This window comes from Coregonus clupeaformis, chromosome 29, assembly GCF_020615455.1.
Source record: "Coregonus clupeaformis isolate EN_2021a chromosome 29, ASM2061545v1, whole genome shotgun sequence".
Taxonomy (NCBI): Eukaryota; Metazoa; Chordata; class Actinopteri; order Salmoniformes; family Salmonidae; genus Coregonus; species Coregonus clupeaformis.
The window spans coordinates 28914601-28983946 of record NC_059220.1 but is presented as its reverse complement, the minus strand read 5'-3'; the positions used below and the strand labels follow the sequence as shown (position 1 = coordinate 28983946).

Sequence of the window (69346 nt, the reverse complement as noted above, 5' to 3'; positions counted from 1 at the left end):
TTCAAATCATGGCGATTTTTGGGTAAGTCTGGCTTTGATGGAACAACAGCCATGGGTTAAGCCTCCGACACACAGACTTACAGAGAAACACACATTCGACACATGCATGCATGGCCCCTCACACACACACACACACACACACACACCAGTACACCTGTATTTCACGATACTTCCTTGATGTAGTGCCTAGAAACTGAACTGAAAGACAGCCTCAGAAAATGACTGTATTGGTTTGATCTTCTCACACCAGCCCAGTAAATCCTCTATAGAGAGTTCAGAACTGGGATGGGATATCCTGCCCCAGCTTGCCCCTATAAGTTCTGTCCCTGGTGGGTGTGTTGCCTTCTCCCCAGGCCTGTCCCTAAGAGAGCCACCGTGTCCCTGCTCCTTCTCTTGCTCTGTCCTGCTCTCCCTCAGGCTCCTGGTCCTTCGCTTTGTGACCACATTTTTCCCCAGAGATGTCTGCCGGGAAAGAAACGTTTGTGTGTGTGTTTGTGTCTGTGCCATTTTTGGAAGAGTCCCTGTTTTCTCTCTGCCCCAATGCTCAGGAGACTCATTGAGCTACGGAAGCCCAGCGGGTCCATTTCTCCTGTGGCTCAACCGCATACCCTGGGACGGAGCATCGGTTGGAAATGTGTCTTTTTTTCCACAGATCATAAAACTGAGAGCCTCCCCCGTTCTCTCCAGCCCATATTAAACAGCTCCATTGGCCTGGTTGCCGCTAGTTACAGTAAAAATCAACACCTCGTCTGCCCCAGACAGAGACATTTCAGTGTGTGTATCCATTTTCCCCACGCGCTGTGTCTGCTCAGTCATCAGCAGGTCTATGTGTGTATGTGTGTGTGCCACTCCAGTGCCTTGGCCCGAACTCTCCTCTACCTCTGAAGCTCTGTAACTGCAGCCTCTGAGATTGGGGGCTGTAGTTTTCCCTGTAAACGTGCCAATGAGCATGTCTTTAACTTGGAACCATCTCATCTGTAGTAGACCACAGTGTCAGCCATTGCATCATACTCATTTACAATTATCTGCATTTGATGGATGATGACCCAATGAAAGTCACTGTCTGCTGTCAAATCAAATTAAATGTTATACATCACATGCTTCGTAAAGAACAGGGATGTACTCCCGGTTCAGTCGTGGCTGCGGGAGTACAGGAGAAGACTAAGCATGCACCCCTGATGCGCCACCGTGTTGAGGGTTAGCGTGGCGGATGTGTTGTTGCCTACCCTCACCACCTGGGGGCGTCCCGTCTGGAAGTCCAGGATCCAGTTGCAGAGGGATATGTTCAGTCCCAGGGTCCTTAGCTTAGTAATGAGCTTGTAGGGCACTATGGTGTTGAAAGCTGAGCTGTAGTCAATGAACAGCATTCTCACGTAGGTGTTCCTTTTGTCCAAGTGGGAAAGGGCAGTGTGGAGTGCAATAGAGATTGCGTCATCTGTGGATCTGTTGGGGTGGTATGTGAATTGGAGTGGGTCCAGGGTGTCTGGGATGATGGTGTTGATGTGAGCCATGACCAGCCTTTCAAAGCATTTCATGGCTACAGATGTGAATGCTACGGGCGATAGTCATTTAGACAGGTTACCTTGGCGTTCTTGGGCACAAGGACTATGGTGGTCTGAATGAAACCTGTAGGTATTACAGACTGTGCTGTGCATCCCTCATAAAGTGGCATTCATGATATACTGTAATAATGTGTTGTTTAATGTTGAATTGCCTTTTTATAGTATTTCTTGTCTATCATTTTGATGTGACAGCACCCTCCCTCTTCTCCCCGCTACTCTACCTGTGACACACCTGACGTGACATAACGTCCTCCTCTCCCCCCTGTCACTCACCCAGCAAGGTAGTGTCTGCCCACTCTAGCCTGTCTGAGTCTGAGCCCTGTACTGTACAGTATTGTATAATGTTTGGTGGGCAGTGGGCTGGTATCCAGTCTGAAGGCAGTGGAGGAAACAATAGCAGGCCAGAACAATGGGCTGGCCCCAGATCTGTAGAGCTGTGCTTGTCCTTGCCCAGATGCTACGTCTTATTTCCTCTTTGATTACTCATGCCTGCCTCATGAGTGGTAGGCACACTCATAGGCTTGTCTGTCTGTCTGTGAGAGCAATTACAAAGAAAAGGCTTTTTGTCTGTGACTGGTTTAGATTTTTGAGGCTGGAATACTTTTGTGATAATGTTGCATACCCCTTGACTTATTCCACATTTTGTTGTGTTACAGCCTGATTTCAAAATTGATTAAATTGATACTTTTTCTCACCCATCTACACACAATACCCAATAATGACAAAGTGAAAACATGTTTTAGAATTGTTTTCAAATTTATTGAAAATGAAATACAGAAATATCTCATTTACAAAAGAATACACATCCCTGAGGTAATGTTAGAATCACCTTTGTCAGCGATTACAGCTGTAAGTCTTTCTGTGTAAGTCTCTAAGAGCTTTGCACACCTGGATTGTACAGTATTTACACATTCTTTAAAAAGGGCTTTAGGAGGGAACTGAAAGATAGTGATGGACTCCGAGTCACAGATGGCTGAAGGGAGGGAGTTCCAGAGCCTAGGAGCAACCCTGGAGAAGGCCGAAGCGCTGGAGCTACGGCCTGGGGATGACAAGGTGGCCTGCTGTGGTGGAACGGAGTGCGCGTGTGGGTTGATGGGGGAGAAGAAAGTCTGAGAGGTAAGGAGAGGTAAGGAGGGGCAAGGTGGTGAAGGGCTTTGTAGGTCAGAAGGAGGATCTTGTAATCAATGCGTTGGGAGATAGGGAGCCAGTTGAGTTCACGGAGGACAGGGGTGATGTGCTGCCAGGACTTAGTGTGGGGGAGGAGTCGGCTTGCAGAGTTTTTAACCATTTGGAGTTAATGGTGGGAGCTTGAGTTGATGCCGGAGAGTAGTGAGTTGCAGTAGTCAAGATGGGAGGAGGTGAATGCATGTTTGAGGGTTTCAGTGTCAGGACGGGAGAAGGAGGACCTGACTTTGGCAATGTTGCAGAGGTGGAAGAATGAGGATTTGGCAGTCTGTCTTATGTGGTGGTCAAATGAGGGGGTGGAGTCCAGGATGACGCCAAGGTTGCGTGCATGGAGGGAGGGAGAGACAGATGTGTCGTCAATGGTGAGGTTGCCAGCTTTGGTGAGGGTGGATTTGCTGCCTATGAGGAGGAGTTCCGTTTGTCACTGTTGAGCTTAAGGAAGTTTTGTTGCATCCATGTTTTTATTGCAGAGAGGCAGGATTCAATGTGGGTCAGAGTTGGGTTGAGGAGGGATTTGGTGCTGAGGTAGATCTGGGTGTCATCGGTATAGCAGTGGAAGTCAAAGTTGAAGTGACGGAGGATCTGACCAAGAGGGAGGATGTAGATAATGAGGAGTAAGAGACCTAGCACAGAGCCCTGGGGGACACCCTGTATAACTGCAGTTGAGTCTGAGGTGTTGCCATTGAGGGAGATGTAGTGGGTCCGGTTTGTGAGGAATGATTGTAGCAGGAGAGTGCAGTTCCCTCAACACCCAAGCCCTCCAGCCTGGTGAGGAGGATCTGATGTCTCACTGTGTCAAAAGCGGCACTCAGGTCCAGGAGATTCAGGATGTTGAGGGCACCAGCATCAGCAGAGGTGAGGAGGTCATTTACAAGTTTGAGGTGTGCAGTTTCAGTACTGTGGATGGGGCAGAAACCAGACTGGAGGGGCTCGAACAGGTTGTTGATTAGCAGGTGGGTTTGTAATTGGGAGGAAACAGTACATTCCAGAGTCTTAGCAAGGAAGGGGAGGTTGGAAATGGGCCGGAAGTTATTGAGGGGACAGTTCCGTGGGAGAGGGAGACGATGTGTGTGATATTTAGACAGGGAGCAGGCAGGCTTTGATGAGAACAGTGGGGAGAGGGTCCAGGAAGCAACTTGTAGTCTTGGATGACATGATGAGTTTTGAGATATAGGGAGAGTCAATGGGGGCAAATTGGGACAGCCGAGTTTCAGGTGTGACGACTGGGAGGCTGACAGGGGGAGGGGCAGCTGAGGGAGATTGATCAGTCAGTGATGAGTTTATTTTGTTGATCTTGGAGGGAGTAGAGAAGGTGTCGTCACAGGGCTGAAGTAGTTTTCTGACAGTGGAGAACAGAGTCTGGGAGTTCTTATTGGAGCTGTTGATGATGTTGGAGAAGTAGGTGGACGTTGCAGCACTGAGGGCATCTCTGTAGGTGGAGAGGGGGAGTTTGTAGGCCTCAGTGTGGACGTTGTGAGCCCAGACTTCCTGCTAAGGCGCTCCAGGCGACGGCTAGCTTGCTTCAGGGCGTGGAGTTCAGGGGGAGGAGGATGAGAAGGAGACCGATTTAGTTTGGAGGGGGGCCAGAGAGTTGAGGGAGACACATAGAGCAGTACTGAATTGGGCAGCTCATCAGATGAGTTGGGGTTGTGGTCAAGGGGCAGGGCAGAGCAGATGGCATCAGAGAGTTGGATGTTGCGGAAGGAGATGAGGCGTTTGTCAGTGTTGTGGGGTGAGTATGAGGTAAGAGAGAAATTAAGTGAGAACAGGGAGGGGGAAATATGAGTTAGGTTGAGGCCAACAGAGCAGACAAGGTCAAGTATGTGTCCCTTGATGTGAGTGGGAAAACTGACATGTTGGATAATATTGAAACAGTCCAGAACAGAAATGAAGTTTTGAGTTTGATGAGTCCACGTGAATATTCATATCTCCAAGCAACAGTAAGCGGGGGGAGAGTGGGACAGCATTGGTGAGTAGTTCAGATAGTTCAGACAGGAATGATTCATTAGATTTAGGAGGACGGTACACACAGATAGTGGTCATGGAGCAAGATGATTTGTAAGCAATGTATTCAAATGAGGAGACAGTAGGGAGAGACAGTTCAGTTATTTAGATTTTGGAGTTGTACAGCGAGGCTGCCACCGCGGCCGGTGGAGCGGGGGTAACACAGGTAGCCATAACCAGCGGGAGGGAGTAACTTGGTTAAGAGATCAGAAATTACCAGGTTGTTGCCAAGTTTCAGTTAGGAGAAGGAAGTCTAGCTTGTCAAATATTAGTTCATGGAGCAAGGGGGCTTTGTTGTTCATTGATAGAGTGGTGAGTTTATGGATAGTGGTAGGCTGAAGGGGGCATAGGCAGTCATTGATTACAGTACGAGATGATGGATTGGGAGCAGGGCGCGAGTGAAACCAGAGAGTGTTAATGTTGCTACCAGTAGTATAGTTGACAGACCAGTTGCGACGTGAGCCACAATGCAGGTAGCGGCGTCTACATACAGTGGCTTGTGGCATTTTTCCTATTTTGTTGCCTTACAACCTGGAATTAAAATGGATTTTTTGGGGGTTTGTATCATTAGATTTACACAACATGCCTACCACTTTGAAGATGCAAAATATTTTTTATTGTGAAACAAAGAAGAAATAAGACAAAAAACAGAAAACTATTCACCCCCCCAAAGTCAATACTTTGTACAGCCACCTTTTGCAGCAATTACCACTGCAAGTCTCTTGGGGTATGTCTTTATAAGCTTGGCACATCTAGCCACTGGGATGTTTGCCCATTCTTCAAGGTAAAACTGCTCCAGCTCCTTCAAGTTGGATGGGTTCCGCTGGTGTACAGCAATCTTTAAGTCATACCACAGATTCTCAATTGGATTGAGGTCTGGGCTTTGACTAGGCCATTCCAAGACATGTAAATGTTTCCCCTTAAACCACTCAAGTGTTGCTTTAGCAGTATGCTTAGGGTCATTGTCCTGCTGGAAGGTGAACCTCCGTCCCAGTCTCAAATCTCTGGAAGACTGATGCAGGTTTCCCTCAAGAATTTCCCTGTATTTAGCACCATCCATCATTCCTTCAATTCTGACCAGTTTCCTAGTCATTGTCGATGGAAAAACATCCCCACAGCATGATTCTGCCACCACCATGGTGTTCTCGGGGTGATGAGAGGTGTTGGGTTTGCGCCAGACATAGCGTTTTCCTTGATGGCCAAAAAGCTCAATTTTTGTCTCATCTGACCAGAGTACCTTCTTCCATATGTTTGGGGAGTCTCCCACATGCCTTTTGGTGAACACCAAACGTGTTGCTTATTTTTTTCTTTAAGCAATGGCTTTTTTCTGGCCACTCTTCCATAAAGCCCAGCTCTATGGAGTGTACGGCTTAAAGTGGTCCTATGGACAGATACTCCAATCTCCGCTGTGGAGCTTTGCTGCTCTTTCAGGGTTATCTTTGGTCTCTTTGTTGCCTCTGATAAATGCCCTCCTTTCCTGGTCTGTGAGTTTTGGTGGGTGGCCCTCTCTTGGCAGGTTTGTTGTGGTGCCATATTCTTTCCATTTTTTAATAATGGATTTAATGGTGCTCCGTGGGATGTTCAAAGTTTCGGATATTGTTTTTATAACCAACCCTGATCTGTACTTCTCCACAACTTTGTCCCTGACCTGTTTGGAGAGCTCCTTGGTCTTCATGGTGCCGCTTGCTTGGTGGTGCCGCTTGCTTAGTGGTGTTGCAGACTCTGGGGCCTTTCAGAACAGGTGTATATATACTCAGATCATGTGACACTTAGATTGCACACAGGTGGACTTTATTTAACTAATTATGTGACTTCTGAATGTAATTGGTTGCACCAGATCTTATTTAGGGGCTTCATAGCAAAGGGGGTGAATACATATGCACGCACCCTTTTTCTGTTATTTATTTTCTAGAATTTTTTTAAACAAGTAATTTTTTTCATTTCACTTCACCAATTTTGACTATTTTGTGTATGCCCATTACATGAAATCCAAATAAAAATCCATTTAAATTACAGGTTGTAATGCAACAAAATAGGAAAAGGGGGATGAATACTTTTGCAAGGCACTGTAGGATGCATGATGAGCGGGCAGGCTTAAGTACATCAGAGAAGAGCCGATAGTTATTATTCAGGCGGCGAAGATCAAGGGGGGAATAATATTTGGTCTGGAAAAAACAGGGAGTGGGAAACCATAATAATCCAGGGCAGAGCACAAACAGGAGGAACAGAGAGGAGCTAGTGGGCAGGTGCATGACAGTGATTTAGATCCAATAAAATGTCTGATAAATCCACACAGAAACCACCACGGTCGGCAAAGCAGCAAGCCAGAGCCCAACTAACCTACTTTTAACCAGCTAGCACTAGAACCCACAGTCAAAACACATCTGAAACAAAGCCTTCGCCAGCAGAGCAAAAGCAAAGAGAGAGTGGAAATTTACTCAATGAGATTGACGGCTGGGGCCCACGCGATGGCAAAGTGGTGGCTGGGTTACCAGAGCGTGAGCAAGGGAGAGAAGAGTTTCAGGGGTGAGGCCATAGAGCTAGCCGGCGAATAAGCAGGGGGGAGGCGGGAGCTACACCGAGCCGTGGGAGAGTCAAAGAGGGTAATCCAATAGGTATTCCAGAGGGAGGTATATGGCGAGGGAAATCCAAAATAGATACATTCCCAAGGCAATAATCCATAGGTGGGTCAGGGAACCAGGAGGCCAGCGATCAGAGGAAGAATCCAGGCAGGTGGAGGTGATCACAGCAGCGCAGTCCAGACTCAGAGCTAGGCTAACAGCCAACTAGCAAGCTAGCTAGCACTAATATCCAAGATTGTAAGAGTCACAAAACTCCAGTAGGCCTAAAAGTGGACAAAAACAACAGGCCGAAAAGTAGACAAAACCAACACTTAACGAAAAACAGACGAGTAAACACTGTTACTAAACAGGTACCAGGGAGAAGCGGCAGTCAAGCAAGACACCAGCAGATACTCTTGCCCGGAAATGACATCACAGTGACTCACTGCTAATGTTTTGCCAATGTAATTGAGGCTGCAGTGCATGCGCTTTCTCATCCTACAGTTACAAATAACAACAACTCCATTCAGAATATTAAGTAGCAGCCCTGTTGGCTCTTGGTCGGTATAGCCTATCCTTCTCCTTTAACTTTTAATTCTGTCATTTTAATTCCATCTTCCATTGATTAGATATCTCCTAACTTTTGCCCCACATGGAGGCTGTATGATTGTAGCCTATTGCTGCTTTGATTACTTATGATTGGCCAACAACAAGCTACACGCGCCACGCTCCACTCTTGTGAAAAGCAAGAACAGCAGCATAAATTATAAAATGTCTCTCTCTCTCTCGACTGCAGCTGTCGTGTTCGGATCTGTATGGGCCCTTCCGGACAAGTCGGTTAAAATGACACATACCTTTGACAATCATATCATATCAGACCCAGACCCGTGACATTATTTAAAATTCGGGTCTCGGGTTTTCGGGTGCAGGTGGATCCGTGAAGACCTCTAGTTCCAAGGTCTGCCCAAAACAGCCTTTAAACACAGGACTGGTAGCGCTGCCATGGAGGTCCAGACTTCAAAGCCTGCCGTGGGCTGGGTCTCCTTCACCAGCTACCTCCACCTCCACCCCTGGGGTGGCAAATTGTGGCAAATTTGAGTTTAAACATAACCCACTAATCATGTGAATCTGGTCTTGTCAATGGTGTTTCTTATTCGAACAGGCTCAGTGAGAGATGGATGTTCAATGATGACTCTGACCAGGATGCATGGCTGCTTTTTCTCTCAGGTTGTCCATGCCTGCTGTGAGATTTGGCCCAGTGTAGAGTAGAGACAGAAAGCAACACTTCATAATGTGTGTATGGAGCCTAGCCAGGACACTCCAGGGGCCAAATCCACTCTGGCTCTTCTGTCTAAGCCCCTGGTTGGAAGAGAGGGGCCTCTGTGAAAGCACAGACCCCCCTGGGGCTGAACAGTGAGGAGGAGTGTGGAGTGTGTCTATGGAGTCTGATAGTGGTGCCTGATCCAGCGGGCTGTCAGTATGTGTGTGTGTGAAGGAGTGTGTAATATGTGTGAGTTGATCTGAGGGGGATCTTTACAGCCAGAAAGCTTGTCTGGGATCATCAGTAATTGCCCACCTTGGTCGGGACATTAGCACATTTCTAGCGCTCTCTCGCTCTGATCTTCCTCCTCACTGTCATCTCTCAGGAAAATCCCCTCATACTGAGCCCAGAGTGTAAATGCACAATCTCTCCCCCACAAGCAGGCTTTGTTGCCTCTCCCATTTTGCTTTTTTATCTCAGCACTTAAAAGCAATTATACCCTAAATATGAATACTTTCGAACAGACGCCGCCATTCAAAAGTCTTTTTTTCTCCCTTCAAAATCAAAGGGAGGAAAGTCAAGGTGTCTGGTGTCTGAAGATCTCCCTCCTCGGCTGCAAAAAGAGAGTTGTTGAAATGTGATCTCACATTAAGGATGAGATCAAAACATTGAGGATGCACCTCGTCACTACAGAGGAACCATGGGAACTGCTTCTGAGTCCAGCGACTGCCAGACGAGGGGGAGTGGAACACAGTCGCACGCCGGCCACATGATGAGATAGGACTCTATAATGCAGAAACACTGCTGTGGATAGGAGGGCCACACAGCAGTGTCTGATATTCACACCTGCAGATGCAGGCTTAAAGTTACCAGTCTTGTCTGGATGTTTGTGTGATGCTGCTGCTCATGATGATAATGGATGAAGACGATGATGTTAGTTGTGCTGGTGCTAATGAAGATGATGATGACAGTGGTGACGATGAAGAGGAGAGTGAAGAAGAGCAGAGTGATGTTGATCAGGGGTGTTTGTGATTGTTGTACTGTAGTTGTAGGGTCATTGTAGTTGGACAGTGGTCTGTTTTATCAGAGGCTGTGGATTGGCTTGGAATGATTCTGATCTGCAGACCACCCATGAGTGGCATCTAGCTACATCTACAAAGGTGCAGATAAGGTCACACTTTATTTGTATAGTCCATATAGTAGATATGTAGATGCTCTACAGATACTATCAACAAACTATCTGTTGATAAGCAACTGCTTGCTAAGGTTACGGTTAGGGTTGGGTTTAGAATAAGGTAAGGGTTAGGATTAGCGTTAGTAGATAGTTAGTTGAAATGTTACTGATAGTCTGTAGAGCATCTACAGATGGACTATCCAAATAAAGTGTTACCGCAGATGGTCTACTGAAAAAAAAACATGAGGTTACGCACACTAAACATGAGTACAGTATGATTACAGTATGATATTTAATATTGAAAACGGCACTGTCGTTATTGCCTCTCCATAGCAGCTTCCACTGGGAAGCATAAAGTGAAAGGAGGACACATATATCCAGTTTTAACAAGCCTTTGTTTTCCCATGTGACTCAAAACAGACTAAAACAATCATCATAATTTTACTCACTGCCTGTGCACACAGATGTAAAACGAGATAGAGAGAGATTGTGTATGTGAACTAGTGAGCATGTTCACTTCTCATGCAAGAAGTGAACAGAGACCTGGTCCACAGGGATCCCCGTTTCCCCTTTTCGCCTCGCTTCCCCCCACTCAACTCTAGATTCCATGGTAATGGAGGGAGTGAGGCCCGAGAAGAGCCTGGCAAAGGCTAGAAGTGTGTGTGTTGGTGTGTGTGTGTAATTTCTTGTAGTATGAAGGAAGCGCTAGCTCTTCACATGGACATGCGATTGTTATTCAGAGTTTACTTTGTGAGAAAGAGGACAATGTGTATTGATTATCAGGGAATTGTATGGGAAACAGTTCCACTGTGTGGATATTGTTTTCAATACATTTATGGGAAACTTTTTTATTTTTGTATTATTAGTTGTCCAGGGTCATTGATGATGCACAAATATATAAAGTTAAATCCAAATACATAAAGAATCCAAAATAAGGAATCTAACTCATGCAATAACCTAATACAGTGCATCAGAGTTGTTCTGAAATGGTCTGTAAGAGATTTGCTTTGCACTCTGTTTCAAATGTTCTATTTTCTTTCTTTTTTTCTCAATGAAAGTGGCCTAATCAAATTAAGGGTAATTTGGTACGAAAATATGAAGCTATGTGGACATTATGTAATGAAGGAATCCACAAAGAACAACTCAAACCCATTAAATGGTCATAATTAAGAATTGAGATGTTGTGGTCTTGGTCAGTAAACCCCATGACCACCCACTGGACACAGACGTCAATTCAACATCTATTCCATGTTGGTTCAACGTAATTTCATTGAAATTATGTGGAAACAACGTTGATTCAACCAATGTGTGCCTAGTTGGCATGGTCTTAGTTATGGAACTTGTGGTCTGATTGACTGTCCTACTGTAGTGGTCTTGCTGGAGAGTAAGGGAGAAACTATTTTTGTTATTATAAATACATTCTTGGTTTCCTCAGTTTGGCAAGAAAATATATAAATTCTCCTCAACTCAAATTCATGTAGGCTTATGTTATCCTGACTCAGTTGTGCAGTTGATGACGTATGTAGTGTGAACTACATTACTTTAATATAGAAGTAGAAAATTGAGACGTGCATGCAATTGTAAAACATAATTATTCACCAGCACTTCGCCTGCACAATATACCACGAGAACTGTGTTGTCTGTTCAAAGATGAGAGCAGGTTTTGTAAGCTTTTCCAAGCATTTTGTTTCAAACTAAGCACTGATACTGTGTCTCCGCACACGGCATTACGTTTATCTAGATCTGAAAGTGTGTGTGTCTGATTATTTTTTGAGTCGGTCCTTCGTCACTGATCCTCATGGGTCTCCGCGGTAACAGAGGTTTGGCTCCATGGAGAGTTCCTCCGCTGTGGGAACTGGATGGTGTTTGGAGAAACAGAGAACAGTCTCTGTAGAGTTACATTGTATGAGAAACTACTTTAACTGGGAGACTCTCACCCACTCTTCTTCTGCCTCTCTATCCTTTCTTTCCCTTCACTGTCTCTCTCTCTCTCTCTCTCTTCCATATCCTTATCTCTCTCTCCCCCTCTCCCATATCTCTCGCTCTGTCCCTCTCTCTGTCATTGAGTTAATCATGGTCCTCAGTGTGAGAAGGGTTGTATCACTACTCTAATAGACCAAGAGCCCTTGGCTCTTCCCATTCTCGGTCAATCTGTGGGAACCGTGATTTTGGACGGCAGCCGCTTTTCCCACCACCAGTCCAGTTAGAAAATAGACCCGGTCGTACCCCAATCAAACCGGTTCTAGCCCGCTTGCCTCTTCTCACGAGTTCTGGGAGGAGAGGTCAGCAGCTCCAGAATAAGCTCTAATGGGTTTCGTATGCAGGTACCGCTGGGCCGCTGCGACACGGGATATTGTGTTCATGAGAAATGAGGGCTTTACGATCATGCACTCTTACCAAAAAAACACATTTTTTTCTCCTAACTTCTTCCCAGTTTGTATTTATAAATAGCGTTTCTCATCTTTTCTTCTTCTCTAACTGAAAAACAGTCTTGTTCTCTTTCAGTCGACTCGGTTCGACATCTCACTATGGGATACACCCTCTTTTGCGGGTCATTGGTTGAAGTCTTATTCAATCACGCCTAACAGGCCAATCAGAGCTTTGTGGGTGTACGCCCCACGTGTCTATATAACACCCTGCACTACTAATTTTTGGCCTCTTCACGAGTCTATTTGGTTACTTTACCGAGTGAAGTTACCTCAGTTAGCTTGCTAGCAGCACCTTTTGTCGTCGGCTAGCTACAGTTCACCTGTTGCCTGACCTACACACATATGGCGTTGTTAGCTAGCTAGCTCCACTGCTTTAGCATCCTGCTAATAGCAGGTTCCCACACATTTTAGCTACTTCTACCCGGGGTCTCTAGCTCTCCATCGGTTCCACCGTTTGGAGTTAGCTAGCTGAACTTTTGAGTGTCTTGGCTAGTTAATGGGCGAACGGCACCACTGGTATTTTAGCTAGCAACCTTTGGGCTAAACCCCCATTCGGTTTGTTTGGCTAGCACGAGCGGTGCTGCTTCTTCAGTGTGTTACCACACCATTGAAGCACAATCTCTTTTACATTCCCCTGTGAAAGATAACCCAGCCGTTCGTTCTACCTCGAGATACTTGGTCTACACACCAAGTCGGCACTTGGTATCTCACGTGGCGGCTCGGCTAGCTGGCTATCATCACTCAGGTGAAGATAGCCAGCTAATTAGCTAGCGTCGCTGTTGGCTCTACTTTCACTACACTGAAAGTATAAATATGGCATTTATTTCCCACCATCCTGTTAAATAAAGCTTTCTGTTTCTACTTACCTGGCACAAGTTCACGTTACCCTGTGTCTCTCCCGACTTCGTGTTGTAGTAGCAGCGCATGGAGTGGCTAGCTAGCCCCCCGGTAACTCCATTTGCTTTCGTCCATTCGGTCAAAACGAGATGTCGACAGGCTTACCAGCCAAGTTGTCAGAAAAGGGGGAGAAAAAGCAGCGCAAGCCTAGCAGAGCTTGCCCTGGCAATTGTGGGCATTACATGTCCTGGACGGATTCCCATTCGCTCTGTACTACTTGCCTCTGTGTTGAACACGCTATGGAGGCTCTCGTCGACCCCGCTAGTTGTGTGCATTGTGCTCAGCTGGGCTCCGGTGTCCTTAGACGTAGATTGAAGTACACGGAATGTATTGCCCAGGCCTTGTCCTTGCTCGAGGACGACTCTGTCGACAACGAAGTCCCAGAGGAGGGAGAAGCTACTCAGGCATCCCCTCTGTCTGTGCTTCAGGCTGATTCGGAAAACCCCCACCTTTCCCAGAGGGCGGACCTTAATTCCGACGAATCCGGAAGTGAGGACGACGGCATGTCTCTTGCCACATCAGACAGCGCCCTCTCTGACCAGGAGATGGCGTATGCCCCTGAATAATTTATCCTCTCTGCTCAGTTTGTGCTACCCAGCCAGACTGAAGAGGTAGGGCAGGAGTCAATAACTGACCTCCCCTTCTTCGAGGCAATCAGACACGCTGCCACCAAACTTGATGTGGAGTATCCCACGCCTCCCCCACCTTCTAAGAAGACTAGGATGGATACAATCTCTTCTCAGAGTAATTCTACATCCGTCCGACAGCGTGTACCAGCCTTCCCAGACTGTCTGGCATTGTTGGAGTCTTCCTGGGCGGAGCCACTCAAGTCACCTTCTCCTGTGACTGGCTACCCCCACTTAGATATGCATGGCATGGAGTCGTCTGGATGGCTCAGCCAGCCTCCCATGGAGCCTTACCTGGCTGAGCACCTCGACCCGAAGGCTTTGAGCTCTACTTCCTCTGCCCCCAAGCTCACTCATCCCAATGACTGCTTCACCGCGTCCATGTGTGAGAGGATCTACCGATCTGCAGCTCAGGCGGGGCACTCCGTGAACGCAGCTGCCCTCCTGTCTGTCTACATGGCGTTGCAGGCTAAGGAGCTGTGCAACTCCCTGGCGAATGGTCGCACCATCGACCGGGAGAAGCTAATGGAGCTAAGTCACCTTGACGACCATACCCGCAAGTGTACTGCTGAGGCTTCTGGGAGGGTAATGGCGCACGCGACCGATGGCCAGAGAGCCCTCTGGCTGAACAACGCAAGGGTGTCTGAGAGGGAGAAGGGAAAGATCCTGAATAGACAGATTGATCCCACCAGGTTCGAGTCTAAGAAAAAAGAGACTGAGGCGCTGGGCTTCCTGTTACCACGGAAACAAGCCCCAAAGCCCCAAAAGCCCACTATCGCCCAGGTCGCCCGAGTGGCGCAGTGGTCTAAGGCACTGCATCACAGTGCTAGCTGTGCCACTAGAGATCCTGGTTCGAATCCAGGCTCTGTCGTAGCCGGCCGTGACCGGGAGACCCATGGGGCGGCGCACAATTGGCCCAGCGTCGTCCAGGGTAGGGGAGGGAATGGCCGGCAGGGATGTAGCTCAGTTGGTAGAGCATGGCGTTTGCAACGCCAGGGTTGTGGGTTCGATTCCCACGGGGGGCCAGTATAATTATTATTATTTTTTTAAATAATGTATACACTCACTAACTGTAAGTCGCTCTGGATAAGAGCGTCTGCTAAATGACTAAAATGTAAATGTAAAATGTATGTCGTCACCATGAGGCCTCCCTCCCAAAACTGGAGGATCCCTAAGAAGCCTTCTCTGCCTCAGGGCACAGGCGTCACTCCAAGCAACGAGCAGTGGAGACCCGCTCAGCTTCATCCAGAGGGACGGGGAAGAAGCGGCACACCTAGCACAAGGCAAGGGGGCTCAAGGAGCCGGCAGAGCTCCTCCAACCTCGACGACTGAGTCTCCTCGGGAGTCCTGCGTCAGGTCACACAAACTTGTTTACACACGGCAGAGGTGTAGCACAGGAGCCCCCCACCTCAAGACCCATAAGCCCTCGTTGGGGTGTGTCAACACCACTGTTCCCCAACTTCAGTTCTCAAATAAAGAATTCCCATCACATCCAGGCCCAAGGGCCGAGGGTGATGGTTCAGAATGTTCCCATGCAAAACAATCATGGATTTACGGCACCTCGTCAAGGATCTGAGACTCTACAGATTTCAAATGCTAACGCATCGCATGCTGTTAGATTCGATTTGGCCGAACGAGTGGTTCACCACAGTAGACCTCAAGGATGCTTATTTCCACATCAGAGTTTATCCTGCACACAGGAGATATCTAAGGTTTGCCTTCAAGGGCATAGCCTAGGAATATCTCAACTTACCATTCGGTCTGTCCCTTGCCCCACAGACATTCACGAAGTCTGCCGAAGCTGCCCTAGCCCTCCTACAGGAGAGAGACTGGTTGATCTGCGTGGACACTTAGGCTCAGGCAGTGGAGCACACAGCCCAGCTGTTGTTGCACCTGCTCGCTCTAGGCTTCAGGATAAATCGTGCCAAAAGCTCACTGTTACCGACCCAGCAGAAAATCTTTTTGGTATTGTCTCTGGAATCTGTAGCCTGTCGAGCAGCCCTCGCCATGGCGAGAGCGACGGCTTTTCGTCACTGCCTCTGAGTTTTGCCCGGCAACATCAGTCATGTACTGGATGTGTCTGAGGCTTCTTGGGCTCATGGCCTCCGTGATTGTGGTAGTTCTGCATGGTCTCCTCCTCATGATGAGCATTGGGTGACCTCACTCCGCTTGGACCTGTCTCTCCACCGGCACAGGCGCGTGCTTCTTTCTGCAAAGTGTCTATCGGCACGTCAATGCTGGAGAGACCCATTCCTCTTGACGCGGGTCTGCCCTACTGGGAGAGTCTTCATGCGCAAAGTAGTGACAATGTATGCATCACTACATAAAACATCAAACCAGGGGACGTGCCCCAATCGTCGTCTCACCTAGTCCTAGATGGCAGGCTGAGATCGCCGCCAAGTAGACATTAACGGTGGAAAAGGCCTTGCCCTTGTCGAGCAATTCCTGTAGGAAGCAGAGAACGGCAGGGATGGAACACTGAAAGGAGCGCACTGTCTCTGTCCTGCTCCAAGCCACTTGCCCCATCACGGGACTTGGCACTTGTTCTGGATGCACTTACAGGCGATCACTTTGGACCCCTGGAGACAGTGGATCTCAAGACTGTCTTATAAGACGGCCCTGTTGCTCGCCTTGGCTACGGCCAAGCGCGTTAGCGACCTTCATGCGCTCTCAGTTCATCCTTCATGCACTCAGTTTGCCCCCAACTACTCCAAGGTTATGATACGTCCTAACGCCGCGTTCATTCCTAAGGTCATTCCCATGACTTATAGTAGTCAAGCACCAACCTCTTTCTCTTCCTCCCTCCGCCGTTCTCTTCTCCAGAGCAGTGGCGCCTTAACACGTAGATGTGCAGTGCGTGCACCGGATACAACATGGACAGGACTAGGCCATTCTGCAGTTGTGACCAACTGTTTGTTTGTTTGCAACAATGCCTCTCCCATTGGGTAGTGGAGGCTATCGCCAAGGCGTATAGTTATCGGGGATTGCAGTCTCCCCTGGGTGTCCGGGCACATTCCACTAGAGGAATTGCCACGTCATGGGCACTGCTCAGAGGCATCTCCATCTTGGAGATACGTGCGGCGGCTAGTTGAAAGAGAACTTTGGGTTACGGTATGTAACCCCGGTTCTCTGAAGGAGATGAGGGAGACATCTCACAAGATTGCCCCTCTTGCACAACTCGTGTAAGAGGTCGTTCTTAGAATGAGGAAACCAGAGCAGTGCAGGGTGTTATATAGACATGTGGGGTGTACACCCACAAAGCTCTGATTGGCCTGTTAGGCGTGATTGAATAAGGCTTCAAACAAAAGAGGGCATGTCCCATGGTGAGATGTCTCCCTCATCTCCTTCAGAGAACCGGGGTTACATACCGTAATCCAAAGTTTTATGTTTATGATCTAGCTGATGAGTTGTGTGTTTGCTCACATACATTTTGGTGTTTGTGTACCGGTATGTTTGATTGCCATGCGTCTGTGGGATTGCTTATTGAAGAATAAATCTCCCGATCTCCTCATACTGTAAGACCATTCATCAACCCATCTGACTTCTATCACATCCATTAAACTTTGAGTGTGTTTCCCGTCTTCACAGAGAGCTACAGTTTTAGGAAGAGGGCAACAACGAGGGAACAGAGGGAACATTAAAAAACGCTGAACTCTTCTCGTATGTCTATGACAAAGCCAAAGCCAGATGGGAGTTCCTCTGGCCCTCACATGTGAAGCACAGAGTCAATCTCACAGTGTGTGTGAAAACAGCTGTAAAATTCCCCAGAGCTCTAGCTAATTGAAAGCTTACCGTCTTCTCTTTGTATTTCCTGAGCCGTGGGGGAGTGGCGTGGATGGACACTGGCTCTGTGATGAGACTAAAGGAAATGGATGGGAGTGTTTAAAACAGCACATATCTGTCATACACTGTGAAGTGGAGTGCCACTCTCTCTGTGTGAGAATCTAACCGGTGTGAGATCTGTCAGCAGGGATTCTCTCTCTCTCTCTCTGTGTGTGTGTACAAATGTTCTGAGTTAATTGAATGCAGTGTGTCTGGAGCCTGTGTGTGTGCGTCCTGAGGCTTTGTTGTCTTGCCAAGACTGAAGCTGAGACTCACGGAGCTAAACCCATACAGATGGAGGATCTTAATTTGAGTCAGTTTGCTACAGCAGGAAAATGATCCTGCAGCAACAGGAAATATGAATTATTATGTGGATTAAGTAATGGATATTTTTGTAGGGGTTGATCATTTTTATGTAAGTTAAAATCAAGTCTGAAATTTGAAATGGGAAATTACAAACTTCAGAAGCCTTTTTAAACTCAAATACACTACAGGTTTTTAATTTCCCGCATTGCATGAAAGTTATCCTGCAACATGGTGCTCAAATTAAGATCCTACATCTGTACGGTGAAAAGAAAGGAGAGAATAAAAGAGAAGGAGATGAGAGAAAAGAGAAGCTTTGGAGGAGAGGAAAGAGTTTAGAGGTAAAAAGGAATAGAGAGACATAAGCATACGAGGGAGGGAGAAAGAAACAAGGGAGTGAAGGAAGCAGCGGACCTTTTCATGGCATCTCAAAAGGTAGAACTAGTTTAAGAGTTAGGGATTGTGGGTATTGTATTTCAGGTTAACCGCAGAACTCATCTGATATCAGACCACCCTATGAGAGAGTGTGTTTAATCCTGTGAGCAGACTTCAAATGGGCCAAATAGATGCCATCAGCACTGCATAAATTAACACCCAACCTTACAGTGGAAAAGAACGCTGACATTCCTAACTTTTGCTCTTTTGTTTTGTAACAAGTGACAACTTGCCAAGGTGCACTGTGCTGAGGTTGCCAGGGCGGTGTCGGATTCCTGGGACGTGCTTTATTTACGCCCTGGGTACCGCCGTGTTGACAGCTGTGGCGTTTGTGAGGCACTGAGGAGTGTGGGTAATTTGCCAGTGAGAGGCGTACTGATGGTAGACTGGGGGATAATTAAGAGGGAAGGCTTGGGTAATGCGCCGCCATTTAGATGATGAGATGACAACACAGAGCGAGAGAGGGGTTTTGAGGGACATGGTATCAATTGTATTTCTGGGTCTAAGCCTAAGAGGGCATTGGATGAGAACATAATTTGCCAGAAAGGAATGAATTAGAATGCATTGAGTTTGATTAAACTTTGAGATGTTTTCCTGCTTTGTTCCCATATACCTTACCTATTAGTCTGCTGAGGCGATCCTGTTTGTATTTCTAGGGGTTGAATTATAACCTTTGCCTACATGTTACCGTGTTCACTTTCAACACCTTCACTTTGCTAATCATGGAGGTATTTACAATCCAGACTTTTCAATATTGAATGTCAGAATTGAAGAAGTATTATCTAGTGGAATGTCTTTGCAGTGAAGCTAATCATGTTGAAGAATTTGGTCGTAAATATCTTTGAGACACCTCCAGTGTTACTCAATGGTTCTATTGTGCTATAGTGTTATAACTTGTGTTGACATAGCTTTTCTCCTCATTAGGGGTAACTGAAATACATGTATCATTTTGTCATATTATAATTAGAATAAAAACAACGATCATGAGAAAAATATGAAATTGATGTTTTTTTAATGAAAATGGTTAAAAACTACATTATCCGCACACTTTACAAGCACTTAATACGAGTTTTTAAGGATATTACATGGATGAAAATTAAATTAACATATCAGCTTCAGACATACATGCTTTGAGCATTAAGAAAAAGGAACGAGAGCAAAATGAATTAACATTATGGTATAACAAAATGAATTAACATTATGGTATAACAAAATGAAGAGGAGCTTCTTTAAAATATACATCAAAAGATCCAACAGAAAATATAATACAATTAAATTGTATAATTTGGCCTCCCTGTTTTGCAAATGTCATATGATATACACACAACCTCTTTCATAAGAGTTGTGGACATTTTGTCTACAGATCTTGGAAACCAACCAAGGCTTTACAAAATTTACCACAAATAATTTGTGTAAAATAACAAATCCAAACTTGTAATGGAACAATTTTACAGGCATTTCTTTGGTTTTGATATAACCACATGATATCAGGTACATCTTTGGTTTCTCATAGCTGCATGAATGTTGCCCAATCTAAATGTAGGCCTTCAAACCCGAAGGGATGAGTAGGAACACAGTCTAGGACATGCAATTATTTCCCTCCACTCACCAGGAGATAGAAATTAATCTTTATATTATTGATGGTCTTGAACACAATTAAGGCATAGGGAAGTAGATACTGTATGTCAATAGAACCATCCCTAATTGGTATAACATCGTCTCCTAAGAAGCCACAACAAGTCTCCTCCTCCTCTTTTTCACCAAAAAACCTCCACCAGTTTGTAACATGGGACACCTGACACCATGACTTAATTAAGTGGCTTAGCACAGCTCATACGAAGATGCTCTGTCCTGACATCTTAATCCTGGGCAGAGCCCTGAGCTGCTGGCACTAATGATCAGTAAATTACAATAGAAAGGAGATAAATCACATTCATAAAGGCTTCAAAGGACTCATCTCATGCAGAACAAAGGGACTTGTGCACAACAAGGGCTTGTTTTTTGTTAGGATTGCCCATGTTGTTGGTAAGAGGATCACACTTTGACCTCCCTCCCCTCTCCTATTTTCATCCCTACACTCTGTGTCCCCCTGGGGTACAGGGATCATGGCTGTGACAGCATGGGAAAGGCCCTTGGGACTGTGAGTGTGCAGACCTGTACCTTTACCTCTGTCACTGCTCAATCTACTGTGGTTCCAGTAAGGATATCAGAGGCTTGTTCTCATATGAGCGGCGTGTGTTTGAAAATGAGCTCACTTCGTCTCCAATGTTTTGTTAGTCAGTCTATTCAGACATGCCAATATGGTTTGAGATTAGGCCAATTAAAGTCTGAGGTTTCAGTCGTTCTTCGTACAGGTTAGTATCTTTGTTTGATAAACAAAGAAACAAGATCTGCATAGCCACATAACGTGGGTTGGATTGACAACTGTGTGCCTTAGGTATTTAACAATTTTTCTCTCTCTCTGAAAGGGAAATCTGTGTACATAAATGTCTATTATGATAATTTATTGTTTAAAACAGTGCAAAGAAAAATTAGAACAATGACTTTGGTGCCTCAAGGAGGCTGGGGGGGATCTTTATAATTAATGTGATTGGTGAAATTAATGTTGGGATCTGTGGTTCTAATGGTGGAATATCATGAAAGTTTTTAGTGCATCGAAGCTACATTGGAATACAAAATAATAACATTAAAAGTTTAGTTTTTTCATAATTTAGAAGCAATATATTACACAGATTCTAATTTTTATATTAAACAACAAATGAACAAAATAGTTAGATAAAAAAGAAAAGTTAGAGAGAAATGATAAATGATTTTGGGCATAAATGAACATTTCCTCAAATTTGGCTCAAATAAATATAAAAAAGTAAACTGTGTTATCCAGTTCAAACATACTATACTAAAACAGTTTGCGTACAGAATGAAAAAAATACGCTGAGTGTACAAAACATTAACAACACCCTCCTAATATTGAGTTGCACCCCCTTTTGCCCTCAGAACAGCCTCAATTCGTCGGGGCATGGGCACCTTGACTACAAGGTGTCAAAGCGTTCCACAGGGATGCTGGCCCATGTTGATTCCAATGCTTCCCACAGTTTTGTGAAGTTGGCTGGATGTCCTTTGGGTGGTGGGCCATTCTTGACACACACGGGAAACTGTTGAGCGTGAAAAACCCAGCAGTGTTGCAGTTGTTGACACAAACTGATGAGCCTGGCACCTACTACTATACCCTGTTCAAAGGCTCTTAAATCTTTCGTCTTTCCCAATCATCCTCTGAATGGCACACATACACAATCCATGTCTCAATTGTCTGAAGGTTTAAAAATATTTACTTGACCTGTTTCCTCCTCTTCATCTACACTGATTGAAGTGACACCAATAAGGGATCGTAGCTTTCACATGGATTCACCTGGTCAGTCTGTCATGGAAAGAGCAGGTGTTCCTAATGTTTTGTACACCCAGTGTATATATTATAAGTAAAAATAAAGAAAACAGTCCAAGAAACTAAAACAACAGGAATCCATAAAATTCCTGCTTAAAAAAAAAAAAAACTATTCTCTGCTAATGTCCTGGACAGTCCTCAAAATATCAGCTATTGTTTTACTGCATAGATTATCAATACATTAACGACTTTACAGGGGAGTTTCACTCAAAGACATCATGTTGTTCATTAGGAATAAGCATTGCTTACTGTACCACCAAGGACTGATCCATCCTAGTTCAGATAATACATTAAATTGTTTTTAATGATGTTTCATGGACTGAAGGGTGAATCTCCAAACCTCACACCAAATAAAAGCTTCAGAATCAATTGTCATGTATACATTAGCAATACAGCCACAAGTCATCTAGGACAGGTTCTGAGTCATTTGTGAAGCAAACATCCTATTTGACCTCTGTTATCACTTGACAGTCAAAGGCCGTTGAGGCAGTACAGTCACTGGTCTGGACGCTTAGCTCGTAATGCCAAGAAAGGTACTGTCATCTGAGGGATAAGGATCATTTTGGTCTTGTTGGCAAGTTAGCCACAATAGCACTAGCATTTTTTCAGCTGCATAGAGTGAATGGCTGTGAAGGTTTCGCCATTCATAGTCTTTGGTATGCATGTTGTACCGGTTTCAAAAGATCCTGATATATTACTATGGCTTTTTTTGTTGTAACACCATAACATCTATTTACAGTGATTTTGCATTTCTTACTCATCAATTGAAAAGCATGAGATTTGTATGGCTTTCAGAGCCTCAGAGAGTAGTCCCTGTCACAGTGCAGGGTATACTCATGGCTTGCATAAAGGCCATTTCTGGCCATGGCATTCTGACAGACAGTGAATGTCTTTGGTCAACTAGGAAAAGGGTATGAAGCGAGTGCTGGAGAAATAAAAGACAAACATGCAGCATTTCTTTTTGGGGGGAGGATTCATCTTTTTTTGTTCATTCATCTTCTTTACTTTTTCTCTTTCTTTCTTATCTCTCCTGCGTTTCCTCTAGCTGTCTGACAGTCAGTAAGGCCTCCAGACAGACTCGTCCATGCGTCCAGACCCGCTCATAGCCGTAGGGGAGTTGCTGTGGCTGCCGTCTGCCTCCACCCCCTCGCTCTGGTTGCTCAGGCCCTGGTTCATCAGGCTGTTGCCCCCTCCAGAGGCTGAGACTCCAGAGCAAGGCAGCAGGCGGGTGGGGGAACGCTCACCCCCGGTCCCGGTCGGGCCCACCATGGAGAACTGGTAGGAGCCGGACCCGGTGCCGTAGTACAGGTGGTAGGGGGAGGTGTTGGACTGGAAGTGGCTGCCCTGGTTCTGGTTTCCCGGGTAGGGCGGGGGCAGGTAGGTGTGGTAGCGGGAGGAGGCAGACATGCCCGTCACACTGAGGCCTCCAATGCCTGTGCTGGAGGGGTTGGTTGAGTAGGTGAAGGCCCCTGGGTAGTGCATGCGTGGGTCCGAGAAACGGGGGTCGGTCAGCGGGGACAGAGAAGGGAAGGAGGTCCTCTGGGGGAAGAGGTCAGCGGTGGGACCTGAGAGAGAAACAACATATTTGGTTTAGAGACTCCTGGCGCACATAGACCCACTCATGGAAATGTTTGAGTCAAAGTGAGAAAGGGAGAGTCAGAGTTCCTTCCTTTGACAGGAAGCTGTAGTAAAGTACCACATCCCCAACTGACAGTGTGGGCCTCCAGTCTACAACCCTGCAAACACTAGCTAGCTAGAAGTAATAAACTGAGACATCAAGCTGTGACAGCACATCACCACACAGCTCTGTTCACCAGATGAAATTATGAGTGTCCTCCCTCTCAGCCTTAGCATAGCCCTCCTACAGAACCCTACCAGCTGAACCAGAGTAATGTACAGTAACAGTGTTATCTGTTATTTGGAGGAATGAAAAGAGGCATTGTCAGAGCAGAGTGGTGCTTTGAGTCAACACTGACAGCTTGTTGTGCAGCGTGTGCTGTTGTGTAACTCTACATATTGTACTTTACACTGAAGAGTGGGAACAGGAAACTAAAGAGCTAACCATCACATTCAGACAGAGGGAAGGAGGTAGGGAAAGGGGGAGAGGGAGAGGGAGATTTCTACGTATTTGTGTATTTTGTAAAAGTAATGCAAGCCGTATCAATGTCACATTCTTGTCAGTGCTAAACTATCCTGAAGTGTAGTCGCATAGGTAACACAGCACACAAAAGCCAGCTGTTTTGACTTAAATTTCACAGCCAAACATTCCCTAATTTATTCAACTGACAGAGGAAATTCAGATCTTGCTCAACGGTTTGACTCTGCAGTTTTCCTTGCTGGGATTTGGGGCAACTCCTGTCACCAGCATATTTCCTTAAGCACAACACCATACTCCCCCACAAAAACCCATGCATGACTGTAGGGTTAGGCTGATCTGGCAGTTCTTTCCAAATGTGTGTGTTTCAAGTTCCAAGTTTTAGTGTGTGAAATGTGAAATGCCTTTCTTGCAAGCTCTAAACCCAGCAATGCAGTAATCAATAACAATGCAATACTAAAAATAACACAAGGTAGAACAAAAACACACGATAAATAAAAATAAGAAATAAGAACATGAGAAAGTAAAAAGTTATATACAGGGTCAGCCAGTTCCTGTGTGTGTGTTTGTCCCTTAGGCTTCTCATTCATCTGGTAGCTGGCTGTTCTGGCTACTGTATGCTGCCACCTACTATACTGTAGTAATTGGGTTTGATAGGTGCATACAGGGACAGATGCACACACCATGCATTTAATGTATGCACCTAGGCCTTCAGCTAGTCTACCTGTGGGATCAGTCACGTAGGGAACCCATAAAGGCTCCACTTACAATTACCAATATTGACAATAGTTATTTTTTCTTCATTCCGTGTGATGTAGGCTTCTGAAAACCAATAAACTGACGTTTAATATCTCTGTTAAACGGACTACCTTTGTATTTATTTTTGCACTGTCTCTATGCACACTCACAGGACTCTACACACTCACACACGCTGACACAGACACTTCAACACACACATAACATGCACACACATTTATACTGACTCTATACACACATACAGTCACATACAACCTTCATTTACGCTGCTGCTAATCTGTTTATCCTGTATATAGCTTCTTACTTTCCCCTGTTCTTCTTTCTTTTTTATTTCTTGTCTGTTTTGTTCTACCTTATGTTATTTTTAGTACTATATTGAGTTTGCAAGAAAGGCATTTCACTGTACTTGTGCACGTGACATTAAAACTTGAAACTCTCTACTCGATCAGTTTAATTTCTTTTTGGCAGGCAGTCAAGAATGAAGGTTTGCTCAGGGTGCGGCAGTCAATCACCAATGAGAAAGTAGGCCAACGGGAGCTATAGAACACCTGACAACTGTCACTCATCTCTGAATCATGTCTGACGGTTTTCTTGTTACTGTAGCCATGGTTTTGGAATAAGAAATATATGTTTTATAATATTAAATATGTAACGTAGGCCTATATCTGACTGAGACTTTTATTATGGCATCGTCATTTAGACTTTATGTTATGGATTTTTGTTCTGACAATACCCTTCACCTGTGTCATCATTGGTAAATCTCCCCATCTTGCTATCCTACTGCAATGGAAGGCTTTCGACACCTTGTAGAGTCCATGCCCCGACGAATTGAGGCTGTTCTGAGGGCAAAAGGTGTTCCTAATGTTTTGTACTCTCAGTGTATGTTTTAATCTAGATGTACATAGGGTAATGGGCTGAATGTTGGTCTTGTCAGCAGAACTGTTTGTTGCCTGTAGCGTGGGCGATTTTCTAGGACATAGGAAAGAATGGCATATGTGTACTGATGAATAGTTAGTTATTGAGTAAGGTGGGCATGCAGGTATGCATGTACGCTCTGGAATTTGATTGACTGACTTGTCCTGTGCTGTGGCTTGGGGGAGCTCAACCTACATTGTGAATGCCAACAGGTGTGACGTGGTTCCTTGCACCTGCCACGCACGTGCACACACACACACACACACACACACACACACTCACACACACCCCTGTCTGAACCTACTCATTTGTTTGTCTGATTCTACTGGATTTGGTTTTGATGGGCTCAGTGTTCCCACATGACTCTAGTATAAAATGTGGATTTGGATGACAGAGAAAAGACAGACTGTATTTGTGAAACAGCAAGCGCTTGCACGCCACAGCCCCGAGGGGGGAAGATGCTGAACTTGCGTGCCACAGTCTTGTTGAAATGTCTTTCCCCTACGTCTGGAGAACTGGGTCCATTTTCAGCAACAAAAAAATCTGTTCCTTTGCAATTTCCACGGCTCCTGCTTTCTTTTCTCAAGAACACATTTATTTTCTACAGTTGAAATTCTCTTCCTTTTCGGATGAAGTGGGGTTAGTGAGGAGGGTTGGGGGGGGACAGTTTCTTTTTCCAGAGTCTACCAGGCACCAGAGTCGGGCCCCGTATCTGATTTCACGCAAAGAAAATCCAAACCTTCAGCTGCTGTTGATTCAGTATAAGTGGAGTCGGCCCACTAATTCCTACCGGACTCCCAAAAAGCTCTCTCTCTCTCTCTCTCTCTCTCTCTCTCTCTCTCTCTCTCTCTCTGCTCTCTCTCTGTCTCTCTGTCTCTCCCTGATAAATATAGGCTTCAGGGTGGAGCCTGTATCTGTGGCACGGGGACTTGATGGCTCTGGCGGCTTTGGCCCACCCCACACATGATCTCTATTTAATTGTCGCCAGTGGAAACGTGTTGACTAAATTGCGGCGGGGAGAGGCTCCTGTATTTCGTCAGGGGAAACTCAACTGGACACTTATCACAACACCTTAATGGGGTTGTGTCCTGTCACAACCTTGGCGGTCGGCCAGCCAGAGAGCACCCACCACCACTTTTCACCTCTCAGCAGCTCAGCTGCTCCCTCTAGAGGAGAGGGGTAGATCAACAACTCTCTAATCACACACAGAACCACAGTTTTGCAATCTTCTGTTAGCTACCCTGATCCACACACAGCCCCCTCCTCGTCTCTCTGCCAGCTAATTATAGGCTGAGGCTCTGCGGCTCCGTGGCTCCGTGGCTCCCGGGCTCTGGGGCTGTGGTAACAGCCGGGCTGTGGGTACAGGGGAGGAGGAGTGGTGGCTCTTTGGTCCTGACGCGGCCTAGTTGGTAGCAGCGGCCCACCCCACACATGATCTCCATTAGGCTCAGCTGAAACGTGTTGACTAAATTGCAGGGACAGGAGAGGGGATGGACCCCAGAGGGCTAGTTGGTGCGGCCCGGCGTCTGTGATGTTCCCACTCTAAAAGGGGTGGCGGCTGGGAATTAAGTTTTTTTTATAGAGAACACAGTGTTCTAGCGCGCTCCTTCCTTTCCTTCACTCTCCTCTCTTTCCCTTGCTCCCTTGCTTGTGTGCGCGCTCCCATATTGAGTTCTGGACCGGGGGAAATCTCTCTATGTCTCTCTCTCACTCTCTGAGGTCCACTAGTCCACAGTCAAGCGTGTAACCCAGATATGGAGGGAGGTTTGCCTCATTTGCTTACGGGAGAAACTGATTTTGGTTGTTAACATAAGGGCGAGCTGAGGTCGCCAGCGAGGTGTGTGTGTGTGGAGGGGTTGGGGATGCAAATCCAGGCGCTCACCTGTGAAATGTTTACTTAGGCTGAATGCAAACTGTGACGAGCAGCGCCCAGGGAATGGTGTCTCAGGCAAATAAGTGGAGGGGTGGGAAAGAGGGAGAAAACCTCAGACCAGGCTGGCCCAGAGAGAGATAGATGGAGAGAGAGAAATCTCTTCTCCTTTCATCTCCTTCTCTCAGACCGCAGCCAGAGAGGAGTGACTGTCCCATGCTTCCCAGACCATCACTGATTTGAGAGTAGATTTGATTTTTTTGTGATGAGTGGTGAGAATGAAAAGTTATGTTACGAATGCTGAGTGAGATCTTGACCAAACGCCACAAGAATAGTCAAAGTTTGGCCAAGAAATACAATGCCAGGGAAATAATGTTGGTCCACAAGCCAAAGAATAGGAGACACAAATAATCCGTAGATGTTTGTTTAAGCGCTTAGGCCTTGGGGTCGGAGCTTCGCATCTGATGCAAATAGCCTTCACCTCTTACCGTGGCTCTTCTGAACTAGAACAACACGGTCAACAACCCCAAAGCCCTCTCCATGGCAGCCACTGTAGCATGTGAGCCCAGCAGGTTTTGCATGGCCCTACCTATCACTAGCAACACGATTGAGGCATTAGGGAGTTTGTGATGATAAAACACCAAGATTTTCCTAATGCATCAACGAACCAGATGTGATTTATGAGTTTGGATTTGTTAACTAAATGGACTATGTTGTTTCCTTGTATGACTTATTGGTAAAGAGTTAATGAGTTCTGGCCAGGTGGCATGTGCACTCCTAGATATTATTATTGATCGTAATACTTTAATAATCTCTGTCTCTCTGGAATTGGATATGAATTTCATAATTAGACATTAGGACTTCTCCCCACTACCTTTAGTCCCCATCAAACGTCAATTCCACTTTTCACACCCTAGTGAGTATCTTGTTCTGAAGTGAATATCTGGCAAGTGAATGTCTCGCTCGCATAGTGTCAAAAGTAAATATGTAAATCTATGCATTCCATCGCCATGTACATTCCATCTTCTAGTCATTGAAAAATGATGAAACTGCTGCGTTTTGTTTGGAAATCATTGACAGTCACATCTAAAGTCTGTTTTACAACAGGGGCTTTCCCTTATCAAACCTATTGAAAACAGTGAATTTCCTGCAAGCCTAACTGATGAGTCATACAGATAGGGCTGAGTATGAGGATCATCGAGGAGTAACATTGAAGGGTGTGTGAGCAGATGACTCAGCAGGTCTGGTGCAGTGTGCTTTGGTGGTTTCTGGGAAGAGAATGGGTGGGTGGCTGAGTGGCTGTGGGGCAGGAGAAGAAAAGTGCCAAAACACCAGGGAGGGAGGGAGGGGGTGTTCAGGAATGTTCTGGGATCCAGAGCTCTGAAGGCAAACCAAAACGCATTCCCCAAAATGTCACAACGAGTGGAACGCCCTTTGCATACCCTTGGTTACAGCTCTTCCACTATCTCCATACTAATTCCACCTTGTCAAAGAGATGATTGATTGACTATTGATATGAAGCAGAGTGTTTCAATTGTTGTTCTCAGCTACTCTTGAAGATGTTGGATAGTGTGAATTGGCTAGGGTGATGATGTGTATGTAGTCCAAGCCCTCTCAATCATCCCCTCTCTGTATTTTTCCTGCCTGTTTTCTCAGACTAGTAATTATGGCCATCTCTTATTGCTCACCACGCCTCTCGTACTGCGCAGTGATTGGGCCTTGCATGTTATGATTAAGCCTCAGAAACCAACAAACAACACTTGCAAACATATTTCCCATATAGGCCTGCGCACACATACACACACACAGATATGACTCACGCTGAAATGCACATAAAACTGGGGTCATCTAAGGAGAGCGGGATGCTTGTTTACTTCCTACTGCTGTGGTAGGGTGTGTGAATGAGAGAGGCCGAAAGAAAGACATAGAAAACCCGAGCGAGAACATGGGAAAATAATATAGAGAAAGCACAAGTGAGAAGTAAGGCGACGTAGAGTAGTTTGGGATAGGGGCCCCAGGTTGAGTAGATATAATATCTCTCTTACTTGACCATCTGAGGTCGTCCTCCACCTTGCATGTCTTCAGAGTTGGTGGGTCAATCTGGTCAGACCACAGGGCTGCAATGGATATAGATAGTATGTGTTAATTAAGGAGAATTTAGACATGACACTAGCCTGACACTACTGTAGTCTGGGCAGGTATGATAACAACCTCAAAACATGAGTGTTTCTAATTCTGATGCACAGTAGAAGTGCAAGAGGATTAGAGAGAATAGTTTCTGGTTATGATTCTGTAGTTCTGTGCGCATACTGTGTTCGAGTGAGGGGAGTGCAGATCTCTTCAATGCCCTAAAAAAAGCCAGCAACATGTCAAAGTCATCTGAGTATGGTGGTTTGGCTGTCTACCTGTGACAGGCCTGCCTGTGCTGACTGAGCAGAGAGGAGGGTAGAAGGGGAACTCTCACTGGAGTGAGACTGGAGAGAGGGCTTGGGAAAACAGGGCTGAGGGGCTGATGGAGCTAACAGAGATATTTTGGTCTCTCAGGGGGCTGGGGAGTGGAGGAGGTGTGAGGCCTTTGTTGGCCTGTCCAGTCAGCCTGTCAGGGAGAGAATAATCCCTACTGGCGCAGCGCGTGAGACCCTCGTTCACACTCAACGGCCACACCGCAGGAGGCTGATTTTGACATACTTTTTGTGCGTATGGAACATTTCTGCAATCTTTTATTTCAGCTGAATACACTGTATACAGTATACACTGAACAAAAATATAAATGCAGCATGTAAAGTGTTGGTCCCATGTTCCCTGAGCTGAAATAAAAGATAGCAGAAATGTTCCATATGCACAAAAAACTAATTTCGCTCCAATTTTGTGCACAAATTTGTTTACATCCCTGTTAGTGAGCATTTCTCCTTTGCCAAGATAATCCAGCCACCTGACAGGTGTGGCATATCAAGAAGCTGATTAAACAGCATGATCATTACGCAGGTGCACCTTGTACTGGGGACAATAAAAGGCCACTCTAAAACACAATTCCATAGAAGGCTCAAGTTTTGAGGAGAGTGCAATTGGCATGCTGACTGCAGGAATGTCCACCAGAGCTGTTGCCAAATAATTGAATGTTAATTTCTCTACCATAAGCTGCCTCCAATATTGTTTTAGAGAATTTGGCAGTACGTCCAACCAGACCACGTGTATGGTGTCGTGTGGGCGACCGGTTTGCTGATGTCAACGTTGTGAACAGAGTGCCCAAAGGTGGTAGTGGGGTTATAGTATGGGCAGGCATAAGCTATGGACAACGAACACAATTGCATTTAATTGATGGCAATTTGAATGCACAGAGATACCGTGACAAGATCCTGAGGCCCATTGTCATGCCATTCATCCGCCGCCATCACTTCATGTTTCAGCATGATAATGCACGGCCTTATGTCGTAAGGATATTTACACAATTCCTGGGAGCTGAAAATGTCCCAGCTCTTCCATGGCCTGCTTACTCATCAGACATTTCACCCATTGAGCATGTTTGGGATGCTCTGGATCGACTTGTACAACAGCATGTTCCAGTTCCCACAAATATCCAGCAACTTTGCACTGCCATTGAAGAGGAGTGGGACAACATTCCACAGGCCACAATCAACAGCCTGATCAAATATATGAGAAGGAGATGTGTCACGCTGCATGAGGAAAATGATGGTCACACCAGATACTTACTGGTTTTCTGATCCACGCCCATATCTTTTTTTAAGGTACTGTATCTGTGACCAACAGATGCATATCTGTATTCCCAGTCATGTGAAATCCATAGATTTCGGCCAAATGATTTTATTTCAATTGACTGATTTCCTTATATGAACTGTAACTCAGTAAAATCTTTGAAATTGTTGCATGTTGCGTTTATATTTTTGTTCAGTATATTTGTATTGCAGTTTTGACATGAACATACAGTAACTAAGGCCTGGAGAGTTCCTGGTTATGTCCCTGGTTCTAGTCCTGCTACAGTAACACTACACTATAGTATGAGCTGAGGAACAACATCCTAACCGCTATATTAGCAGTTGTGATCCTGACCTTGAGAGGGGCCAGGAACAGGGGGAGGAGGTGGAGGGGAGGGGGGGGGTGTTCACCTATGCCCACACTGGGCCTAGGCTGGCTGGGGCTGGGGTGTGTAAAAGCTCTCTCACCCCCAGAGCTACTCGACTTCCTCTCCAAAGGCCCGGATCAGCACTTAGCCTCTGAGAGGTCCCGCGCTTTGCCCCACAATGGGAAATTCTTACACATAAATGGGGTTATTCAGAAAGGCTTCGAAGCAGCTGGTGCGATCCGCTCAAGAAAATAAACATTTCCTTCAAATATTTTGATTGGCCGGTGGACAACGTCAATACCAGCGGCACAGATTACCCCTGTTAATATGAGGCTCAGCCTCCTGGGCGGGGCCAGAGATTGGGGGGAAGGGGGTAGGTGCATTAGGGGTAGAAGACGACGGCTGCGTCACAAATATGAACGTTTTTGGGGTGGCGTCACTGATGGCTGGGAGGACACAAATAAACATATGCTCTGCTTTTGAAGTGCAGTTAGAGATGAAAGGACGTCTGCTGAGACGTTTCGAGCCAAGATGGTGTCTGTCCTCGTGACTCCGGATCCGTCAGCGCCTCAGAGACATGTAATGCGCCTGTCGTAATGAAGCGTGTCATTGAGACACAGTGAATGCCGGGCCTTGTGCTGGCTTCCTGTTTCGCTTAGACCCTAGGCGTCGCCATGGAGAGAGAGAATGTGAGCGCGAGCAAGAGAGACAGAGTGAGAGGGGGAGAGAGAGAGAAAGACGCCAGCGAGGAAGGGAGAGAGAGAGAGAGCGAGTTAGAGGGGAGGAACATGGCCTTGGCTTAGCTATGTGGGACACTTGATATGTCTTTTGAGCCCTCACTTAAACATGAGTAAAAACAAACACATCGACTGAAAAATCCTATGTTCTATTTGAGAGCCCCCCACCCTCCCTTCCCCCTCTCCCTCTCCTCAGACTCAATAGAGACTGTTCAATGCGCACATGTAGTTTCTGTAATTGCTGAAATGTAAAGCTCGACCAGCTCTGATGTAAAATTATAACTAACACAAACAGTTGAGTCTGGTAAAAAAAAGCTATATTTTCTATTTTTCCTGCTTAATGTGGAGAGATGGCTTCAAAAGATAATATTTTTTTTAGTGGAGAACAAAAACATTTTCAGTTTGAATAATTCAGGTCTAACTAAGGTCACAAAAAGAGAGTAACCACAAGTGTAGCTCTTAGGCACCATAACAAATAAACCCCATGGCTACCATTGATATATTATGTAAATACAGTGCTGGAGAAGTAAAACAGAATCCCTCGTCGCTGGTCTGGATTCCCGCTAGTTTTGGTTGTGTTTGGCCTGAGAGCTCCTTTCCTGTAGGGGTTTGGCACGGACCAGCATGCATTGCTGCCCAAATGGAGCTTGGAGCCAACAGCATCTCTACCAGGCTCACAGCATGGCCACCTCTCTCTGGTCTTGTCCTGACAGATAGTCAACGACCCACAGACCAACACAATGACCTAGTAAGCACATCTGGTACTAAACAGAGACATTGGAGCACGATGCTTTGGCCTTTTCCTTTATAAGCATGTGCTTTGTGCCTGGCTGCCTGCTCCAGGGACTGGCATACTTGTTGTGTCTTACAGTGACTCTTTGTTGGTTCTAATTGGTTGATCATGTCCTGCTGGGTGTTAGAGTGGGTTTGAGGTTTGAGGTAGACAAAGATCCAGGATCAGATTACCCAACTCCACATCCTAACATTTACCATTAGGAGAATTAAATAATATCTGACCCTAGACTAGCGGTTAGGGGCTCTGGGTCTGATCAGGGCTGTTTGTGGTAGACTAGAGACTGGAGCAGGCATTCGCTTGGGGGGCCAGCCGGCTTGTTTATGTGGAGTAAACAGTGTGGTCACTGTGGACAGGAGAGGAGGGGTAGGACCTCCCTCTAGCTAGCAGGACTTTCACAACCAGAGAGAATCCGGGATAGATTCACCTGTTTGACATTTCATCACAGCAGAACTGCTGCAGATATATGCCATTGGCACAGTTTTGGTTTATTGGTGGAGTATCTACTGTAACCACCAGTAAATTGTTTTATTTTGACCCCTGCTATTTGGGACCTATTCCATACAGGTGCCATGGCTTAGCATGCCACCTTGTGAACAGTATTTTATAGAGCCATTATTGCATGGAACTCCGTTCCATCTCATATTGCTCAAATGAACAGCAAACCTGTTTAAAAAAAAAAAAAAAAAACTATAAAGCAACACCTCATAGCACAACACCTCTCCCCTATTTGACTTAGATAGTTTGTGTGTATGTATTGATATGTAGGCTACGTATGCCTTAATAGGTCTATTAATATTCTGTATTATGTCATGTTTTGTGTGGACCCAGGAAGAGTAACTGCTGCTTTTGCAACAGCTAATGGGGATCCTAATAAAATAAAATAAAAACCATTATTAACATACAGTACATTCTCTGAAGCATTACAAGGAGCATCCTGTATTATCATAGCCATCATAAAGGCCTAGATTTAATGTGAGGTTACCATAACCCCAGAACTGCAGTCTCCTGGCATGCTGCCTTGCCAGTCTTTAGTGGGGGTCTTAACCGGGTGCTGAGATGTGGTTCTCCTGGGCACCATGGAGGTGGTCCTTTGTTTCCTGCTCTGCTAGAATCATTAAGAATATATTCCTCATCGGGATAGGGGAATTAATACAACTAGAGTGTGTTTTATCACTCACAGCCAACACACACACACACTTTCCTCCACACCACAGGTTTATTGGGTCCTCATCAAAGCAGTGAGCACTTGACTAGATGACTGAAAGTTATGCTAGTATCTGATATTCATCTCCAGTCAGAAAAACACAGGTGTTGGAACAAATAGCATGTTAAATGATACCACCTCAAAAGGCAAAATACTTTATTTTGGATGATTTAAATTGCTGCTGTCTTTTTTTCTTAACGCATTTAAGTTAAAAGAGCAGCTTTGTTCTGGCGAGCTTGTTAAAGCCCCTTGTTTAGTTTACTCTCCTTTTGAAAAGGGAAAGAGGAAAACTGGAATCGCCAGGATTATGTCTAGCGTCTCGTTGAAATCTAATACTTTGTCTGGCTGGTAAGACTGGTATGAACTGTAGACTTTATACCCAGGATGCTTTAAGGAGATGGACAGCATTCTCTGAATATCATTAAAACACACATACACATCACCTGACATTTAGAAAACCAGAATAACAATTTTGGACCTGATTGTCTGAGTGTGGGATTTGCTTGACTGCCCTGGCAGAGCCACACACACAGCTCCCCACACGCCCTCCCGTAGGATCATTCCTCACAGCAGGCTCACCTGTGGTCACGGCTGAACAAAAACAAGCGGCTAGCCGAGCAAGCGTAGTGTCTGCCAGGGATTGAATCCTGTCACTGCATGCGCTGTAATGAGCTCTTAATTATCCTGTCTGTCTAGAGCGCTAGCAGAGCTTGCAACATTGGCACGTAACTGTGTGTGTGTGTGTGAGTTTAGCAGACGTCTCAAAAGCGTTGTGTTAACAAAACTCAGTCTCTATTTCATGGCTCAGACAACAATATGAAGCGAAGGGCTTTAGTAGGAGATGATATTGTATTTTCTCATGTTGTTGTCGGCTGGAAAGTCAAGGTTTATGTGTGGATAATGAAAAACATATTTTGCAAGATGGGAATCAATTTAATTATAAAGTGTTGATGGCTCATCTATTAACCTGTGATCCTCTGCAAAATTCAACTGCCTGCGACGGCTGCCAAAAGCAGAGTGTGTCTTGTTTATATGTAAATACATCCCTGTTTCTAAATGTATTTATTTCAAAGGGTACTATTTTAGTTTGAGCTGTGTTTGTAGTTGCGTGTTGTCTAAGATGCTATATATGCATGGAGATGCCCAGTGATCTATGTCATAGCGTACATATAAAGCCTGTGTAGACAGTAGGTAGCTGAGAGGAGGGAAAATGTATCTTCACTGTTATTGAATTATTTTAGCACTAGTGCTGAGCTACAAAGTCTTGATGGTAATATCAGAGATTAAGGTGTGTGGTTTTACAGTCCTCCTCACACACACACACACACACACACACACACACACACACACACACACACACACACTCTTCCGAGAGGGCCCCTAGCACCTGGCGGGTGTTGTGTGGAATCAGTTTGGAGCTCTATGCCTCTCATCCCTGACGGCTCTGAGCCACATTAATGTGTTGTGTCTATGCTGGAGGTGTGTGTGCGTGTGCATGTGTGTTTGTGTGTGGGGGTTGTGCATGCATGCGCCCCACATGTGTTTGTGAGCGCGCCCAGTGTGTGTGTGTGTTCTACTGGTGTGGGTCTTTGAGATCTGACAGGCCTATAAAGAGGTAATTCCTGCCCTAATCCTCCTGCAGCTAGGCAAACGTGTGCAGAGCACAGCGCTTTTCTTCACATGCCATCCCAGCATTGTCTGTACACCTCTCCTGCTAGACGGGAGGAATTTGGAGATATTAAGCAAGCCCTTATGGATAAGTCCCTCTGGATAAGCTTACCTGCCATGGCCCTTCCATTGGCAGACAACATGCATTAAAGAAATGTATTGTATCTGTCTAGATTCCAACTACTCCTGGTCCTACTGGTCCACAGCACTGGTAGATGATGTTCCTTGGCCATGTTCAGTACATTACATGGCACTTATGGGGGAACAACAACATCAGTCAAACTAAATCAAAGCTGGTGCTGATAACCACAGTTGTGTAAGCTCAGCTGTAAGATAGGTAGGTCCACCGTGGTGAGTCAGGAGCACAAGGTTAAACCCCATGAGAGATACACTTCCACCCACAGAGAGCAAAACACTCCTAAACACACTGATAGCAACTCATTAACTGGGAAGGAGCCTTACTCTGTCTGTCAGCCCTAACCCCCTGCATGAGAACTAGGGAGTGGGTGGGAGAGGACAGTGTGTGTGTGTGCCTTGTGTGTGTTTGTGTCTGTGTGTGTTCGTGTTTTGTCTGCACACATCCAGACATGCCATCACATTAAGAAGCTCTGACATATGTCTGAGAGCGAACCTCCACCCACGTACCCCCTCTCCCCTTAGACACACACACCTCCTCCCCCCTGTCTCCACTGCAGATCTGCCCTGTTGTGCCAGTCAGTCTGAGACTGACGTGATTGCGGAGGTAGCAGGCGGCTGTGAGATTCCTGAGGCTGTAGAGTGGTGTGGTGAACCAGCCCCAGTGCCCTCGCCAGGCTGTTTGGCAGTAATCAGGGTGCCACCTGGCCCCAGACTGGATCCTGTGACCGACGCAGGGCATCCGGGGACAGAGCTGGCGTGAGTGAGCGGCCCCTGCCAGTAAATGTACTGGACCCTCCCCCAGGTCTGGGCTCTCATATCAGCAGGGAGGGTTGTACTCAACCTGGGGCCTCAGCCTGCCACATACAGGCTAATTCAGCCCATAGAGATAAAGTTAGAACAACACCGTCAGTTCATTATATGTCACAGTCAGATCATACAGGCTAACTCCGCTCATAACACCACAGCCACGAGCTGTTCACTCCCTTTCCGTCGGGCAGACGATATCGGAGCATGAGTTCTGATACCAACGGGCTCAGAGACAGTTTCTATCTACAAGCCATCAGACTGCTGAACACTTGAACTGGACTGAACACCTGCTCTGACTCTCCGCACCTTAGCATGCACGCACACACATACTGTATACACCCCTGTATTATATTTATGCTAAAAATTTTATTCTATTCTACTGAGCCATTTACTTTATGTTCGTATTCTTATATTTTCTTATTTCTTATTGTTGTTTCATTGTCGAGAAGGAACCTGCAAATAAGCATTTTGTTGGACGGTGTATACCATGTGTATCCTGTACATATGACTAATAACACTTGAAACTAATGGCAAAGTCAGCTCTCACTGTAGGCAGGGAGAGGCATTTGTAGCGCTAACCCCTATATACAGTGCTGTAGCAGAACGTGGAGTGTTTTGTGATGAGTGAGCAACACTGATTTGGGACAGACAGTGTGAGTGAGTCAGTGTGATAGTTATTCCTGTGTGGTTAGCGGTCCTACCTTGTATCTGGGACTGGGTGGAGGGCCCGAGGTGGCTCTGGTGCATGGGCCGGGGCTGGGGGTTACCAGGCACCATCCTCAGGCTGGCCCGCTGGTAGCGCTCAATCTCTGTCAGCCTATCAGAGAACTGCATCTTCTGGGGGTCCTCCAGCTTCACCCTGTGTCCTGAAAGAGAGAGAGAGGGAAAGAGAGGAGAGCCAAGTTACCACCTACACAGCCGGGAAATCATGGCTCTTTATTATTTTTCCCTGGCGGTACCAAATGGTCAAAAATAGTAAAAGCAATAACACATCCAAATGCTAGGTCTGCTGTAATATTTGAGTTTTCTTTCCTCAGGTCTCTCCATTGGCACCAACAGTTTACAGCTTATTAGGTTTTGTGAGTGTTTGTTTAGAACTGGGATGGTTATATTGGCAATGGCATCCCCATTCTATTCTAAGACATAATTAGTGTGAAAACAAATAGTACAGTGACCAAATGATATCAATATGAATAAAGGCCACTGTTCGCCACCAACTAATCTGATTATTAATAGAATGTTGACAGGCACTGGACTTGTGGTTCAGCTAAACTTGCACCTGCCTTTGCGTTATAATCAGATAAATGGCTACATGCTCCTAATAGCACATTCATATAGGACTAATTTAATAGCACTAATACTCCAATGTATAACAATAGTACTAGCACAATAATATAATGATATTTTGAAATAGTTTAACTTCACAGCATCAGCAGATTCTTCCAATCTATCCTCTTGTCCTCTACCTGTCCACTCAGCAGTACTACCCCAGTACAACCCCAGACTGGGTCTACTTATCGAAATAGTGACTATACTTCCTACAGCGACTCAGGTCTGACCAAGCAGTTACTCAGTGAGGGAAACACCCAGGAATTGCTCCTAGACTATAGTACTCATCAGACTGGAACACACTGTGTGGACGGGTTGCGCATATGTGCGTGTGTTTGTGTGACGAGAGAGGTGGGAATGTATGAGAAAAAGCATATTTGGCACCTCGAATACACCTGATCTGAACAAGACTTGGAAAGACAAAACACTACACTCAAACCTGAATCACTTTGATATCTCTTCCTCAGAATAGTTTTCCTTAAAAGTTATACTTGAAAGGCTAATTCAATGCAATCTCTCTCCATCTTATTTAACATGTGGTGTCACACACACACACACACCACACACACACACACACCTAAATGCCATACGTGAGTCCGGATGAGGGACGCCTCTAATGGAGGAAGGGATTTAAATGTTACTATCAATGCAACAAACACGTCTGAAAGAACATGTAAACATTCTGTGGTTTTCTCCCTGGATCTCTAATGCGAAGTAATGGCTAGATTTGAATATTTTATCACTATATAAAGGGGGCCAGCAGACGGACTGATATGGATTTTGCCCATCCTCTCTCCAGACTGACCAATGGGCAATATATCTTCCCTCCCTGCGACTTGACCCATGGGTAATGTATCCTCCCGTTTACCGCTCTAGAGATCACTCCCTCTTCTCTTTACAATATAGAATTCCCTATCTCGCACCCCCCCACTACCCCCCTGCCCCCTTCACACATACACAGACGTACACACATCAATGATGTGGACTGAGCTTGACTCCCAAGTAGACTAGAATAGTCTACAATGCTTCCAATGATGCAGACACATTCAAATTAACACTCTCACATGCATGCACATAACAAAACATAGTGTGGGTGATGGGTATTTATCTATCGCACAATCACCTCCCCCTTACACACACCAACACATTTCCACTTGCAGGAAACAAAAAAACACCCACACATGTATACTCACACTGGGATCAACACCCTCCCCTGTGTGTGTGTGTGTGTGTGTGTGTGTGTGTGTGTGTGTGTGTGTAATCCCTTACATGTAAAGGATTACAAAAAACTAACTGTAATCCGTTCCGTTACCAGCAAAAATATTGTAATCCGATTACAGATACTTTTGAAAAACTAGATGATTACTTCTAGGATTACTTTTAAATTCAGAAAGGATGTTTATTTGACACCTTTCTGTTTTCTCAATGACATTCAAATGAGCATTGAAAAAAGACGCAAGTTTGTTTCCGCCTGAGTGAGTCTGACCACAAGTCAGAGACCACTATGATGGCACACCAAATGCGTTTGATGGATCACTGGAAAATAGCAGTATTAGGCTTTAGTAGGCTACAGTCCAAGCTATGTCTTCCAATGGTGCGACCAAAGATTTTCCAACTTGAATAAACGTGGTGTAGCCTACAGGCGATACGGATATCACTTATTATTGATGTGAATCACACTGCTGCTCTCTCCTTTAGCTATTTGCGTCTTACGGATTGTGGTTGTTGTGGATGGCTGTTCACAAATGTGTATGTGTATTTTAACCCAATAATGGTTGAATTTATTAAGTTTAAACTGCCTATCAATCATTGTTTTTGCGACCAGTGCGGATCCAAGCCTAAGCAATAAAAGTTTGAAGGAGTTACTCCTTTAAAGTCCTCCGAGGTATTGTGCTCAATACTGTCAACAACTAGTTTCATTTAAGAAGACTAGTGGGGCTTTTATTGTTCAATCTAATGCGTGCTGATAAAACAAAATCCATAGGCCTAACGGACAAATGCTCAAACTTGCACACTTTTGATAGACTTAAACATCTGCATATATTATCAAGATATCAAAGTGTCACCAACAAAAATGTAAACAATAGGTCTATAGCAGATGCAGTATACGGCATTAATCTTTCACATTCAAATAGCACTTTTCGGTAGTGCTCAAAGCATGCCATTCCATGAGAGCAGCATTTCTTTTTCAACTCGAAGCAATGAATCCAATCAGTCCTCCATGACAACTAAATCATAAACAACAGAGTATGCTAATAAGTCCTTTAGTTTTGGGGTTATGCTCAGGTAAAACAATTTGGCTAATCTATATTTCTATATTTCCAAGTCCTATTCTTGAAGATCAAGGGGTATTAAATTAATTGGAATGACTGGACATCTGACAGACTTTGGATTTTAATGTAAATATACAATTGTATTATTATTATTATTATTTATTATTATTATTATTATTATATGTCGTAGAAAGCAATGGGTTAGAAGAAGCCTGCATAACCAACCCACAAAGTAAAATGCAACATCCATTTATGGCCAGCTATGTAAACTCTAACATTGATTTATCCTGCAATAGATGTCTTTCAATTGGTAATATAAATGTTTGTCTTATAATGCCTCTTTAAGTGAAAGTAATCTAAAAGTAACGGAAAGTAATTACATTACTGAGTTTGGGTAATCCAAAAGTTATGTTACTGATTACAATTTTGGAGAGGTAAGTAGTAACTGTAACAGATTACATTTAAAAACTAACCTACCTGTGTGTGTGTGTGTGTGTGTGTGTGTGTGTGTGTGTGTGTGTGTGTGTGAGTAATGTGTCTGAATCCGGAGACCAGGGCTGTCGGACATCTCCAGCTGTTTGTGTTCCCTGTGTTGGAAGTCAGACATGAAAAAAGTAGTAGGATGCAGTAAAAGTGAGTGACCCCACCTATACACCCACCATCTCACTATGACACAGGGACACAGTCTACTCCAGACACACCCGCTTAAACACACGTATACTCACACACTTTTACAACTAGTATCTTGTTATTCACACTCTTCTGAACCCAGTCCCCCTCCCAGTCCCCACACCATCGAGAGGGAAAGTGGGACCCACACAGGCAGGCACAGAGCCTAGCTGGCTCCATCTCCCACACAGACACTGTAGCTACTGTCTGCTCCACCCCAGAGCAGGGGAGGCCAGGAGAAACGGCCCTCCAAATATAGACCCATATACGTGTCCTAGTGCAGTTATTAAGAGATTTACACCACCTCAAACGGCTGAGGTCAGGGAAATGATACATCCAGCTCTGTGGAAGAAGAAAAAAACAACCAGGGGAAAAAATGTAGAATTGGTCACTTTTTCTGTGGCCTGTGGTGGTCTGGGATGAATTGGTTGGCGCTTTGGGGATGAAAGTGATTGTACCGCATGATCACAGACACACACACAGCAGTGGCAGGGAGTGTGTGGCGACACACTGTACTCTACTTCCAGTAGAGGGTTTGGCCAGCCATGAGAGAGAACCATAGGAGCAGAGCTGAGGCTTCATTAGGACCATGCCTGGTGCTCATTACCCCAAACCCCACAGTTACTGTTAACACCACCAATCAACTCACATGGTGGACTCTAGCTCTCCTCTCTTCCCCCTCTTCATTCCCCTCTTTCTCCTCTTCTCTCTCTCACCCTCCCTCCCTCTCATTGACTTTTTTTATATAAGAGAAAACTTCATCAGTTTCCCATCTGGGAGCTAACACATTTTATACAGCAACCTTCCTCCTCTTTTCTTCTCTTAGATATCATCACCACTTTAAGCCTCATAGAGAGGAAATGGATTGGTGCGATGGAGGGAGAATGGATGATTTGCTTTTCTAGTCCCTGTCTTGGCCTTGGTTTAGAGACAGACAGTGCCCTTGGCCTGATGCTGTTCAACACAGTGTTTAAACATATTTTCAGGTCTGACCCCAGCTTTTCCATGAGTGTGTCTGGTAGACCGACAGAGGTTGACTCCCACTTTACAGGGTCTTGACCATGGGTTTCTGTGTACTAAGGACCCATTTCGGAGGGGAGTCTGTGGTGGGATGAATATTTTATGTGTCAGGGTGCACTTAGGAGAGAATGCACCGTTTTTTCTCTATGATATCATAACCACAAGATAGAGCTGGGAGATGGAGGCCAACGGGGAGGCAGAGATGATGTGGTTCAAACACCAGCGCTCAATACATGGAAGAGGTAAAATGGTTGCCAGAAGCTGTAGATTTACTAGCTTCCTCTCTAGATGGCTGTTGCATCATCTTAGAGCATTATGAGGACTGTGAGGAACAAATAAAAAGGTTGATATAAAATGTCTGGTATTAACGATGTATTGAAAATCCATTTAACTGAAAATCTCTTTAGAAATAATGTCTGTGCCCTTACCACCCAGCGTTTTTTTTTTTTTTGCCCAATACAATACAATTTTATCAGCAGATTAACTAAAGACATAGGGCCTTGATTTCCCCAATGTTTTTAGTGTTCTTCAGAACATGTAGATAGGTTCAAGTATAACAGATAAGATACATCAGTGTGGGAAACTGTCCCTGTGACTGGTCCCTTTGAATTTAAACACTGAAGAGCAAAATGATCAACCTTGATCGCCTACACATTGCATTGAGCCACAAGGAGCAGGATGATTAAGGTTAGTATTTGGGAATTCTAGACCTGTGGGCAACTCTTACTCAGAGCTCACAACCCCTTCAGACCAGACGAGCCGATCTCAGCAAGTCCCGCCCTAACCCTCTAAAGACCATATCAGTGGAACACAGAGACAGTGTTTGCTCAGAGAGTGCTAATGACAGCTCATAAACACTGACGGGTCCAGCTGAATGATCACCCGATACGGCCCCTTTCCTCCCTCACCCCTGTGCTGCTGCTTTTTTTCTAACATTGAAAGAAAGAAACATATGTTCCCTTCCAAAGAGAGACACATTAAACACAAGCTTTTTTTAGTAAAGGGCTAGGCGAGTTTTCAGGGGCAAAGTGAAACTCTATCTGGACTGCAAAGGGCAATACGTGCCTTGGCCCAGACCCAGGTCTGTGCTGAATATATTTGAAGTGTAAATATTTGTATTCGTCGTATACATGGACTTGAAAGGCACTTGATAACCGACTATTGGTTGAGTGCCTATATAAGACTGAAAACGTCTACAGCACCTCTATAAGGACTATGGGAATTTCCATGTAAATGGACCCATGAGCATCAACGTGTGAAGTTCATAGGACCATATCAAATTGGGTGTCAAATGAAAGCTAAGAGTCTTTATTTTTGGGAAATGAAGGTATAGTTACATTTAGAAAAAACATTTTCCATCTTAAAAATGATGCATAAGTAAAGGCTTTGATTTCTGGATAAACAGATGGAAAAGGGTTCTTAGAAAACATCCGTTAGCAAAAACCCACATATCTTTAAGATATTTTCTAATTTCTCTCTCTCATGAGGAGGGAGGATAATAAAAGTTAACAGAAGTAACAAGTAAAGGTAGGCCTATCAATTAGTTATAGTGTTTTTACTGATATACATTTTGTTTATGAATTATAAAGTGATTAAAACTCGTAATTCCGTTACCAAATTGGTAACGGAATTACCAAAAAATCTGTAATGGAATTACTGCAACTGAATTGGCTACAATGGGAAATCATGATAGTCACAAACCACAGTTTGGTCACCTGCTACTGTCCTCCCTTCCACTGACATACTGTTATGTTCAGCTGATAACCGTTTTCTTTCTCTTTCTGTCAAACCACGAATGTTAAAAGTCTGAGTCTGGACAACCCCTCCCTCGCTCTCCCCTTCTCTCTCTCTCTCTCTCTCTCTCTCTCTCTCTCTCTCTCTCTCTCTCACTCTCTCTCACTCTGTTACCTCTCCCAGCTCTTACTGACACCTACCCATGAGCCCACTCTCTTTCCATTTACTATAAACAGCATCCTCATCCACTGGGCACCGACTGACACTGGGCGTCCATGGACGTTGAAAAGTAGTTGAAATTTGGTCAGTCCACCCTAGCCTTGATGTTAACGTCCACAGATGGACCAGAGCTCTGCCTTTATACAGTATATGTGTACATAGTAAGTTAGGTACATTATATGTTAGCACTGTACCAATAGCTATAGAGAGCAGCGTTCTCTATTGTTATGACATGTTGATGTCCCTGTCTGTAGTGTGTGGATACAGCTGCTGAGATGATTCATAGTGTCACAAAAACAACACATACAACTAACATGCTGCTGTTGAGTGTGTTCAGTGACTTGTGTGTGAATATGCGTGTATTAGGGAGGAACCTTTAAAGTCAATAGGCCCTATACTTTCTATCCTGAACTATAAACTCTCTCTTACTGTTTCTTTGTCAGTCAGAAATGTCAACCTGCCTCAGAATGACGGTTGAGAGCGTGTTGGAGTGGCGTCGGTCGGGTTGCTAGCAAACTTCCGCTTTGTGTTGGAGCTCGAAGACGTTTCAACATCTGTTGAGCGAAGCGTTGCGCACCTGTTTTCCTCTTCCTCCTCTCTTGACTATTTTGCCTCCCGCCTTTTCCCTACCCCCTCTGACTTCCCCTTTCACTCTATTACTGGTGCCATCAAGAAGCCTGAGGCTTTAGCTATCACACTGTCACAACAACTCAACCAATGACAGAGTTGGGTTTTAGAGGCTGTCCAATCATAGATCAGTTTGAGCCTAACCCAGAAGGATGTGGGGGTTCTTTTTGAGTAGTGTTTGTGGCTGTCTAGTCTGGCTAAATGAGTTTTACAGACACACACAGAGACACGTAAACACACACACAATTAACTATTTTAATGTCTCTTGTTATATATATTGACGTCCGGTGTCCACGTCATGAACTGAATGGATGCATTATTTCAGACTGTAAACTATCACCATGAGACGGAGGGCCTTTAGCAAGTAGTAAATTCCACCATGGGATTCCATAATACTTACGTGGCTGTGACTAGTAGACTGTCACTCTGCCCATGTTGCACACAGGTCTGTGTACTGGTGGGATTTCCACAGCCTACCCCAATCTATCAGGGGAAGCTTAGCTAAGCCTGGCTCTCTTCCCAGCCTGTTACTGCTGTCTGTCTGTCTCAGAGCAGATGCTAGCTATGCTCCCCCTAGGGACCATACTCAGCCTGAAATCCCCCTGTCTACAGCAGGGCTGAAAACACACTCACAGCATAAGAGAGAATGTGAGACTGTGTGTGTGAGCACAGATCCAGTCTTCCCGTCTTGATGAAGGGATAAGGCTGTGTGTGTTGGTAGTGTAGTTAGAAGTTTGTGTGTGTGTGATTAGTGAGGAATAGGGGCTATGCCACACAGGGACAGCCCTACAGTGGCGCAGGTCAGGGCAGGCAGAATGAGTGGAGGGGTGCAGGCTAGGCCCAATACATCCGGATCCACTAACAATAAAGAGAGGCCCATAGCACTGAGCAATCAGCCCTCTTTTGTCCCACTACACTACTGTACGTGTGTGTGTCTCCTCTGGGGAGGGGTGATGTGTGTTAGTAGGGCGGAGGCAGTAAAGGTGGGTGAGGAGGAGGTGAGGGAGGTTGTTGTTTTTCAGCACTTCTGCTGCAGACTCAGCCTGCTGAACAGAGAGGGCCCTTTTTCGCCCCGGTGACAGATCATATTAAAGATATAAGCTGCACTGAGAGTGTTGTTTTAGCTCTGGAGGTGCGAGGACGTAGGGGTTGCAGGGCTGTGTGTACAGGGGTAGCCAAGGCGTGCTAAGCAGTGAGGTGTTGGTAGGAGGGAGGGGAGGTGTCCTCGCAGATCTGTGAGAAAGGAAAGCAGCCATCGTTGTCACATGCGTCAACGCAATGTTAGCAGATTTGTGAAACGGTTTCTTATTCACACCTCGGTGCGCATGAACTTAGTTACAAGCACATACAAGTGCAAGGGTCGCACACACACTGCTCAGAGTGACAAATGACAGGAAGGTAGACTCCAGATATGTCAAATCGGAGGTGTGAATTTTCTTGTGTATTTGCGTGTGTGTAAGTGCATATGAATGTGTACAAGCACAAATTTGTTTTATTGTTGCAATATCATGTTGTTCTACAGTCGTGGTCAAATGTTTTGAGAATGACACAAGTATTGGTCTTCACAAAGTTCGCTGCTTCAGTGTTATGAGATATTTTTGTCAGATGTTACTATGGTATACTGAAGTATAATTACAAGCATTCCATAAGTGTCAAAGGTTTTTATTGACAATTACATTAGGTTTATGTTGACCCTTCTTTTTCAAGAATTCTGCAATCCGCCCTGGAATGCTGTCAATTAACTTCTGGGCCACATCCTGACTGATGGCAGCCCATTCTTGCATAATCAATGCTTGGAGTTTGTCCGAATTTGTGTGTTTTATTGTCCACCCGCCTCTTGAGGATCGACCACAAATTCTCAATGGGATTAAGGTCTGGGGAGTTTCCTGGCCATGGACCCAAAATGTCGATGTTTTGTTCCCCGAGCCACTTAGTTATCACTTTTGCCTTATGGCAAGGTGCTCCATCATGCTGGAAAAGGCATTGGTCGTCACCAAACTGTTCTTGGGTGGTTGGAAGAAGTTGCTCTCGGAGGATGTGTTGGTACCATTCTTTATTCATGGCTGTGTTCTTAGGCAAAAATGTGAGTGAGCCCACTCCCTTGGCTGAGAAGCAACCACACACATGAATGGTCTCAGGATGCTTTACTGTTGGCATGACACAGGACTGATGGTAGCGCTCAACTTGTCTTCTCCGGACAAGGTGTTTTCTGGATGCCCCAAACAATCGGAAAGGGGATACATCCGAGAAAATGACTTTACCCCAGTCTTCAGCAGTCCAATCCCTGTACCTTTTGCAGAATATCAGTCTGTCCCTGATGTTTTTCCTGGAGAGAAGTGGCTTCTTTGTTGCCCTTCTTGACACCAGGCCATCCTCCAAAAGTCTTCGCCTCACTGTGCGTGCAGATGCACTCACACCTGCCTGCTGCCATTCCTGAGCAAGCTCTGCACTGGTGGTTCCCCGATCCCGCAGCTGAATCAACTTTAGGAGACGGTCCTGGTGCTTGCTGGACTTTCTTGGGCGCCTTGATGCCTTCTTCACAACAATTGAACCTCTCTCCTTTAAGTTCTTGATGATCCGATAAATGGTTGATTTAGGTGCAATCTTACTAGCAGCAATATCCTTGCCTGTGAAGCCCTTTTTGTGCAAAGCAATGATGACGGCACATGTTTCCTTGCAGGTAACCATGGTTAACAGAGGAAGAACAATGATTTCAAGCACCACCCTCCTTTTAAAGCTTCCAGTCTGTTATTCTAACTCAATCAGCATGACAGAGTGATCTCCAGCCTTGTCCTCGTCAACACTCTCACCTGTGTTAACGAGAGAATCACTGACATGATGGCAGCTGGTCCTTTTGTGGCAGGGCTGAAATGCAGTGGAAATGTTTTTTTGGGATTAAGTTCATTTTCATGGCAGAGGGACTTTGCAATTAATTGCAATTCATCTGATCACTCTTCATGACATTCTGGAGTATATGCAAATTGCCATAATCAAAACTGAGGCAGCAGACTTTGTGAAAATTAATATTTGTGTCATTCTCAAAACTTTAATCTTGACTACGATCAAGGTCAGCAGAGTGCCACAGGAAAAAGCCCTGTCCACATTCTCATAGGGGGAAATTCCAACCCAAGTTAAGCGCGCGTAAATGGAACATATTTCCCTTTTTATCCACTTTTCTCTCTATGCGTATTCTGACCTTGAACTTAAGCATGAGAATAGCATGCTATTCAACCACTATTCGGTTGGGGGTGGAGATCTAAGAAATTAAGGTGTGGCAGAGGTGTGTATTCTGACATTGACTTAATGCCCTCATAATTCCACCACCTTTACGCGTGAGGAAACCATGAATAAGGTTGAGCAACCTGTCGATTCCAAGTGGAAAAACGTTGACTTTTTTTTACGATAGAAATAACACCAATCTCCATGCACTGTAATTCATAAATTGATAAGAACTACTGTATTGATAAGACCTAGGTAAATGAGTAATCTGTTTGGATAAGGGGATTGTAAATATAAATGACAATTGTTTTAGGTCTATTTTACCTTATGATCACTAGAGACAAAATGTGAAACCAGTCATATTTCAGCAAACTGAAAAGCATGTCAACATGACAGGTATTTCGGCCTCTTTTCCACAGTAAAGTATAAATAGCTGTATTTATTCTGAATTTGAATTGTAGGCCTATAGCTTCATAATTTGCGGGGATGAAATTTGGAGACCCAAGCCCAGGCTGTAGCCTATGGAAACCCGTGCGCACTGACATTAGCGTTGAACCTACAGAGTTGATTTATGCACTGTAGAATGTTTTCATTATATGCCCAGACTTTTCCGTTTTTAATTTTTATTACCATTTCTATCATATTAAATATTAGCCACTATCGGTATCCACCGTCAGTAATACCCGCATACATAATAACTGTCACCTCAGTGCAGTGACTGTTAGTTTTCTTCAATTTGCAGCCTACATTTTGTATCATTTCATTACATTCTGTTTACCTTTCTTTCCTCCGTCACATCCGTGTGGTTGTTCCTGATGGTCGCTAGCAATAGTGGATCATATTAGGCTAACGTATTACAAGATCTGCAATAATTTGGGATATGTAGCCTATTTGAATAATTATAGAACGCAGACTATACATAGCAGTTTGAACCTGGAGTCTCACAGTTCTGTGATTAATGAGGATTAGGGTAGACTATTGTTCAACCCCTATTGTACACTTTTCTATTCTTCCAATATTTCATGGATTGAAGAATTAAATGGCAACTTTCAGGATGAATCAAACCCCTGTATTTTTTATTGAACAATGTATTTTGTTCATAAAGGCTCTCCAACCCTGTTTATGTATGATTAATAAATACTTTGCTAACCCTAAATAATGTATAAGATCAGAGTATTTTTTTAATCTACCGATTGGTACCGAAAAGGAGACGAATATGCCTGTATTTAGATGGCTTTCTTTCATTGATCCCTATTCTGAACCTGTCTCTCGATATATATTCTCGTGAGTCTGTCGAGAAAATTATATTTAAAGGTACACTGTATTTAAAGGTGATGGCTTTAGATAAATGTACTTACTGAAAACCCTATTGAATGAAAACGCCACAAGAAAATGTTTTGGCCAGCAAGTGGGAGGGTTTTTAGCGGTTGAATTAAATTTTTTCAGTGCGTGTAAGGGAGCCACGCCTACAAAGCCCATTGCGCACCTGCATATGTTAAGTCTGAATACCAACTACTGAGAAGTGCTTAAATCAAAACGTGTAAAAAAGGAATAGATTTCCTAAGTCTGAATTGGGCCCATAGTGCAGACCAGACATTAAAATGCTGTAACAGGCTGGCCAGTGGTTAGTATTTGCTGCCTTTGTTAAAGTGATGTTTGAACCACAGGCTGAAGAGCCAAGTCTTCTCTCCCCCATGTTTACCCAAGGGATTACTGACTCCTCCAGCTCTGGAACCAACATTACATCTCCAAACACCTATTATTTGCTGACTGTTCCTTACCATTAAGTCCCAGAAAAATAAATATGTCAACCACAGAGTCATCCACAGCGTTTTCCAGTAAGCCACAGGTACTCCTTCACACTATTCACCCCCTCCCCTCTCCATAGAAAAACTGTTTGTCATAATGCAGTAAGGGAGAAAACATTCCAAATCATGGGCTATTTATTTGTCTAAATCGAGATCTGAACTTTTATTAAATTAGGTCTAAAAGGTTGTAATAACTCCCTCCTGTATGGGTGAGTGAAAATAAGGAAGAAGCAGTTAACAGAGTGGGCTTATACTTCCCTCCATTGGTAGGTAAACAGGAAAGACGTTTGGGGAGGAAAGGGGGCTGAGTTTGGGTATGCAATTGGCCGTGCTTCTCTGTGTTTCTGAGAAAAAGCCCCTAGGCTGCCTCACTTGCACCATCAGGCAGAATTAAAAGTACTGGCTGAGGCCTCTGTAAATAATTCTGTAATTCTTTGCGTGTCCACTTGCTGCGTATGACGTCAGCGAATACAAAGTGAAAATGTTGTTGGATGAAACCCCCCCCCCCCGGGGCATATGTGTGCACATAAAGAGGGGTGTGTGTGTCCACCCAGACAGGAGCAGACTTATATAACTAGCCTGAGAAGTAGAAAAGGGGCATAACAAAGCAGTAGACAATGCTATGCTCCTCTTTATTTCCTCCTTAATAGAAACTTCTGCATTCATGTCACAACGACTTTCAGAAAAGCAAACAGAGAGACACAGATGGGGAGAAGAGAGGAAAAAGAGCCTGTGATGAGCTAATGGTTTAGCTCTTTCTCGTTCTGTCTGTCCCTGGCTGAGATATTTAGGCTCATTTGCGGTGCTTTCACAGCGGGGCTTTAGTGGGATTATCTACAGTAGTGTGTGTGTGTCTATTTCTGTCTGCCTGTTTTTCTCTCTTGGTGTGTGTTTGTGTGTATGGAGGGTTTGGGGGTAGCTGAGAGGTTTGGGGGTAGTTGAGGCCTAGTGTTTCCCTTTAGGGGGTTGTACACGATGCTGATGGGTGTATGGGTCACATCAGCCAGGGTCAAAGAAGCATCACCTCTGACCTCTCAGCCCTACCTCGCCACTAATGAAGAAACCTAATCATGCCATGGCTCTACAGGCCTCACCTCAGGCTGGATGGCTGAGGACACTAACAGACGGAAGTATTATAGCAGAGTCACTGTATACATGGCATCTGCCAGCTCCCTCTTGCCCCACTCCTGTACCTAGTCAGAGTGAATGATGTGAATGTTTGTCCCAGGACATAAGTTTCCTCTGAAATCAATCGAACATATTCATTTACAGACAGCATTCCAGCGGATTTATCAGTCAGTCAGCCAATATTTGCTCAGTTTTTAATCGCAGAAATCAAGTGTGATGGAGAGGCTGAGCGTAGAGAGAGCGCTCGCCATCGCCTCAGGTCATTCCAAACAACAGACTCTCTCCATACCTCTCAGGTCATTCCAAACAACAGACTCTCTCCATACCTCTCAGGTCATTCCAAACAACAGACTCTCGCCATACCTCTCAGGTCATTCCAAACAACAGACTCTCTCCATACCTCTCAGGTCATTCCAAACAACAGACTCTCTCCATACCTCTCAGGTCATTCCAAACAACAGACTCTCTCCATACCTCTCAGGTCATTCCAAACAACAGACTCTCTCCATACCTCTCAGGTCATTCCAAACAACAGACTCTCTCCATACCTCTCAGGTCATTCCAAACAACAGACTCTCTCCATACCTCTCAGGTCATTCAAACAACAGACTCTCTCCATACCTCTCAGGTCATTCCAAGCAACAGACTCTCTCCATACCTCTCAGGTCATTCAAACAACAGACTCTCTCCATACCTCTCAGGTCATTCCAAACAACAGACTCTCTCCATACCTCCTACTCGATTAGCCTTAGAAATGTGTGTCCTTTATGTCTTTAACGGCCCATGTCCAATTCCACATCAGATTAGATCACGGGTCTCTTAAATGAGGTGTTTTTCCTCTAAACCTTCCTCTTTGACATAAGTGCTGCTGCTATGTCACCATGTCTGCAGGTTATGCATCTGGGAGTTGAAGTGAGGATGGCTGGGCTGGCTAGGTGGTTAGACAGGAAAGCACCAAAGTCAGACAGACGTGACACTTTTTTCTCTCCTGGCACTGATCTACCTGTAGGCTTTTTCAGAAACACCCATCTCCATTTCAACATCAAGGTGGCCTTTGAAAGAGCAATTGGCACCGAGGGCGAGCCTTTCATGTGATTTGTGGAGCATAGGCGTGGCCGAGCTGCTGACTTAGGGGATGGACACACCTGGCAGGTGCACACACACACATACAGACACACACATACACAGACACACACACCAACACACACAGACACAGCTGTGTGCACATAAACACATGAACACTCGCCTCTCTTTGTTTACTATGAAGAGAGACTGCACTGTCAAGAAAGATAGCACCGCAAATGTCATTGTCTATTTGCATTCTTTGTACAGTCTGCGTGCCAAATGCAAATAGAATCAACCTGCCCCCCACTCCCACCCTCCCCATTTCCCCCCTCAACCTTCTGAAGTTGTGTGAACACACCCAACAGAATAAATATTGGTAACAAACAGCAATGATCAAGTGAATTCTGTAGAAGTACAATACTGTGTGTGGGAAAGAGTGTGGTAGTATCATAAAAACAGAATACACAGTAGTAAAGGGCCTGCTATGACTGAATGCATGTGCATACACATGTCTCTGTTTGCATGCATGCAAGTTTATGAACTGTACACATAGTGTAGAGCACCATGGCTGCCTCTGTTGCCTCTCACCTAGGGTTGAGCTACAAACAAATAGGCAATTTTCCTTTTCCTCTGTTTTTCTCATAGTCATGTATGTTCTCAGCCCAGCCCTGTGTCCCTCGTCTCTGGTGAATTCATCTTTCTCAGGAACTGATTAACTCTGGGTGAGATAGATAAAGTACTAACAGCCCTTCCCCTCGGAGGATATGTGACGGGTGATGTCATCACACAGAGAGAGAAGACTGAGGCTAAATACGGTTAGGGGATTAATTCAGCTGAACTCGGCAGGGAGGAGAGGGGGAGAGGGAGAGGGGGAGAGGGAGAGGGGAGAGGGGGAGAGGGAGAGGGGAGAGAGGGAGAGGGGGAGAGAGGGAAAGGTGGTGGGGGCAACTGCATGCGAGCAGCGACAGGGAGGGTCTCAACACTTCAGTCATCTCCTCTTTTTTCTCTCTTTCTATCGCACGTCTTCTCTCTCTCTCTCTCTCTCTGTTCATCAGCAGAACATTGACGTACACAAAGCTGCTTCTCAGAAAGCACAGGGTGGCTCTAATCAAAGAGACTGTGCTGTAGGGTTCACTTTGTACAATTTTGCTCGTAGGCCTACTGTACAACAAGTGCAGTGTTTTGGGACGAAGTGACACAAAAGCAACATAGTGTATGTGAGGGGAAGAGGAGAAGGGAGGATAATGTCAAATACTTTCAACATTAGTTGGAAAAAAGAATGTGTGTCTGCATGCGTGTGTGTGTTTGTGTGTATGGGTTTTTTATCATGCTGTGTGAGGTGAGTGTTGTGTGTTTGGCAGATCATTGCCGCAGGGGTGCTTCCTTCCTGTCCGTCAGGTTTCCTAGCTGGATCTGTAAACATTAATAAAGCGCCTCCCTCCCCCTGTACCAGCCTCTTTGCTGGCAGCCATGCAAATGCAGGCTCTACACAAACACACAGTAAAGCCCTGAGCAGCCCGACCCGCTCCACTCTGCCAGCCAGCCAACCGACAGGTGAACGTATGCAGGCCAACCAGGGTACGGGCTCTCATTCCTCTCACAATGGGATAGAGGGATGGTCATCTGCTTTTATGGTATACTTAAACTCATGTACTGTACTGTGTACTTCACAATATGCAGACAGCTGGTTAGCTGAGGATATCATAAAGTCTGTGTTTTTTTTTATTTTTTACACTAAAATATTTAGGAAGGAATAATGTAAGGATTCTCATTATCAAGTAAAAATGGGGTGGTTCCATTCTCTATTTGAGTGCACTCATACCCTCCTTTTAAACCTTTTTAACACAAAATTCCCCTTCCCTAAATTAAACAATGTCACTTCATAGCAGGATGGGGCCTGGCCACCAGGGTGTATAATAAATAAAAGGCCACTCTGATGCCTTGAGTGCAGACATGACATGTAGACAGAGAGGAGACTGCTTTACTGTATGTGCATGCTTATTTCTAACTACAGGAAGCCAACAAACTGACTTGTGCATACAAGCAAGAACACACACAGCCTGTTTGTCTTCAGCAGTGCATGCACACAGACACAAACAAAATGCAGTACGTATAATTTACTACACACATAGACATAGCCAGCAAAGCTCACATTTCCCACAAACACAGAGGATATTATTATCTATTCCTCCCCCTTCCCTTTCTCCACACTGTTGTCCTCCATTTTCAACGCCTCCTCAAATAGCCTCCAGCCTGGCAGGGGGGCGATGCGCCACCCCTCGCCCTTCACCCCCTCGCCACTCGCTAGGATCCCCATGTCCCCTCCATGTGGCACACAGAACCTCCTGGCTCCCTGCATTGGTCAGTTGGTCTGTTTTGACTGGGCTGAATCCACCCTATCCCAAATAACACCCTTAATGAGCACAGAGCATAGCAATTCACCCATCCGGGGCAGCCACTAAAGTACAGTAGAAACATAATAAACATGATTTCTCAACAGGAAGGATCATTAAACCCTATACCCATCTGATCTGACTGGTCCCAGCCAAGCATGGTCACACACACACACAAGCCACTTTGATATGCATCACTACCCAAATGATGGCTCTAACGGCTTTAGCATATTGGGCTAAAACCGTTAGCATAAAACATCTCTTTAAGAGTATTAAGTCAAGGAGCCACTTATGTGGTCACCCAGGTACAACCATCTGACTAAAGGCAGCAGGGTGAGGCCATATGGTATTTGCGGCTTGGAGACACACCGCTCCTCTTAGCGGTCTCTGGTTATGCATTAATACACTTTACCATTTCCTCTGACAGTGCCACTCCCCACACCCTAATACCACACACACACATACACTGCTGCACCATCGAACACACTTTATTGTCTCCCATTGACTGCAATTGCTGGTCAACTGTTGTTGATCCTCCCACACACTGACGCACACACACACACACACACACACACTCATGGACACGCACACACATGCACACACACTGCTATATTTTCTTGTATCATCTGCATATGACTCATGTATCTCTTTTAGTCTCCAATGATGGCACCCTGTTCTCTCATCCCCTACACCAAGAATAGCCTCTCTCTTTCTCTATCTCTCTCTCTCTCTCTCTCCTCTCTCTATCTCTCTCTGTGAATCCCTCTACACACAGCTCCTGATATAGCAGTACATTAGACTTCTGACAAGACAAATATTCTCATGTACCCTGTAAGTACTCACGTCTGGGTTCCCTGGGCCCATCCACGGTCACTTTAATGGCACGGTGGTAGGTGGCCACCTGAGGAGGACCGGTGAAGACTGTTATGGTCAGAGTGAAGCTCTTTCCTGGGGTAGACAGAATAGAGAGGGCCTTGGTTAGTGAAGGTCATCAGTAAGACATAGATTCAGGAGGAGTATCACATGTGAGGGTTTATAGGCTTGGTTAATTAATTGTGGAAATAAACAGATTTTTGTGGAACAAGCACTTTGCTGATAACCCCCACAGTCAGCTTGCTGAATTAAAATTGCCTTCTGATATGCCTCCCTTTTAAGTTTGTGAATTAAAGAGACCACCTCTTTGATGAGCTGAAATGTGGGCATGATTTGAATTATTGAGAGAATGTATTCCAGATTGTCTGAAAGGCTTACAGCAACAGTTTATTGTTCAACGAGGCCGATTCTTGCAGGAGTTTCCTCGAGCTCTCCATCTGCATTAAAGGCGTGGGGAGAGCGCTAGATCATGCAACGGTCCGTTTTTCATCTCAGGCTATGAAGCGGCGCTTTAATAAAAAAAAAAGGCATAGCCTATCTTGTTAAAGAGACTGTTGGGGAAAAAGGAATCCTGGGGTGGGGTAATTGACTACAAAAATGAAAGGTACTTTTAATTAGGAGACTAGAGCGTTTTCCATTCATCAGTCAGCAACGATTTAAAGTATAATGCGCGGGCCAGGGGCAAGGAGGAAGGAGAGGGAAGAGAGAAGGTTCTGGTGGAATGTCAGCTATGTGAGCGCTAGTTTTTAAAGGTGTGTAAACAAGCAAATCCCAAGCCTTGAACTGAATATTCTGGTCCAGGCGATTTGTTTATTTGGACATGTAAAGACAATGTTCATATAGAATATAGGTTGCGGCTACTAACCCGATCATCTTTTGAGGGGGGCGTGCCTGATGGTCAATTATAGAAAGAACTGTGGCAATGCCTGAGCATTAGGCTGTAGTTTGAAATTGGGCTTTGCTCTTTGTCCATAAAGCATTTTCAAACGAAATCTTACAATTTGTAATAATTATATTGTGCTCTGGATTTCATCTCTTCCAATAAACACTGGTAATGGTGGTACGCTCTTTCCAGCTATTACCCCAGGAAATTACATTTACATTTACATTTTAGTCATTTAGCAGACGCTCTTATCCAGAGCGACTTACAGTTAGTGAGTGCATTTTTTTTTTTATACTGGCCCCCTGTGGGAATCAAACCCACAACCCTGGCGTTGCAAACACCATGCTCTATCAACTGAGCTACATCCCTGCCGGCCATTCCCTCCCCTACCCTGGACGACGCTGGGCCAATTGTGCGCCGCCCATGAGTCTCCCGGTCGCGGCCGGCTGCGACAGAGCCTGGATTCGAACCAGGATCTCTAGTGGCACAGTTAGCACTGCGATGCAGTGCCTTAGACCACTGCGCCACTCAGGAGACTATGTGAAATGAATTGCGACGTGGTTTTCATCTGATTCTCACGTTCCCTAACATTTTTATTTTATCCATTAATTTATTTGATCACTTTCTTTGTTTAAAATAGATTACCAAAATTAGGTATACTCAGGCTATAGTTTTGCAAGTCAGTGCGATGACGCATACAGGCAGGTGTTTTGTATGTGAAGGAAACTCTTCATTATTAATGCTGTAAGGATAGAGGTGCATGACTTCTTCCGCTCACCTCGTCCGCTCCTGCCCACGAACCGCAGGTCGTTGAAGCGGGCGACCTGGTTCTTCATCACCGCAGACGCATTCCTAAGCTCCGCTGAGTAGTTCTCGTCGTTCCCCGCCATCACTGTGACCAAAGTCCCGTCGGGCACATCACCCAGTGCAACAACCTGTGAGAACACAACGCGGTCAACCTGGATCACCATGCTAAACAAACACAGACTACACCAAACCGCATCCGGTGGAAGAAAAAAAAACGCACCATAAAACTAAAGTATTAGACCTGATTTCCAATCCATTAAAAAATGCATTTTATATTTAGTTAGCAAATATTTGGGTCAAAATATATAGGCCTATTGTGCTATATAGGTGGGTTAAACTACATGGTAATATGCTTCCTTGAAGCAAGCTTGCAATTAAATCACTTAATATTTTAAGCTATGGAAATTACTTTTACATTTAATCGGCCTATATCCAAATCACTTTCAAAAGAATGTTAGCACATTTTAATAAATAAGAATACGATCTCAACAAGCATTTGAGGTCCCCGGGACCACCCATTCACAAAAATGTATGCACGCATGACTGTAAGTCGCTTTGGATAAAAGCGTCTGCTAAATGGCATATTATATTATTATTTTTTAATTTGGATGTGATACAATAAAATATATTTAGGCTATTTTACAAAACATTACACTTTTAGGCCACGAATTCTATCACTTCCTGGTGTATAAATATAATTGATATCATGCAGTGAAGCATCGTTTCATTGCTTCGAAATATGCAGATTTTTTTCTGCATTGAAAGACCTTTCAAAAAATGTAATAATAACTAGCTTACCAACTATAATTCATTTATTTTATTATTAACATTATTGTTACTAAATTATCAGTATTATGTTGTATGCTAATTGTTCCTTCATTGTATGTAGGCCTAGGCCTATTTGCAGTTCGTGCAAATCCAAACACATTAGGCTATGTAAATGTTATATTCAATTGAGTCCAATGCAAAATAAAGCAACAACAAAAAAAGAATACTGCCAAGTTATCACTTTGGTAGGCCACTGATTTTGACAACTTGATTTAATTAAATTATTTATATTACAGAACATGACTCTGCGTAAACTTTGTAATAATAACGCCAGTTTATGACTTGTTGGCTATATGAAGCTCAAGAAAACTTTAAAATGGCATTTGACACTTGAGCCCATATTATTATTCGGCAGCCTACAGTAATACACCATTAGGTCGTTCATTATTTTATAAGTGCCCATTTGTAATTAGTAATTTGCCTTACCTTGAAAGCCACAGGGAGTGTCTTGTTGCACCTCCAGTGTGAGGGCAGCACGGAGCAGAGGAAGTTTGGGCTGTCCGTCCGAACCAGCTCGCCAGCGTGGTCTGACAGGACGTCCACCACATTCCTGGCCTCGGGTCGTGTCCTCAGCGGTCCAGGGGTGCCCATGGTCCCGCTGCCGTCTCCAATCTTGCTGCAGGGGAACGACGTGGAGGGCGGTGTGAACCGTCTGGTGGTGGTGGGGTCTACGGGAATATGCATCACAACAGCTTGGGTCACGGCCACTTCTCTAGGGGTTTTGACGAGTGTTCGGGGCTCTCTTTTTTTAGAATGTGTATATTTTCTCGCTCTCTGACACTTGCTCCTTTGGTCTCGGCGAAGTCCAGCGGTTTACGCGATGATGGAGCTGAGCGCACGCAGCCCCCCCGGTTAATCAATCACGATGAGTCCTGAACTGTCCAGTGTGTGTAGTAGATGTTGTATCTTGCAGAGACGATAAAGTTTAATGGTTGCGTGCTATATCATCTGCTCAGGATGTAGCTGCCTGATAAACATCGAGTTGCTTTCTGTTTCTCACTGACAACAACAAAACCAAGAAACCGCAAACTCCGATCTAACCTCTTTCTCACTGCGCTCTGCTCTGGTTGCCTATGCTATGGCTCACTTTCTATTCTGCACTATTCAGCACTTGATGCGACGCCCCTCCACACTACAATTTTGGCCGCATATTAGAAAATAAAGGTATAAGGCAAACTATAAAATCCAGTCGTTTTTGCAATATTCACGGAAGCTGACGATTCGAGTGCTGCTTGTTTGCGCTTCAACTTTACAGCAGAATTTTCTCAATATTGCTTCACCCTCCGTGACTGAATGAGCTCCTTCAATTGAATTGTGCTCTTCGAGTCTCGCCAAAGTAGGCTACAGTGTACTCAGCAATTCACAGTTCTCGACGCAGAGTTTGAGGCGCAGAAGTCGGATGGTTGCACGCGGACTTCAACTGAAGAAGTTTCTGTTTATTCAATGATTTTTGTTCCTCGGTATCAAATGTCCTGCCACTTGCCACATATTATCCTTAATGAAACTAAAAAGTAAGTCGAGATCCCAAAACTATTTTCTTGTTAACTATTCTCTCTCTAGGTTGAAATAATCGTGAATATCTAGTCCTTTTGCTGTAGTAAATGCAGTTGAAGGTAACGAAGAGGCGCTTGACTGAGTGGTGGTGCGAGAGCGAAGAGTGCGGTGATATTATTTACTCAAGTCATTTTACTGTTTAGTGGTTGGAGTGTGGCGATGACTTCCACCAATGAGTCGCCTGGGTTGGGCTTTCTTTCATTAGACCAATCAAAGTCTCCGGAATATAAGCGAAGTGAAAGCGCTCTCTGCTTACTCTGTCATACACATAAGATATATTATTGATAGACTACGTATCTTGTGCTTTTCTTCGCTATGTGCTTAGTTGATTTAATGATTTGCACAGTTAGGCTACATTTATACTTAATACATATTTATAATGCAAAATAAAAGTTAGGCCTATTTGTTTATTGAATATTTAATAAAAAAAACGTTATGATTGATCAGTCTTCCTTCTTTATATGACACCAGCAAAATGATATAGGCTACTACCTTTCGAAGAAATAGAATCACATAATGCATTCTGCCTATATTAGCACATCACCGCAGTGTGTTTACATACAGTGTGAAAATAAAACAATAATTCAAGCTGGCGCATTTATTTGGTGACTGCAGAAGAGACATTTAGGGAAACATATAAAATTAATCTTTCCATGATAAGTAGGCCAGTCATATAATGTAGCGTTGGACAACTTATGATATTTTTATGGGCCTATACTCACTATTAGCATAATTTGGTTTTACTACATTTACATTTACATTTTATCCATTTAGCAGACGCTCTTATCCAGAGCGACTTACAGTTAGTGAGTGCATACATGTTTTCATACTGGCCCCCCGTGGGAAACGAACCCACAACCCTGGCGTTGCAAGCGCCATGGTCTACCAACTGAGCTAATTACTAAAATTAATAGGCTGCTACTTCTGAATGCAGAATTGTCAATCAACTGCAATGTGCTATTTATCATGTTAGGAATTCATGCACCTTTCAAACTACATATGGTTTATTGATCAATATGAGTTGTGAATTTAATATGATTTTCCCATCCTTGTCCCTTAATTCACTCCTGCTTTTTCAGAGAACATCAAAGGCATCTACGGATGACTGTTTTTTGTTTAGTATTATGTAATAGCGAGTAATAGGCTTGGGCTGGATTAAATGACCTGTAGTGCTGATAGGGTTAGAGACCTATTGACAAAATATGTGGAATTAGCAATATACTTTTGTTATTTTTTTATTTTATTTTTAAAATATTATTTGTTACTACTATATCCAGGGAAATAGGCTAAATTAGGCTAATGATGCGTACTATAAAAAATAATATTGGCCTCCATTTTACACAATATGCATAGTAGGTGCATCTTTGTAAATATAGCCTATATAATTATATATAATTGTGTTATCACTTTGATTTGATCACGCCAAATTGAAACTAATTAAAGCATACAAAGATTTTCCTTATAGGCTTACATAACAACTACAATTGTGCCAAATACAGTAACCACAGGCAATTATTAATTGGAATTCCATCATTTTAATAGGTTACTGTGTACTGCACAAGAAACGACACACCCTGTTCACTCCTTCCCAGGCAATGATGGCTCGCAGGCGCTAGTTGGCGCAATTTGTCTTTGTCAAATGGACCTGCCTTCAGTACAGAGGAGGTATGGAGAGAGAAACGGCATTTAAACCATCAGGGAAATTAGAAATAACAACACATATACTATGTACCTGCACCAAGACGAGAAAATGTGAGTCATAGACGACCTATTATCACCTGTGTCGAACTTGACGTTTTTTTGTTGTTGAAAATTCATCAGAAATTCTACTCGGGATCCCAAATAATGACATTTCCATAATTTTCTGAATTGAAGTATAGGCTTCTAGGGGGAAATAAAAATCACCCAAGCTTTATTCGTTTAATGTCACCTTTTACTTTCTAATCAAGTTATGAATAAATGTGCTGTTTTACTCCTATAGCCTATCATTTCGATTAAGAAAGTGGATTTTGTTTTAGAATTTAGATCCCCCCCCCCGCAGGTGTATGGAGGCAATTTTTCAATTTTGTCCAACGCACAATAAATTATGGAATAAACAAAGATATGACTGTATAGCTCACATATAAAATAGCAGTTATTTAGTAAACATACAAAAGTAAGCAGAAAACCATTATGAAGATGTCCTACAATCACATTCGATATAGGCCTAGAGTACATATTAATACAAAAACAAATAAATAAATAAATAAATGTCAAATATTTGTGGATAACTTGTTTATTAAATCAAGAGGTATTTGATTGTTGGGGCTATTTTGTGGTGTTAAATGATCCATAGATGCACACAAACCACAAATATATTAAAAACCGCTCCCATCAGAATTATGTCAGAAATAAATAACACAAAACACATCCAGGGATCGAATAATGCCTTGAAACGATTCATTGATGCAAGCTGTTATAATTTTCCTACCAATGTGTGGATCTAAGGTAAATGTATTCGCCTTCAATTTTCCTAAATACTGTTTAGTTGCAGGCAGTAGGCTATATATTATTGCGTTATTGAAGTTAATTCCCATTGGGATTACTAATGTAGGTTAATAGTGTTTGATATGTAATTATGCATGACAATCATTACTACTCACCTGGGGAAAAATTTATCTTTAAATATATTTTTCTCACTTATATTGAATATACAAAGTGTGTGTTTGCGTGTTTGCGTGTGTGCGTGCGCGCATGTGTGTCTTCTGTTGTTGTTTATTTTAGATAGTAAGGAAATTGTGGTAAGGAAGGGATGGGAGTGGGTTTAGATTTACCCTTCATTTTCTTTATTATACTGATGTCAGTCAGACAGATACGAAGCCAAAGTCTTGCGGGGAGAGTGGCGAGGGAGATGGGATGAGAAAAGTATACACTCTTCACGTCTGCCAAGGCCGAGACCGTTAGGAGGGAAGCCATTTTAAATCATATTTTAACGACTTTAATTGGCGCCAAACACATTGATAACAATTATCACACAGCCGTAGTCTGTCTATACAGTGCCTTCAGAAAGTATTCACACCCCTTGACTTTTTTCCACATTTCGTTGTGTAACATACAGCCTGAATTTAAAATTGAATAAATGTAGATTTTTTGGGTCACTGGCCTACACACAATACCCTATAATGTCAAAGTGGAATTATGTTTTTCGAAATGTTTACAAATTAATTAAAAATGAAAAGCTGAAATGTCTTGAGTCAATAAGTATTCAACCCCTTTGTAATGGCAAGCCTAAATAAGTTCAGGAGTAAACATTTGTCACATAAATTGTGTGGACTCACTCTGTGTGCAATAATAGTGTTTACCTTTATTTTTTCATGATTACCTCATGTCTGCTGCTCTGTACCCCACACATACAATTATCTGTAAGGTCCGTCAGTCAAGCAGTGAATTTCAAACACAGATTCAACCACAAATACCAGGGTGGTTTTCCAATGCCTTGCAAAGAAGGGTACATATTGGTAGATGGATATACAAAAAAAGCAGATATTGAATATCCCTTTGAGCATGGTGAAGTTATTAATTACAAGTTGGCTGGTGTATCAATACACCCACTCACTACAAAGATACAGGCCTCCTTCCTAACTCAGTTGCCAGAGAGGAAGGAAACCGCTCAGGGATTTCACCATGAGGCCAATGGTGACTTTAAAACAGTTACAGAGTTGAATGGCTGTGATAGGAGAAAACTGAGGATGGATCAACAACATTATAGTTACTCCACAATACTAACCTAAATGACAGTGAAAAGAAGGAAGCCTGTACATAAAAATATTCAAAAACATGCACTAAAGTAAAACTGCAAAAACATGTGGCAAAGAAATTAACTTTATGTCCGGAATACAAAGCATTATGTTTGTGGCAAATACAACACAACACATAACTGAGTACCACTCTTCATATTTCCAAGCATGGTGGTGTATGCATCATGTTAAAGGTCTGCTTGTCATCAGCAAGGACTAGGGAGTTTTTTAGGATAAAAATTAACAGAATAGAGCTAAGCACAGGCAAAATCCTAGGGGAAAACCTGGTTCAGTCTGCTTTCTAACAGACACTGGGAGACATTCACCTTTCAGCAGGACAATAACCTAAAACACAAGGCCAAATATAGAATATAATTGATTACCAAAATGACATTGAACGAGTGGACTAGTTCATTTTTTATTTTTTTATCAGCTTGAAAATCTTTGGCAAGACTTGAAAATAGCAGTCTAGCTATGATCAACAACCAACTTAACAGAGCTTGAAGAATTTAAAAAAGAATAATGTGCAAATATTGTACTATCCAGGTGTGCAAATCTCGTAGAGATTTACCCAGAAAGACTCAGCTGTAATTGCTGCCAAAGGTGATTCTAACATGTATTGACTCAGGGGGTTGAACAATTATCTAATCAAGATATATTAGTGTTTTATTTTGTATATACTTTTTTACAATTATTATAATTTTTCTTCCACTTTGACATTAGAGTTATTTTGTAGATTGTTGACAAAAAAATGACAAAATCCATTTCAATCCCACTTTGTAACACAACAAAATGGAGTATGAATACCTTCTGAAGGCACTTCTGCTAGGCGGTTGTCTAGAGTGCAGACTGCATAGTGATGTGAGACCTCAATAGGGTGAGCTGTCAGCAAACCTGTTTCTTTACGAAGAGAGAACATTCTTAATTTCCACAACCGTACTGAATGACCTCAAAGATCAAGGCGTGTGCCTTTTGGAGAATATGGGACATTTGTCTAAAACAGGTCATTCTTCTAATTAGAAACCCATATGCCTAATATCTTCTGAGTTTATATCTGAGTAATTAGAAACTATTCAACCAACTGTTGTAAACATATAATAATAATATGATCTTAAAATGTAAATGCTATATGATCTTAAAATGTATGCTAAATGCTATTAGCTGAAGCTGCAGGGTGCATATTTCAGGACCTCATGTCTTCAAAAGTATTGCGTATCATTGTCCACTATTTTGAGGCAATGAAATAACTAAAGTGGGACAATGACGTTGGTGATATTTCAGTCATCCTCTTGCCTCTGTTTATTATCAATATATGACCACACGATCAACTACCCTGCGTAGCGGTAATGCACACTTCGGCTTCCTGTCATATTTAGAGTCCTACATTGCAACACGCAGTTTCTATAGTTTCAGCCACACAGACACTGAGAACATAGCCTGTTGTGCCCCTGAATTATTTTGAATGAACGCAGAACTCCTGGAGGATATCTAACCCCAGACTCACCTCACATAGACGCTGGACTAGTTTTTACTACTTTTAAAACCAGAGTTTTCAGCACTAGCCTATATAGGCCCAGTCTAAACACTACATGCCTCCAGTTTGGAAATAGTTTGGGGGGTTAGAGTAAGAAAGGTTAGGGAGAGCTCCAACCAAAATGAATAGATTCCCATTTAAGTTTCCTTTAAATCATATTAACTCTTACTATGAAATGTGCACTGGTATATAAACCTCCAGCCATGCTATCCCCCTCTGTTTCAAGAACTTAGGACCACATTACCTTAAAGGTTTTCAAAAGAGAAAGCACATGCCTTTGAAAGCATCCCACACTTTCAGTCCTTTCATTCCCACTTGAGGCCTGGTTTCAAATGAGCCTACTCAGGCCTGCCTTGCCCTGCAGTCGCCAACCAACACGCCAAATCATGGAAGATCAAGGGGAGTAGCAACGTTTTCTTCCTCTCCATTTTCATATGGTTTGGCTAATAATGAGACAGAATGTAAAAGCTAATAGTTTGAATATCATCCCCATTCGCTGAGAAACCCACACAATCCTTTGAGGTGTAAACCTATACCCGATTTTATCATGCCCGCCACCAACCATATCTCCCATGGCTGATGTCACTTTAAAGAGGCTTTGATGGGGAGACACTTGCAGATATGTGAGGAGATACAAAAGTGAAATGTTCATTCTCAATATGAATATGAATAACCACATAAATCCATGAGCTATTTTCAGGCATGTGCACGTGCCATTGGAGGGGATCTTTTCATTTGAAAAAGTGGGCTATGGGGCAATTAGAAATAGTTTGAGGTAAAATTATGACATAAGACAAAGATTTCTATCTTTAGCGGCTGTGGCGGACACACATTTCTGTACATTCACAAATTACAGGGCGAGCCTGGCCCTCAACCCACCGAACGCATTCCTTCCGAAAAGTGTCTGCTCGAATTTCAGACGGGGGTTTTCTGCTCAGTGGAAATATGAGTGTTCTGATGGACGACTCCTATGAAATGGAGTTTTATTCCTCTCGGATTAAATTAGCTCTACATTTGGGCTCAGGGTATTTTTTTGTATCAATGATGAATTCTGTGGTAGACTTGGAATGCCAGAGTTGTTTACCCGCTCTCATTTTTTAAATGCAGTTTGCTATGAAATTGACTTCTGCTTCTTGATATGACAAGAGTGTCAGTGATTAGTATTCCAAGCATGACTTAAGTAATCAAAGCATTCTGTCCCTCATCCCAAAGCCAAATCATATTCTTGCATTTGGATGTTTACACACAGACTATAGAGAGACTTTGAGAAGTAATCCTTCACAGAGAAACTGAGTAAAGATTGTTTAATTTTGTATGGGGGTTCTGAGCTCTGATTGCTGATGCTCTCTCAAATGATGATTACATAATGTGTCAGCACATTGCAGTTGGTGGTAATTGTTGTCCGTTTTGATGTAGACCAGCAAATTGGAACCACATTGCTAGTTTTTTATCATACCTTCTCAGATCTAAAGTGTTAGCCAATGACTCCTTCATCATATGAAGTTCCATTTAGCTGATTCAGATATGAGCACCAGTACCCATTTATTGAGATTACACACTTTCACTTTCAATCATTCTTTTCTAAGGACTAAACTAATTTGGGGTAAATCACAAATTGAATACCTTAGGCCTTCACTTGAGTATATGCATGTGATTCATGAGAAAGTCAGTCTTATTCGGGATCCGTTTAGGCAGTTAGAATATATATCACATAAAATTATGAATGAGTCTGTAACATCTCCAAAACCAGCAGCTAATTACTATGTAAGCATGACGAGCTCAAATAGTGCAGTTGCAGAGTCAGACAACCAGCACATTCAGCTCATGCATCTTTAATCCATAGCCTACATGTTTTAAAAGGTGCCGAGTGTAGGCAAGGGCTTATTAAAGTAAAATAATGGCGGTTGGGGTTGTCTCTGTCTTGTCTCTGCTTCATTCCGTCAGACTGAAGGACAGCTAGCTACAGTAACTAACTGAGTGAAGACATTAGTTGCGATCAAGAGGCCAGTCAGATCACTGTTATCAACACACTCCGAGACATTTAACATTTACCTTTCAGCACGAGAGAGAGAGACAGACCCTCTCCTCTAGAGGGGGCTGCTGCAGACGTGACTAGGGGTGAGGTGACTGTACTGTATGTTCTCCTGTAGTAGCACTCATATACTCTCCCTCTGATACGCCCTAATATGTGTCCAGCTCTTATAAAGGCTGTACTAAACCAGACAAAGAAGTACTACACAGTAACGATTGCATAATAATTCAATTAGATAGCATAAAAACGATAGGTATACAAAGATCAATTAACTTTCGGTAGTGTGACCTCACATTGACATGCTTTATCAATACCAGATCAAAGATGTTGTGTAAGAAGTTTCAAGTCATGTGTGTTTGATTTAAAGGTTTAGATCAAGGTGTAGGGTTTACCCCAGTGGTTAAACCCCACCCCTGTCACCCCTGTCCTTTAGTAGCAGTTCAAGGGGACACCTCCGAGCCTGCCCTGGGGACTCTCTCTGTGAACTCTCATGTCACCCTTGGTCCGCCCTCACACATCATCTATCGGGTACACTCGCTCCACGATGACAGAAGGCTGTGATGTGGTTATGTGTGGTGTTTATTCATTGGAAAGCCACTAAAAGTACTATTGGATGATAAAGTCACAAAAAGAGCTGTGCTATTATAGGAGCACTTTTGGTTGAGTTTTGATCTAGTTGGTTGCATGTGAGTTGTGGCCCCTGCCTTGCCGAGCTAGGGGAACCAGTATGATGTATTGTTGAGGGCAGTAGACTTGTGACCTGACTTGATGGTTGCCTCATCAACTGCCTTATACTGCCACGTCTGATTTAAACCATGTTTTGTATACATTGACGTAATTTTGTAATTGGTTATTGGTAAATCATACACTTCAACTTCTGCACTCGGCAAACTTGAAGAGACTTGTTTATCCTCCAATATGAATATTTAGCTTCATGGTGAGGTAGCTGGTTTTATTTAGCGTGATCCTTATTTGGCCCTAACTGTCCATGACCTTAGTCTCTAAATGTGTCTCATAAATGCACCAACTCATCCATCTTTGAGGTTTTTAGCATGACTTATAATCATTTCTCTTCTTTCTTTGTCTCTTTGTCTGTCTGTAAGTTTGTCTGTCTGTCTGTGCTCGCACACAAACACCCATCCACAGTGTTTCTTCCTCTCTCTGGCGAGTGCTTCTGATGCAAGGAAGGCAATCTGTAATCTGTAGTAATTGCATGTTGCAGAAAAACATTTTTCCGCTGTGGTAATCGCTGCAATATGTGCCTCTGCATTGTCAAAGTGACAGCAGCCCCACCCCCACCCCCAACACACAGACACACACCCACCCCCGACTGCCTGACTCACTCTGGCTAGCCTCAACCAACTATGTCCGGCTACAGGAGTTGTAGACCCATCCTCCTCTTGATGGGGGCGATACGGTAGACGGCTGTAGAAAACATAGGATCTAACTGGCAGGCAGCACACCTGTGGCAGCAGCAGCAGCATCACGCTACATTCACCTTCAGCAGCAGATTTATTGTTCCTCCCAGTGACAGTTTAACTGCCATACCACACCACTGCCAGAGCCCTGCCGGAGCCAGATCACAGCTCCAGCTAGCCACAGCTACCACACGCAGGCTGAGGCCAGGGCCAGGGCCAGGGAACAGCTTGGGACAGGGAGGCAGCTACAATTCTATGGCTGTGTAGTAGAGTATTCAGAATGTGTTTTGTTGCGCATAGCACAAATAGGCTAAAAGGGTATTATGAACATACCGATATTCTGTTTCTTTGACAATTATTCTTGCAATCAAATTCCCTTTTGTTACTTTTCTTGTGTAAAATTTGCTTTACTTAATTACTGTTAATAGGTATAATTGAGCCACTGGTGAGGAATTCTGTGAATCGAGCTATGGTCAGCTCAAGGTAGACATGGCTGCTGCGTCGGTCTGTGGCTGGACTCTTGATGCATGTTTATCAAGCCATCTTCCACCACTCCACCACTGACACTCCACCACCCCACCACTCTAAAACTCCGCAACTCCACCACTCTAAAACTCTAAAACTCCAACACTCCACCACTAACACTCCACCACTGTATAGCGCATATAATTAAAAAGGTATTGTCGGACATTATTCATTCTAATCAGACAGGTTTTTTACATGGACGATACATTGGAGATAATATAAGGCAAGTACTGGAAACAATAGAACACTATGAAAAATCTGGGAAACCAGGCCTGCTATTCATAGCAGACTTTGAAAAGGCATTTGATAAAGTACGACTGGGGTTTATATATAAATGCCTGGAGCATTTCAATTTTGGAGAATCTCTTATAAAATGGGTTAAAATCGTGTATAGTAACCCTAGGTGTAAAATAGTAAATAATGGCTATTTCTCAGAAAGTTCTAAACTGTCAAGAGGAGTGAAACAAGGTTGTCCACTATCGGCATATCTATTTATTATGGCCATCGAAATGTTAGCTATTAAAATCAGATCCAACAATAATATCAAGGGATTAGAAATCCAGGGCTTAAAAACAAAGGTGTCATTGTACGCTGATGATTCATGTTTTCTTTTAAATCCACAACTTGAATCCCTCCACTGCCTCATAGAGGATCTATATTCATTTTCTAACCTCTCTGGATTACAACCAAATTATGATAAATGTACTATATTACGTGTTGGATCACTAAAAAATACAATGTTTACATTACCATGTAGTTTACGAATAAAATGGTCTGATGGTGATGTGGATATACTCGGAATACATATCCCAAATGAAATAAATGATCTCACTCCAATACATTTTAATAGAAAGTTAGCAAAAATAG

At 44.0% G+C, this 69346-nt stretch overlaps 1 protein-coding gene across 3 annotated transcripts; it reads right to left on the bottom strand.

Moving 5' to 3' along the window:
* Window positions 1–21674: 21674 nt before the first annotated feature.
* Window positions 21675–59290, bottom strand: runx3 (RUNX family transcription factor 3). Of its 3 annotated transcripts, none has more exons than XM_041855318.2 (6): window positions 58067–59290; window positions 56784–56940; window positions 55078–55197; window positions 37467–37631; window positions 29380–29451; window positions 21675–23263 (listed from the first exon to the last, which is right to left on the bottom strand). In XM_041855318.2, the coding sequence occupies exons 1-6, from the start codon at window positions 58322–58324 to the stop codon at window positions 22755–22757; spliced, it is 1281 nt and encodes a 426-aa protein (XP_041711252.1). In that variant the 5' UTR covers window positions 58325–59290; the 3' UTR covers window positions 21675–22754. The 3 variants fall into 3 exon arrangements, with proteins under 3 accessions (XP_041711252.1, XP_041711253.1, XP_041711254.1); XM_041855319.2 differs by having other exon boundaries at window positions 55093–55197; XM_041855320.2 differs by lacking the exon at window positions 29380–29451.
* Window positions 59291–69346: the final 10056 nt, after the last annotated feature.

What these genes read in the sequence shown, in the direction of transcription:
- runx3 (XM_041855318.2), bottom strand. Translation starts at nt 58,324, where the DNA reads ATGCATATTCCCGTAGACCCCACCACCACCAGACGGTTCACACCGCCC. An exon ending in CACTCCCTGTGGCTTTCAAG is followed by an intron (nt 56,941 to 58,066) that starts GTAAGGCAAATT and finishes GTGTTCTCACAG; the next exon opens with GTTGTTGCACTGGGTGATGT. An exon ending in CACCCAGTCCCAGATACAAG is followed by an intron (nt 29,452 to 37,466) that starts GTAGGACCGCTA and finishes TATCCATTGCAG; the next exon opens with CCCTGTGGTCTGACCAGATT.